At 38.4% G+C, this 60,948-nt stretch overlaps 1 long non-coding RNA gene across 1 annotated transcript; it reads right to left on the reverse strand.

Moving 5' to 3' along the window:
* Positions 1-25,650: 25,650 nt before the first annotated feature.
* On the reverse strand, positions 25,651-52,677 carry LOC128081934 (uncharacterized). Its single transcript, XR_008207465.1, has 3 exons — positions 52,617-52,677; positions 48,053-48,153; positions 25,651-25,827 (listed from the first exon to the last, which is right to left on the reverse strand). It is a non-coding gene; the product is annotated as an uncharacterized LOC128081934 (long non-coding RNA).
* Positions 52,678-60,948: the final 8,271 nt, after the last annotated feature.

The raw sequence follows: 60,948 nt of genomic DNA on the forward strand, positions 1-60,948 counted from the left end.
TCGGAGCAGCGCAGCGCCAATGGAGCAGACTGGCACTTTTTTTCCCTATAGTCAGGAATTATTTACTTTCACCCAACTTGCTGCATTAACTCCACCTGCACCTGAAACTTAAAGCTGTTTGATTGCTCAAAAACAGCACCACAAGAGACCACCATCCCATGCTGAAGTCAGAGGACCAACACAGCCTTATGTAAGCCTACCTGGGCTTCTACGCAGGCTTCCTTCCAAGAAGGCAGCTCTTCACAGCTAGATAATCTCTCCTTACTCTGAAGCCCCTTGCCCTGAGCTGGGTGTGAGGGAGAGAGGGGCGACAGCTGTTAATGAGCTCATTAACAGTTGGGGTGGGGCACTGCAGGCCTTAAAGTACCTCTGCACGGTTCAGAGCTTCATGAGCTGTGAGGTTAGCTCCTACCATCTATTTACTCCTTTCAAGCATTAATGCTGCAATATGTTCTGTCAGTTTTGATGCTCCAGTTGGTCTCAGACTGGGATAATGCAAGAGAGATTTTTTGAGACATTTCCCTGGCTCTTGTTTCTTCTTTAACTGAAGCCACTGTGAGAAGTAAGCTGAAGGATGGATGCTGCTTGGGCAATATTTCAGTCAGTCAGCACTATTCTACAAAAAGCAGGGCTGGATGGAGGGGAAGAAATAGATGGTATTACAGGTTTTCTGCAAGCTATCTGTGTTGTCGTGGCCAAATGATGTCTGCTTCTTGTTAGATCCCAAATAATACAGAGGAAGGTCGGTACCTGGTATTTTTGAAGTGGAGCAGCACTGACCACTTTATCTTCTTAGGGACTTCCAAGCAGATTGCTGTGCAATTTAGTTACCTTAGTAACATCAGACAGCACGTAGACTTGCAAATAGTTGTTATGTCACCTTGCAAGTCTGCTATGCCTACCAGGAATGCAGAGCAAGCAGTCAATTACTTTACACTAACATGTAAGAAAATCATTACCTCTTTTCTTATGAAATTAGCCTAGTTCCGATGGGAATCACCACATTGTTTTGGTAAGAATCTTTCCTCAGTGAAAAAAAAAAATAACAATAATCCCTGAAAGAACTGGTTGTTTATTACTTCTGTTCTGCTTGAAACCACTGTGCATAAATGATGTGACATGACCTCAAAACAATGCAGTCTCGATTTTCTTTTTTTATTATTATTATTCCAGAAACTTAATTTTCTGTTGGGAATTATGTACCGAAGCAGACACTTTTGAAACGTTGGAAACTGGTAAGCTTTAAATATACAGAGCAGGGAAACGTGGTTTTCATAGAACATCATGCACTCTAGATGTTGATGACAAACAAGCCTAGTATTCATTGTTCTGCAAACCAAAGAAATTCTGACTGAAACACTTTAAAAGACAAGTTTTCTATGAAATGGATATCGCTCCATCATAAATGTAACAAGAAAGCAATTAATGAGAAATGTGACCTGAAGTTTAGGTATACATATACCTAAAAGACAAATATATGTCATATAGGGAGGATGGCAATTTATGTTGGACAACGAGCAATACAGATGATTTGTGACATCTCTGCAGTAGAATAGTTCTCTGGCAGCTGGGGTGATAACACCTGAGATCACCACCCTTTAGTGGATGGAATGGAGCATGCTGGCTTTATTCCTCCTTCTGGGGTCATCTCAGAATCACAGAATGGCCAGGGTTGGAAGAGATCTCAAGGATCATGAATCTCCAACCCCCCTGCCACATGCAGGGCCACCAAATTCCCAATTTAATACCAACCAGGCTGCCCAGGGCCCCATCCAATCTGTCCTGGAACACCTCTAGGGACAGGGCATCCACAGCCTCTCTGGGCAGCCTGTTCCAGCACATCACCACTCTCTCTGTAAAGAACATGTCCTTTTAAAAGGTGAGGCAGCAAGGTACCCCGTCCCCATACTTCAGATTTCAGTCTCCTTTGTTCTACTGCCTGCACTTCTGTTTTCAGTTATTCTGATAATTGTATTAGCTTAGAACCAGAACTGATATGCCCATTTTTAGGGCAGGAATGAGGGAGGAAAAGACAGAGCTCCTGCCCTTTATTCCTGTTAGCTCTCTTGGAGAGAAGATGGCACAACCGCCTCCTTTCTTTGCCATATCCCTGCTGCCACTAGGACATCAGCACGTAATATAGCCCTGGCACATATGCATGCATGGAGTTCACAAGATGACTAATGTTTCACAGGTTGTCAGCTCTCAAACTTAATCTAGAGCATAGTTCAGCTCCCGTGTGAGTAGCTCAGATTTCTCAAGCAGCATCCAGGGCAATTTTAAAAAGGTCTTCCAGAAACTGTTGAATGGGATCTACAGTCAAAACAGTGGTTTTGTACTCCTTGTTACACTAGTTTAAATAGGTAGAAAATACCAGGCTGAACGCTAAACCCCTTCCATAGTAAGGATGGGAGCAGGTTTCTGTTCCTTCAAAGGGATGGAAGCAGCTGGATATTCATCTGGTAGCCCGGTTACAATCCCAATGAGGACAATACAATTATCCACCTGAGTGGCAAATTGCAAAAGTCAGACTGCTGCACACAAGTGTGTATATTTATCATATATAACATAAATACTAAATTTGTGCCAAACAGATGTTTATTGTAGAGGAGACAGCTGTTATTGGGATTCAGTTTCTGATTTTTTCAAATGTCACAGAAGGAAATGTTGCATGTTAGCTCACAGTTGCATAAACTGCTCACTGGAATTAATAAACCTTCTGAAAGCCATATATAGAATTATATTAATGAAAGCTATTTATTCTCAACTCAATGTTCTGTGTTTTCAGCTGACAAAAATGCATTTAAAGTGCCACATTACCAAGAAAGCACATAGTTATTTTTCATAATCTTAATTAATTTTTATGCACTATTGTACGAAATGTATGATAAATTTTAGTTAGCAATTAGATTTCAATTAATTCAAAATTAGTTTTAATTCCAAACATGCATTCACTGCACAGTACCTGAAGAATAAGAGTTTAGTAGGGATAGAAGCCCGATTGTACAATACAAATACAAAGTGATAGAGAAACATAAAAGTGAAACTTTAAAATACCATGCAAGATTGAAGGCAAGTAGCATTCCTATTCCTATACTGCAGATGGAAAGAAGTATTTCAGAAGTCCTATTCTGAGAGAAAGAGGTTAATGCGTTTGAAAGCACAGATGAAACTTTTCCAAACCAGAATCTGAGCTTTACAGAAAATATGTTACAAAGTGGGCTGTAAATCTTTTTAGGTTTTCCCAGGTCGGAAGAGATCCTTGGAAGATCAAGAAACTGAAATCCTCAGTTCTTTTTTCAGTGGGTCACGAATAAGTTTTTCTTTCCTGCCAGGTTCTCTCTTAATTTACACAACAAAGGTTGAGTTTTGAAATGTTAAGTATTAACTGCATTACATATTGGAGCTGACATTTTGAACACAACACGCCTTTAAAATATTTAAGCAGAACCCCAAAGGAATATATAATTTTACCTTTAAAAGGTTGTTTTAATAGAAATTGATGACAAAAGACTATACTTAAATGGTAGAGCAGCGCATAACCAACCTACCATAATTAAAAGGAAAATGGCTCGTTACAAGATGAAGTAATATGCAAAAAGCAGTCAATTTTTGATACTGAAAAGTAGATGGTTTTGAGAGTGAATAGTATTGCAAACTCTGAGAGCTCTGTTTGTTCCGTGTGCATTTTCTCCATTGTGTGCAGCTCGAGTTTGACTGCTCCCATTCAATGACACCGATCAACACCCACTAAATTGGAGCTAAAAAGCAATTAACATGATTAACTTACTATGGCCTATGTTGGACTTGCATGCTGTTTGCCAAAGTGGCAGAGGTTTCCACGGCCATGGCTCTGTGTGGATGCCCACTTGTCATCCAGCAACAAAGGAGAGCCACTGGCACCGGCAGAAAGCAATTCCTCTCACTGCAGTTATGCTTTAGAAATCCAAACCTTGAAGAACTTGTGTTATGCTCCATTTTCTCTAAATGCATGTATCAAGCTATGTAAAGTATATAATAACAGTTCTTCAAGAGGCCTTTAAATGCTTTATATGTCCATTACCTTATGCATTAAAATATGTTATTGATCGAGCCTTTTCTGATGAAATATGAACTTACAGCACTTTCACCTTTGGTTACAGGTCCTTCCTTCAGCACAATAAAATGCTATATTTGTGTTTTCTAATATTAACCATAATTTCAACTTTGAAAGAGCATAAATAGAAGCTGTGTAAATACGAGTAGAGAAAGCTGTATTCCTACTTCTGTCCCATTTGTACATAGTGGGTTAACACTTCATTACCTTGAGCACTGAAGGATAAATCATACAGCACAATAAAGATAAAAACATTAATAGCTCAATTTGGGATCATTTCAAACATGATTTCCTCAAAGTGATGCTGCTCCAAAGGCTCACTGAAACGCAAATATTTGCATGTATAATAGGCAATGTGTTTTGACTAGGATATCCATGCCAGCCTTTATTGTTTAATGTAAAACATCTTGCTTCTCCAGCAAAGTTATAGTTCAAGTATGGGATGGTAAAGTAGAAACACTGGCAAAAGCCACGGCGGATACTTTAGTATGTGATACAGATAAACATTTCTATAGGCCGACCTTTCAGCCTTGGGCATGCCAAAACATAGATCTGATTCTGAATGTGCACTTGCTAATGGACTAATTGTGAACCCAATTGCCTCTTTGCACTTTCAGTTACCAGACTGAGCAGATGAGAGCAGGACTTCATGCACACAGTGGTGAGTTGGTTAGGGCCTTGGTGACCAGTGGAAATGGTGCAGCTGTAAAAGAGAAGATGAAAAGATGGTTACAGAATGATTAGCCAATTGCTCCTTCTACTTTGCAGCAATCTGATACGCTGAACAAAAAAACACTTGGTATTTATTCCCCTAAAGTTTTTATCTCTTTCCCCTTGATTTCCACAGCTCCCTGACAAAGGTATTTTATGGGATTATTTTCTGACTGAGGCACTGAACTGAGAGGCAGAGGAGTTCAGTTCAGCTCTCACTTTTGTTCCAGACTGCCTGTGTAATGTCAGGCAACTCATTTAACCTCATGCCATCCCAGGTCCCATCTGGACAGTGGGAAAAACACAACCCGCTGAGAGAGCTGCTGTGAGGACACATCCATTCCTCTGGAGATTCTTAGATACAACAGCAATTCAGCCTGAATAAATACACAGTGAGAACAGGTTTTCATCTCTCCTGTTTGTAATTCATGGGTTGTTACTTCATTACCTGTGGCACTGGAGGGTAAATTATACCAGCACAAACTGGAAATAAACATTAGTATCTTCATTCAGTGCCATTTCATAGACGGCCTTCTTTAAGATGGCACTGGCCCAAAGACCCAAACAAATGAGAAGAAATTAGGAATGAGATCCTTTGCTTTTAACTACTTCAACACAAGTGTGTAATTTCTAGCTCCAGAAAGTAAACTCAGTAAATCCAGAATGGCATTGTCCTATTAAATATTGTGTTTATCCTTAAAACCTGGTAAAATATGATAAATAAATATCACCACTGTTAAGTGGTACTTATCATTTCCAAGACAGCTTTTAACTTCCAGACCACCTGCACGCTGGAAAATCCCCCTAACTTGTCTGTTTGAGAGGTTCATCTTTGATAACCCACTACTGCCTCAACTTGTTCATCAGTTAATTGAAGTCAATAAGGCAAATTCAAGAGTACATTAATTAGAAGCAAGAGTGGCTTACACCCCCCTCTTGTCCTCAGAGCCTGAGAGATGACACTAGTAAGCCAATTAGACTGTGGAGGTGAACAGCTATTCTGCCTATTGGCCACTCCTGACCACAGGGAGATGAACTTAGGCTGGATATTTTCCAAGAGCAAGTGGAAAAGAGACACAGACCTTTACGAAACTCACAACGAAACTCTGCCTGCTGGCATCAGCTGGGCCAAGTTAAACAGGATATACTTCTCTGCATGTGCTGAAAGCCACGTATCTGCAGGGCTCAGATGTGTGTTGGATCTTCATCCTGGACAAGCCAAAAGAGAATAGAGGAAGGATAAGTAGGTTATAAAGTTACGGCTGTCTCTGTAACCTGCCTCTTGTCTCCATCACCCACTTGCACATGCCAGTCAGAAAAGGGCTACATGTGAAAGACAGAGGTAAGCAGATAAAAGAGTGATGTTTTGTTAGCTTATACTTTGCCCAGAAGCCAGTGTAAAAATAAAACTTCTAAAAGAAATGGAAACAGTCTGGGTCAGACTTAAGCCAACACTGGTGTTGGTGCCACAGCTCCTACTGAAGAAGCTCCAACAAGAAGAAGTAAACCTACGTATATATCACAAACACAATTACAAGTACATGAGAGTGCTAAAGTATTTCCAGTTGTAATATCATCATTAACGATATCGGGGAAAGAAGTGAGCAAGGAATGTCCCCACTGAAACCAGAAGATCAGAAATACAATAAGAAGCAAATCAGAGACATTAGAAATGTGAATGAGACTGAACTTCAAATGCTTCAGAATAACATATCTTAGGGATGAAAAAAATAACTGAAAAAGCATTAATGGGAAGAAAGAACATGAAAATGTAGATGTGCTGGAGCAATGAACAATGGCTAATGGGATATTCTTTGGCTATGACAACAGGAGATCATATAATGAGCTGTAGAGTACAGCGTTAGGTCACAGAAAAAAAAAAACAACAACTTTTCACACAGTAAAACGTTTCAAAATCTATGTAATCTGAGCCATTCTGAATACGCAGTTTATGACAGGTATCAATAAAAATTGAGGATAAGTATAATTTTACATTAAAACATTGATAGCAGCTCTAAGGAAATAAAGATTTCCTTATGTAGATTATTCTTTTTTCTAAGATAAACACTATTCACGGTACAAAACGTTCTTTGCACATTGGTGAAATCAGATGGCTGTAGGGTCTCCAGTCAGTTCTCCATCCCAAATCCAGTAGAAAAGTGCAAAAAATCTGTTTAGGAACTACACATAATTAATCTGCTCCTGAAGATAAGGAAATATCATTATCAAAAGTACTTCAACCCATAGATGAGGATTTTCAGGGCAGGATGCACCCAGCTGCTTCCATCTCCTTTACTTTAGCCTCCTTTGAACAACCTCAACCACAAATTCTTTTTCATGTGAAGACTGTGCAAATAACTATGCTTTTCATTTCATCTTACGGGACTGCTGGAGCTGACATACCTTGGTGCTGTGTAATATTTGATTTAAGGAGCAGGAGAGACATGAGACAACTTCCTGGTAGAAATTCAACAAATTCTTCTTTTTGAAGCATTGCTGATTTGTGTCATTCGGAAAGACAGCATTTTGATTCTTCTCCAAAGAGGCTGATGCTAGTCATTATTCAACACAACTACGTAAATATGTTTTTACTGATACAGATCTAGACCTTTTTGTTAGGGGGAAAAAAAAAAAAAAAAAAGCAGAAAACATATTTTTTCTTTAGCTATTAGTGATATCAGGATTGAGTACAATGCTAAGAAACATAAAATAACTTAGTATCCTTGAAGCAGAAGTCAGAGTTAAATCTCATGCACAAGAAGTATGATCTGCCAGGCCTGACAGAAGGACAGTGTAATTGCAAAATGAAAGTTGAAAATATGAAACAGCACAAGACAAATTCTGAGAGGTATTGATGCCAGATCATACAATCATTCACAGACACGCCTCTTCTCCTAGTCTTTCAGTGGCTTTTATTTCAATGTAAATATAAAATAAGGTATTTTATATTTTAAAGCTGCCATATGATTATGAACAAAAGCTAAAAGAATTATTACTAAATTCAAGGAGTTGCTTGTTACTATAAGTGAATTCTAACTAAAACTATACAATACTCACAGTACTCAATATTGATTACTTTGAAGAGCAGCATTTATCTCAAAACGTGATTTAGCCCTTGAAGGCCAAAAAACTGACAACATACTTCAGCAGCCACATAGTCCTTGTCCTCATATCAACCAGGATGCATTTCAGGCTTTAAAATGAAAAACTCTTAATTTATTATGTGCTCTTTTTGATGAAAACTCAAGTGACCTGACTAAACCACGCCTAAATTCAAGTATAAAACGAAATGTTTTTTAGAGCTTGAACAAAAACTGGAGAAAATAAAATAAAGACATTTCAGTTTAGGCTTTGGTGAATGGATGCTTTTGCACTGTGGGATGGGATGTTTGGGGATCTCATAAGCATCCTCAACAGTCATGATTCATTTTGGCATTTTATTTTTCTTTCTCTCCTGTTGAATACTATTCAATCACTCTGGATCTCAAATGTCCATGGTTCGCAGAAAACAATAACTGCCCTAATCTCTTCAAAAAAAATTAAATAAATAAATAAATAAATACACAGCTTAGATTGAGTATGCATTAGCCAATAATCAAAACCAGATTGTCTCACAAGGAACATTAATAAGTAAATTATACAAGAGATAGTAAAAATTAATCATTTTTTACTTCCATCAGAATGCTAGATAATATACGATAGACAGCTCCCTGTGGCGTATGGCTGGGAATGATATTATTTAATGACATTTGCCAACTGTACAGTTAAAACCATGCAGGGTAATTTCAATTTATAATATGTTATGCCTCTTTCATTGTTCTAAAGTTAGAAAAATTGATCTACTGGGGAAAACACAGCTCATGCTTGCAGCTGTAATTCCCAAAGGCATCATTGTGCTTCTTGGACAGCCCCACCACGAGAAGGCAGGAGCCATGCCTGTTGCTACAATTGCTGCACACAGGTCACCACTATTTTTAAACAACCTTTCCAGCCATAGGTAGATTTCATTGTAAAATAAAATTTATTTAGGATGTTATTAGCCATGATATTGTGTCTTTCTGTTATGGTCTCTTGGGATTCTTTCCATATCCTTGTCAATACATCATAAATAAATTGTTTCTTATTCCAGGTTTTGTTTGTTTGTTTTGTTTTTTACAACAATCCTGTTGATTATCTGCTGACACCTGTAACTCACTAACAAGCTCTGTGCTGTTCTCAGATGCAAAGGGACCAAGGCACGTTGATCTGAAAGAGATGCTGCCAGCCCCATCCCCGCAGGCACTCCTCCCTCATCCACCAGCTGCCTAGGGGCACTGAGATGCTCCACAATCTCCCTCCTTGGCCCAGAAAACAGACTGGATTGGAATAACAAAAAATAAATAAAAAAAAAAAATAGAGAGAAGCGTCTCTTAGAAAGATTTTTGGTTTGTTTTTGAAAACACACAAATAACAGATACACAGGAATGGTTGATCCAGCTCAAAATGAACATGCACGTAGTCCCACGTCCTTCAACACTGCCCACAGCCAATATTTACAGAACACAACCATATTCCCCAGAATACCTTCCCAGCCTGCAGCTATTTGCGGTTCAAGGATCCCCTGAAGCTGAGGTGAAATCTTTCTATGTGACAGATTTTTCCTCTAAGGATTTTCTTTGGTGGGTTCTTTTCTTTCTTCCAGTCACTTTTTGAACCCACACAGATTTTTGGCATATCCTCCGTCCTGCAAGGTGGAGACAACACCATACACTAACAAAACACTGAAGGCACAACATGTCATTAGAAATGCTGGTCTGGTAGAGTTCTACTCTTTGGTTTCCAAAGTATCAAGGGTTAGATGGTTGGACTGTATGCATAAAACTGTTTGGAAGAGCAGAATAACTAAAATTTAGTTTTATATGCTAAGAAATTTGAAAAAATTGAATGATAATTCAGTAAGCCAACATTACTCAGTATTCATTACCTTAAAATACATATTTGGGAAAAATTTAGAGACAAATATGTACTCTAATTATAAGCACTTTTCAAGATTCTTAAATAAAATACAAAGAATTTCTGTACTACCTCATTAATCTCCAGGAATATTTTAGCTTGGCTAGGTTATTTATTTAGAATGCTCTGTTTTATTTTTCAATCTTAACCATTTATTACATAGGCCATAAATGAAAAAATACATGCTAAAAATGAGAGGAACAGCTCAGTTTCTACATGAGAACTGCAATCCTCCTCACACAACTACACTGTGATCCTGAGAACCAATTACTGTAAAAACTGCAGTAATTTTGAATATAAACAAGAGAGTTATACATCAAGGATTCTTTTCATTTATAGAACAGCAAATCATGACTCCAGTTATAGATCAGCTGTTATTTCATACATAATTAGAGCACAATTAGACAACAACAAAAAGAGTGCTGGTTCTGATACTGTGCAGATAAGTTGAAGTTTGCACCATACATTGATTGGGAATTTTAACCTCCTCGCTTCTACTAAGCAGAAAAATGCTCGATGATAATCTTTCTAAAATGGTTCATTACATTCTTGAGTGCCAGTTAGTCATTCAGGAAGACACCTGAAGTACGTAAACCTAAAATAGTTCAACTCAGTCCAGAGAAATTCTCCTGCAAAAACCCAATGTTGCATGCAACGCCATAGATTTAGAAGCTTAAGCTGAGCTTGTGAACAACTTAGAGAATGTGTTCTCCAGTCCTATCTGTGTTCTGTAACCTATCATGGCTATGGAAAAGCTCTATCAAAATCCCTCCTCACACATTGAGCAGACTACCAGCTTCATCCTAACACACCTCATTCCTTACCAAGTACCTGAAATTTGGAGAAAAGACATCACTGAGGATTTCCAGCCTCAGGCTCCAAGCAAGTAACAAAGTATACTTTCAGCTCCACCTCTTGTTTATAACACTCCCAACATTTGTAGGTTTATTAGTAAGATAATTGCATTCAGCATCCACAAAATAGCACAAGAATCACTACTGATATCAGGGGGAACAATATAGTGAAAATATGCTGTAGATTATTTATTCATGTTTTATGTGCTCTATCTATACATGCACTTTCAACACTATTTCATCTATTATTTAAAAAATATGCATATCTGTAAAGCTATTATATATGGAATTGGAAAAACTGTTGCTTAACCTTCATCATCGCAACTCAGCTGAAACAAGAGGTTTTATTTGAATGCATTTTAATATTTGCTCAGTCAGATGAAACAGTATATAAATATATCTCAAAAGATTCTGCTTCAGTAAGCTTGCTAAGTGAAATCTGAATGACCTAAATGGCCTGCTAAATGCTGAGGTATTTTTATTATTTGTTTTTAATTAATTTAATACATTTCCCCACCAAAACCCAAACTTAACAATTAAAAAGAAAAAAGAAAGTCTGGGAAAATAAAAAGCGACTGGAAAAAATGGTGGGTATTGGGTCCTCAAAGGCTATTGCAAAGGCAGATACAGTTTGACCAAACAACATTAGTGATCAGGAAGTAAACAAAGTGGTATCAGTTATATCCAGACTCTAGAAAAATGAAATTTACTTCTTTGAAACAAGTTATTTCCTGGGGCTCATCACAAAAATTAAAACAAAATCATTAAAAAATTGACATCAGCAACCTTTTAATACATTGCTATGGGGATTTAATCATTAATTTCAGACTATTTCCAATTAGAAGTTGGATTAGTTTTTAATCATATTTTAATGCAATTTCACATTACAAAAGCAGTTCTTTTATGATCTGAGCAGCTTCGTGGTGCAATCTGCATACACCACCACCTAACACTTCAGTCCTGTGCTATGTTGTGGCTGTTTCTCTTCCTGTTACTGTAAGTAGGAGCACTTTTCTGGTATTCCCCACATGCTTAAACAAATGAAATCGTTCACATGTCCAACCATGGAGTGAAGTATGGCTAATGAGTTATTTGCACATTCTCATAAATGATCTTGAGAAGGCAATAATTGTACTGAACATGCATTAGCTTCAAGAAAGAATCTGAAAATTGACTAAAGAAGTAATGGATTAGATAGCAAATATTTCATTTGAAAACTTCCTCTGAGTTAACACATGCATTAGCCATTGCTGTGATCACACCAAGCCAGCATGCTGAGCTGCTGTTATCATACCTGCCTGGTTCTAATAACAGAAAGTTGCTCTTTGATATCTATTTTTCTTAGTCCATCTATGAGAGTCGTTCCACAGGTAATATCTCCTAAATATTGCCAACATGGTACAACATAATAAAATAGGAGACGTTACTTTTGGAGCAGCCCTCATAATACCAGCACACTATTTTTCCATATCAAAGTTAATATTTTTAAATCTTACATCTATCTGAATAGAAATGTTTGTGCCACAATCATTTCCCCCTCAACATCAAATTAGCCTTTTTGCAAATAATTAAGTTGTGTAGTTAGATCACAGGTGCTGTTAACATGAGGATTTAAAGGAAAAGGAAAGGATATAGGAGTCCTCCCCATCATTCTCTAGTGATAAATAACTTATCTTCTAATATTTAGAGTAGAATATTATACATGCACAGTTTCATACCCATCCCACAGCAATCTGGTTTTGATAGCTAGAATATATATTTAGCTCTTATCTCGTGGAGTGACTTTTAATGACATTTAGAAGTGCTAAGGTACTTTGAGGATTAGGCTGCTTATTAGTCCCAGTGTACCCTATAAGTGGTTGTTCAGATATTAAACATTCCCTCTGTCAGAGAACATAAACAATGAGCCCATTTGATAGGAGGCAAATTTTCTACATAATTCTGTTTTGCTGAGTTTATTCTCATTACCTTCCGACATTTATCTGCATACAAACCTTCTTGGTACGGTAATTACTTAGTTCTTCTTCTCTTTACCAAGTGCTGAGTATTACAAAACGGCCTCAATTTTGTTTTTCAGCCCATTTTTATTTCTTAGCCAAGCAAAATTGGCTTTGGAAGAATACGCTTCTGGTTTTTCTTTGAAAAAAGCCTATGTCAGCAGCAAGCTATACGACACTTTCTCCAAAACAGAATCATCTACATTGGAAAAGACATTCAAGATCATTGAGTCCAGCTATCAACCCAACCTGAGTCCCACCACTAGATCATGCCCCTTAGTCCACACAACTCTTAGTATTCCCCAGGAATGGGGGCACCCCACTCACCAGGGGAGACTGTTCCAATGCTTGGTTCCCTTATCTATGATCCAATCTAAACAGCCCCTGGCACAACTTGGGATTGTTCCTTCGCGTCCTGTGGCTTGTCATCTAAGAAAAGAGGTCAGCACTCTCTTCAATAAAACCTCCTTTCAGAGAGTTATAGACAGTGTTGGGATCCCTTCCCTTCTCCAGACTGAACAACAGCACAGTTTCTTCCGAAAGTCCTGTTTTCTAGTTCCTTCACCAGTCTTGTTGATCTTCTCTGCTCAACCTTGAGCAAGCCAATTCCTTCTTGTAGCAAGAAGCCTGAGGTTGAGTGCAGCAAAGTCCAGTCTCACCAGTGCCAAACACAAAGAGACCTCTACTCCCCTACCACATGGATATTTTTGCCATCTGATCTTTAAGATCTCCTTTAGAAGAAGGTAATGAATTTCCCACCATCACAGAGATCCCACTCTGTGGGATCACGATTGGCTCTACATTCAGCTCTTAGTAGAGAAATTCACTAGCTTTACTGAACACTGAAATGTAAACGTGGAACCTGGAAATAGAGAGGGTTCAAGAAGGCCGATTTTTCGCCTCTAGTGTGTTGATTTAATATTATAATTCAATGTATAAACATAATAATTCCTGCACTCTTTCCTCTAGATGAAATGTGTGCAGCTTCTGATAATAAGATAATGCAGAGAGGATTCATTTCCTACAAGCTGTCTTTGTATTGTTTATTGGGCTAAATGAATGTGAGAGATGTGCAATACATAATCATAAAACATCTTTGCATGGTAAGAGGAGCTCTTTTCTACAAGATAACTGATAATGGTTTTTCGTTTGAATTTTAGAACAAGAATTAGAGCAATCGGTGATATGAAAAACAAGACAAAAAGCAAAATGAACTGATTCTTCATTCTGTGATATAGGTTTCCCCATAAACGTTACAAGACAGGCTGTAGCAGGGTATGCGGGTACATCTGAGGTGTTTCATTAAATGAAATCAGTATTTCTTGATTTGGATATGCTTAAAAAGTTATATCTGGTAATTTCCCTTGAACTGCTACTCATGCAATTCGGTCTTGGTCTCTGCCTACCAACAGTTAATAGTCTTCTACGGTTATTCTTTTACAAATATTAGTCTCTGCCGTAACCATCCTGTGTCCTCAGCATATCCTGGAACATTTTGATTGCCAGTCTAGGCTTCCAGTTTCAGACCTTTAATTTTCCTACTAATTTAATTGTACAGAAGATGGTCACTTTCATCCAGATGATACTAAGTGCCTTTCCTCAACAAATTAAAAGTAATAAAGAAGTCTAACCTTCATCTTCCAAGTGGAGAAAAGAATGGGAGGCACTTTTATGATTGCACAAAACAACAGCAGTATCTCAAGGATTTTGTGGCCGCCAAGTAGAGGAAGGCTGCTTTAACGAGGGGCTGAAGCATCTCCTAAGCACACAGTGAGAGAAATACTTAAGCTACGGTTCAGTGTTCAAAGCTGGACATTAAAATCACAATTTCTTGGACTAGAGATAAGAGAAGCAGTATCTCTTGGAATATTTCAGTCAAAGGGATGCTCTGCCACAGAGAACAACAGATTTAATTGGAACTTCATTCCTGAGATGAGGGTTTGCACAGTGGTCAAGGTTTGCCCTCTAGCTCTCCTATTAGTCACATGCACACAAACAAATGCAGGTATATTGAATATCTCAGAAAAGCCAGATCTGCAGGCAATCCTTTAAAATCTTTTTAAAATTCCTGCTGGAAAATCCCAGTACAGACTAGTGCTGACGGGTTGCAAAATATCCTTTGATTTCCAGGCTCATAAATCAAGACTTCTGCACTCTCCTCCACCTCTCTCTCTACTATTGTGTGACCCAAGTGCTGGGGCAGACATGGAGGATAAAGGAGGATTTGGTACAGAAGATGTGCCTGGACTGTATTATGATTCTTTTTTCCTTTCTGAAAGCACTAAGATGACATTCCCAACTCAGAACCAAGACAAGAATTTCACAGCCTGGGCATGGAGCTGGGAACTGTCATGCTCCACCTCAGCTCGGTCTGTTCCAGCAAGAGGCTGCTAATATGTGGCCAGATCATGTCCCTGTTTTCAGTGGGGGCAATGAGGAAATCAGCACTGAAAATAGCATTGCTTAATACCAAAAAAAGAAAAAATCTGAATTCTCTTGAAATGCATCTGCCTCAGTTGCAAAGAGTCCTCTAGTTTAAAAGGCTCTGTAAAGAGTGCTCTCATGTTTTCTTATATAGACACAGCATTGGGCAGCCCAGGCAAGGAAATAACTCTATTAAAAATAAAATCCGGGCAGAGTCAAATAATATTCATACAACAAAAAAGAAAAAAGAAAAAAGAAAGACAATGTTTTAACACTCCACAGTGCTATAGGTCTTCAGTCTCATGCAGTAAAAGCAGAAGAAATTTGCAGGCCAACAATCTTACTGCAAACCTGTAATGACTAAATTGCGATTGATAATATCAATTTGTGAGCAGAACTGCCACCACAACGTCCCATAGCAACAAGCGGCATTCTGTACAGGATTTCCCACTTGTGCAGTGATTACATTAATAATGATGAAATTGTTTTGAAAGGATTTCTAAGAGTCTGGCATTCCAGCTAAGTCTGGAGGAAATAAAGGTTGATTTCAGGCTTCTAATTCTGTCTGTAAGTTGAGCCACAGTGCAAAAACCACACCTGAATATTTTAATGCCCATAAGCACGCAAAGCCTGAATGGCAATTTTTCACCTTTCATAGATAGCTCATTACCACTTCAGTCACTTGGCAGCAAATTACAGAGGTCAATAGTATGCTTCAGTACCTGCTATACAAAAAAAAACAAAAAACAAAAAAACAACCCTACTCAGTAGGCAAGGAAGAAATGGAAATGAGCAGTATTTCTGCTGGTCTTCTGCATATCCATATAACACGTCTAGCCAAAACCATAATTTCATCTGCAAGTGCTACAACATGAAGAGATTTTGTCTAACATGGATGATAAAAGGTCGTTTAGGAGGACAAGAGATAAAATGGGAGTGTGCCAAGAATTTACAAGTGAGCTTCATTTTTTTTTTTTTTTCTTTTATATATATCCACACACGTTCCCTTATTAGCTTACCAGGGAAATGAGCACACTGTAAAGTTCATGCTAAAAAGAAAGGTCACGCTTCACTGCAGAGAAAAAGCTACTCTTGAAACAATCATCAAGAAAAAATTCAGAATGAGCGCAACTGAAAAATGTGACTTTTGTTACAGGATAACAATGGTTCTCTGCATTTTTTGCTTCATTTCCTGGAGAAGGCATTACAAAAACGACTGCATACCTAAGAAAGAGTTATCTGCTCCATTGCTGTCAGTAATTATTCTGGTTATCTATTAGACTGGAGCATGACTTGCACCGTTTGCCCCGAAAGCCAGCCAAAATCCTCGTTGTCCCACATTGTGGCAAGGCAGAGATGTACCGACAGCAGCATGATTGAGATGCTGTTAAGCACAGGAATGGCTAATCATTTGGTCTCATCTATTTCCTGAAGTTTAAATGCCCTTTACTTTTAAATTATTTACCACAACTTTGAATAGTAAAACAAGGAAAAACAAAGTCAATAAATCTGTTGCACTATGTGCCAAGATGAACCACTGCAGCGCTCAAGAACGACGTGATGCAGCATCAGCCGAACTGCTTTTATCTCCCTGGGAAGGATTTGGGTGTTGTATTTTTTCTATATATCAATATCTATTGTCAGAATGTCTGATCAGTCCACTTATTTAGATGGTGTCTGTGGTAAGCACGTTTACAGTGCTATTTTCCATATATATGTTGTTATATCTGAGAATCACAGCAAAATAAAACTAAACAGCTGTGAAATATTAGCTTGCTTGCCCAACATCTTTTTATACTCAGTTGATAGGTCACCATTACTGACACTGTATGAAATACTATTGCAGTTCACTACACCTCTGTCATGACAGACAGAGAAATCCATCTCAAAAACAAAAACCAACCTGAAACTCTTAGTGTACTACTCAGTATTCAAACTATGCCTGTGACTGGGGGACGGGTGCCTAATTAGGTGCATAGGCTCTCATTAATCTAGTTTTCCTAGTAGATTTTGGGACAGGGTGAGAGAAGTACAACCTGCAATCACACCTCACCCATTTGATCACCATCTCTGTTATTTTTATAACTTGGCATAGCCATAATACTGTAGGCTGTGTCATAGCAACTTAAATGCAGATAACTATTAAGAAGATAACGTACTAAGCCTGTAAAATACCTTGTCTTCCAGCATGGGCACTAATCACTACAATAGACATATGTTAAATTTCCACTCAGGGGAGCAAACCAAGAAGGTGGCATTTCCTTCCAGAGACCTATCAATTCAAGCAGTACCATCAAAAAGGCTTGGCACAGCCCACAGACATTTTCTGCAAGCTCTGAGTCCTCAAAAACATTCCTAGAGGCCACGCAACAGCACACAACCTCACCATCACACTACAGACATTGCAGCAACTTGTGCAGAACCATTTTCACAGTCATTTTAAAGTGAAAAGGCACACAGAGTAATTACCAGGAGCACAGTAACACAGCCTGGGGGCCCAGGGAGGTTAGGACCCAGCGGTACTAGCATGAACACAGGGATGGAGTTGATCTGCACCTCCTCCTGAGGTCAGGGGTGGCTCCCCCAGATCCCTGCACCAGGCTTGTAGTCCTGACCCCTGGGCTTCTGCCACGTATTACAAATGATCATTACCCTGATGACTGTTCGGCTAATAGCGGCTGAGAAATACGCAAATACAGTAGAGTACAGTCAAGGAATGTGGATGAAAACGCCATCTGCAGATACAGTCAGGCCCCTTGCAACAGATTTTAGATAAGCATAAATAAAATCCACTGGTTAAAATGCAACAGCTTGATGTTTACACAGAATGTATCCATCAAGAAAAACACAGTACTTGCTGATAGAGAAAATGTCCAGTAAGAAAAAAATGGACTGCTAACAGGTCAGTTCAATATCTTCAGATCGTAACATTTGTTTATTCAATAATGTTTCCCAAGAACTCAAGGTAACACAATTATCCTTCTATTTTGTCACAGAAGACATTTATATATAAGCTGATAGCACTAAGTGGAAGATTTGGAACTGATTTCTTATTTAAAAGTGATAAAATGGATTTGAAATTAACTTGGTGTAAAGCCGGATCTTGATGCCTCAGTAATAGGGAGCAATGAAAGGAAAAATACAGTAGTCAATAGCACAATCCATTTGGGTTGTTTACCATTGTGCCCTTGCACAAGGGTCATTTGACAAGATGTAGCCACAACATTTTTACTGCATTGGTTATTATTATTATGAAGGCAGACCTTATTTTAGCGTATGTATTGAGCGACTGAATCCTCTTATATTTCGATATAGGATCTTGAAATATGAAAGCAAACAGAATTCAAGACCATTAATATAAGGCCATTGTTATTACTTCTCATTATTTAAAGTAATACATAAAAGGGTTATTTTTGGTTGATTGTTTTTTTGCATGGTTACATGCAGACTATATTAGCGCTGAAAACCTCTACTTAATATCTCAAGATTATCTGAAGTTACCTAGAATTACTGGAAAATGTCAACAAATTCAAAGACTCATTTCTAATATCTTCATAAAGAGACAGCTGACCTGCCCCTCTAGAAGCCCTTGGATCTTGTACACAATGGTTTCCATTTGCTACATTGCTTTACTGCCTACACTATTTAGTAGGGATACTTTTAATTCGTTTCTAAACCTTTCTAAGACCTTTCTAATTGTTTCAGCTCCATGTATGCCAAAGTGTTTAACAAAAGTGTGCTTTTGTGAACGGATCCTTCAGAGCTCTCTTATAGACGAGAGTTTGCTCTCCTTAACTAAAAATAAATAGATATCAGGATTTCTCTTAGAAACTTAAGTGTTCAAAATTAACCTTTTGTTCTAGTAGAAAGAGGTCATAGAAATGCCTGGACTGTAGCTAGCTTCCTGTGAACAGAAAGCAAAGAAGAGAATGCTTGTTCATTATTGAGTGAGCAGCTCTCCTCCCCAGAGGAGCACAAAGTCAGTGTTGCAGAGCCGTCATCGTGCCCCTCTTGTAGCCAGATACATTAAAAAGTCTACAGTGAGTTTCAGTCCCTTGTCACTGCAGTGACTCCATGTGATCTATGTATGCCGGGAATAGCAACAGAAATACAATCTATGCTGCTTAGTGGCAATAGCCACATGAAACACGAATATATCTTCTTTCTTTCTTTTTATTTTTATTTTTTTCTTCTAAATGTTACACCATTAAGTATCTGCTCTTTCATGAAAGCCTTTATTTTTATTACAACTATACTTTCTCATGGAAACACTGCTTTGCGAAACATAACATATTTAGTTAACTTCAGGTCATTTCTTCAGTTCATTTCACTTAGTAGTAAAAATCTAATGGCCAAATCTACCTACTGATTGATGCGTGTGAGATTTCTCTTTAAGTCAATAACAGCCCTTAGCAAGAATCAGTGACTTTGCTGTTATTTATACACAAGGAGTTTTACTGAACTCAAGTAGTGTTCACAGTTCAGCCTTTCACAATTATTTTTTTGTTGTTTTTAATTCCTGTTTTCTCAGCTGAGTTGGGATCTTGGAAACCATTGCAAACTAAATCAATCCAGAAAATCTTACACGTCAACAATAATCATAACCCAGTTTTCAATGCCTTATTTATGGATCTCAACATTTTAGAAGCAAGATTTCTTATATCTACTGAAATTGGTTTTCAGTGGCATGGCAGCAACCAGTATGCAAGCAATAACAGAACTGCATTAAAGGAAGCACTGAATTTATGATCTACCTAGTAGAAATCTATCCATTTTGTTCAAGTTCTAAGCACAGTTTCTAATATTTCACACTACGCTGCACAATTTCTCACCAAGTTTATAAATTGCTTCATAAGACAATATGATACTGAAAGAAATAAGCAGAGCTAAATCATCAAATACATTATTTATTCATTGCAAAATGAATGGTTTGATTGGCAAATTATGATTAAAAGTGATCCCCTTGCATCTCAGATGAATTCTGATTCTTTTTTAGTATTTTGTTATTGCTTTACTACAAAATCTTATGCATACCACTGCAAAAAGAATAGCAGGATTGGAAGAACCATACCTGTATATTAGCATCCTATAAAATCCTTTGTTTGGGGGATACTCCTTCCTTTCTCCCAGCATCGATGGCAATGATTCATCCACAAGTCAAGGTTTGATTTTTTAAGACTACTGTTCAATTTTACCTATTCCTGATAAAAAAATAAATAAAAAATATTCATCACAACGTGTAATCTTGATCTACGATTATGAACGTCAAATAGCATGCAATGTTTTCTATGACAAATATAACAGCATAAGATGTATAAGTGGGGTCACATGGATTTCCAACAGGTTGAGAACTCCCATCATCTGTCTTAAATATGTAGATTGAATGCAAAGTTCTATAAAGCTCATCCAGAGGGATGCTTAAGGAAGGCCTACCCTTCGCGAGGGAGACTGAAAGGAGGAAGACTTGGGTGTTTAGGGCTTTATTGTGGGTGGGAACAGTCCATACCCAACTCCTACCCTGGCAACCTCTCCAATTCAGTGCTTCAGCAGTTCAACCAACCAGCAGGGAGTGGCCAAGAGTGAAGTTCAGAGACACTCACTGAGCTCCTGAAGCCTAATGAGGGGACAGCACTTGTAAGAACACTCAGAACTAGGTTTAGAAGCGTCTGGAAGAAGTTTGAGAGACAAGATCCCAAGCATGCTGTCGTTTCTCACATTGCTGGGGCTTAGGTGAAAAGCAGACACACTGAGGAAGACGTGGCACTCACTGCTGCTCTTTGGGAGAGTTGGATAAATGCCTACTTCTCTGTGCTGGGAGTGACTGCTATAAATTCTGTGCAAAGTTCCCCCCAACATTCATTTTCCCATCTTGAAAACATTTAACCATGTAGTAAAATTTTGATTAAAAGACATCAAAGAAGCCTTCACAGCATTGTAAATGCTTCCAAATCCCTGCCCAGAACAATTCTTTGCTCTGAACAGCTTCTAAGGATCTAAATCTTGTCATGTAAGGTTTAGTCTCACAAACTACCCAGTCTTAAATCTTATCTGGGCTAGTAGTATATGTAATACTTCTTAAAAAGAGGTGCTAAAAACTTGGTGAAAGAAGTGCCCTTGGGGAAGCTTCTGACCTACTCCTGTCAGCGAATGCTTAGTTATCCCATCAGTTACCTTAAATCCTAAAAACATAAGGATTTCTCTTATACATTCTGATTTTCTATAATAAACCTTGGTCTTCTCATTATCCACATGGATATCATATAATTTTTTTTTTTTTATCCTTCTAAGCTCTTGGTCCTAAAGTTATCTGGTGATAAAAAGCTCCAAAGGTTAATTGCAAATTGTGCAAAGTAACCATTTCAGTTTACTAATTCCAAGTGAGTTATCTTTGCATTAAGCTACCTGTTTCCATCTGAAAGCGTTAAGTATGAGCATCTGATAAACCTTCCTCACACTATTGGGTATTTCCTAGGATTCTGCCACTCCTCAGTTTTGTTGTTATCCAAAACATCTTCTTCTCCCTCTTTCTTCCTGGAAAGTAAAGAAAGTAAAATCAAACTTATTTAACACCATATCTATAAAGAATACTATGTACATTATTGCATGTTATAGCTCCCACAACCTATCTAAAAGTCAGCATATTTTGGAAGGCAGTCACAAGTAACATAAGCCTTTCAATAGGAAGCAATCTTTCTCCTTACTAACAAGGAAGTCACTCATTAAATCTGGGAAGCAGCTAAAGTGGCTCTGGTGTTTCAGCAGATGCACATGCTGCACTTTTTGGGCTCTGGACAATCCAGGGCAGCATTGCTGCTGATGGAGCACACCCAGGAGGCTGCTGTCAGGGGCGGAAAGTGATCCTACACTGCTTGGAAGTTACATTGGTTGAGGGCCATGGAAAAGGAGAGGGGGGAAGTGATTCATACCTTTGTATTTGAGGTATTTGAGGCTGTCAAGGGTTGCAAACAAACCAAAAAAGTGTCCCCGGACACTTGAAAAACCTGTAGGTTCCCAAAAAACATTGCTTTCTGCTCCTCTCATCAGTCACCAAAACAGAAGGATTACAAGTGCTGCTGGCAGGACACAGGTCCAGGAGGACACAGGAGCAGCTGCTGCTCTGTTCAATCCCAAACACCATTGAGATCAGCATTTCTCTGTCCAAGGAGGCTCCTGCTTGCAGCCACAGGTTCCTGCTCTGAGAGACCTTATTCCATTCCTTGGTCTTAAATATGCAGAGGCGTCTGGAGCAATGGTCTCCATTGCAGGGACTGCTGTTAGGTGAACAGAAAAATTACCAAATGGTAAAGAGATGTACAGTTTCATTAGCCATAAGTTTCCCTATTTGTTCTGTAAAACAAGAAATCTTCTTTAGACTAATTCCTTGATTGAAACCAAGCAGGTTTCAGTGTGATTGTATATATTATCAATGAAATACATCCAGCACATGAGCTGATCCGTATCGGCTAGAATAGATTTCAATATCACTGCTAGGGAGAACCCCAGTGGCTCCTGCAGTAAATGGTAGAATGCATTTTGTGAAACAGAGAATCATACACACATCATCTGTTCTGTCCACCACTGTGTTTCTTTGGAATAATAAAATAACACAGATTTTATAGTTGGATTGCCAGACTTCAAGATTCAGACTTCTAAAGAAACTGTAAGCATCTCTTTCTTGGATACATCTGGGATCAGCAGCTGTAACTCAGGGATGAAGATACACAAGACCTATCCACACCGACTTATCTTCTCAAGCCTAGGACCCATTCTGAATTTAATGATCTCCTTAATTAGCTTGTTAAAATTACACAATGCCTCAACATCTGGCAGGTATATCCCCAAAAGGAGAAGCAGCAGTACTGGAGGGTTTGTGCTTCCTGAGAGATTATTTCGGTATCAGTAAGGGATTGTCTGGAAGAAGAGAGGCTGTACCCCACCTTCATACAGCACCGTTTTTTTCCAGGACAGAAGTCAGAGATTATATTCAAAGCCCTCAGGGAAGGCAGTGTGTTTTTTCCCTGATTCTTTCACTCCAACTATTCGTGCTGTGTATCATTTCAGCTCCGCTGACCCCAAGTCCTACAGCACGTATTACTCCTTATGAAAGAGTTTTATTATATGAAATAGGAAAGCAAGTTACAAGCCAAGAACTTCCTCAGTTCTTGATTTTGCAGCAAGGAGTATCATGCAGCCTTGTGTCAGATGCTCTCAGTGGGGATCTTGGACTCACTGCTGCAGAACCTTTTGCTAAAGATGGGGATTAATTTAATGTATTGACACGATTCTTTTGTCAGCTTGTAAAAGTTCTGCCTATTTATACTTATTCCTTCTCTTTAGTGCAGAGATGCATTCACCTCACATTCTTCCAATGTTTTCTAGAATATAACTTCCCTCCATGTTTAAAAGAACAATATTCTCAGATCATCTGGAAAAACGTACTCATCTTCCCCCATTTTCTTTTCAGTGTATGTGAGACGCACACTGCTCTCTTGCTAAATGATAGCCTGTTTAAGCTATCTGGTCAAGGCTAATAGGCCAGAAATCTACAAATACTGTGAATAATAAGCATACTTCTGTAATGTTACGAAGGGGGTTTTCTCATTTTCTCTAAGCAAGCATAACTGGAAAATATTTTCTTCTCTTTGGTTAAATAAGCTCCCATAACATGACTACAACCCAAACGTTTGTTGACTGTGAGTCAGCTTTTCCATGTTGGTAAAAAAAAATAAAATTAAAAAAAATAGTCATTTTAATCTCAGGTCTATGTTTAAGGTTAACTAGTGATTGCTGCAGAAGTGAAGCTGTGGAGCAAGAAACTGTGGCAACATCCTTTACAAATCTCCCTCTTATTCGTCATATAAAGTCATGGAACCCAAAGAGCACATGACTTCATTTATCAGCTCATTTCCAAACTCAATCAAATTACATGCAAAAACTTAACAAAAAACAAAAACTAAAACTAAAAGAGAAAAAAAAACAACCCTACCTGAATGGTGTATTTAAAGTCTTAGAAATGTCAGATTAGCAGGAAAAAAAAAACAAAAAACTTTTAAAGAAGCCAACATTGGCTACTTGAAAGTTAAAACCGCAGTGTCTTGGAAAAGGCAGTGCCTATAACAAATGTTGAATACAGCACTGTATTTCTACTTCTTGTTAAGATTATAGCTCAGGCAGCTTTCACTGCTCCTTCACCGTGCTTACAGTAAATCTTGGGGAATAGCCCATATATCGCACAGCATAGATCGTACCAGAGCTGGTAATTACCCCTTCACATACGGCAGCTCAAAGTTTGGAGAAGTATTAATTTAATATAGCACTGTTCTACTGAAGGCCATATATCCTCAGCAAATTGTGTGATAAAAGAGACAGAATTTTGTTTAGCCAATATTTTCCTTTAACAAATCAAAGCAGAAAGCGCACATTGTTGATTAGTTGGTGAAATTGCTTTGTTAAAAATCTCTTTTACCAAGTACAGAAGTACTGACAGCTACATTAATTTCTCTCGAAGCAGAAGTAAATAAGATAAAGCTTTAGGATGGCTTAAGTACTATTGCAAAGAAACTCCTGTTCCTTACATATGTTTGCATGGTGACCCTGCCACATTCAAGACACTGAGCCAGAATAACCAGGGATGGCACCTGATAGCATCAGGGAGCACCTGGGCATCAACTGCACAAGCACCCATTGGAAAAGCAAGTTTATCCCTAGAATTAGGCACCTTTCATACAAACATCACTGGCATAAACACAAGCTTATCCTGACCATTTGTTATCCCAGTTGCAGTGGACGTATCATAAAAACTGTAATGCCTTGATCAGCCCTGTCTGACTGCCTGGAACATGCAAGCTTTCTGATGTCAGGCTTCATTCTGCCCTTCTCCCACTCCCCTTCCTGCAGATCAGGCACAAATCAAGCAGCCACACACCCCACACACTTTGTTCTGCCCTCCAGAGGTGTGCTGTGGGTGGGATAATTGGGACACCTCCACGCTGCTCCTGCAGTCTGAGCCAGAAAAAGAAAGGGATGTTCCCTGCCTTTGGAGTTATGCAATCTCTAAACAGCAGAGGTCTGGGGCTTTTATGCCCTAGCAAGGAAGAAAAACACATTTTGTTCAAACAGCATCTGATTGTATAATTACCATAGGGCTCTGCCAGCCCCACATTCAGGACTGCCGTGGTGCTTTGTTTATGTAGAGGAAAAACCTTCACTGTGAAATCATTCAAAACTCGTCATATAAATTAGATACTGTGTGTCTGACAAGGAAAAGGAACAGATTAAATATCTTAAAAAGGGGGAGGATGAGACTTTACAAAGTCTCATTGGAAAAAGTACTTGGAAGGCAATTAATCCGTTAAAATGCATTTTTAACATTGGCTTTCCAAGGCATATATAAAAAAACCCAAAGCTTTTCCAATAAAGTAAAAAACTGTTTGTCTTCAAAAATAGCCACATTAGTGAGCTGTTTACACTTGATTCAGCAGAATTTGAAAAGAATAAGCAGTGTGATCTGAATTTTCCTTTAGTTCCCCACTAGCTGTACTGAGCCGAATAATGTCCTTATCACAAAACTTACCTCTTTCAAGGGCAGAAGGGAAAGAATGAGATTTCTCTTCTTGGCTCCTGCATTGGGATGGCTCAAAGAATGGGGAAAACAGACCACAATGATCCTGTTTCTTCATTCATATCAGAGCACACTTGTCTCTCCAAGGTGGAGACAAGGAAAAGTCCCAAACCAGCTGGCAAATCTGTGGCACTATCAGAAAGGAAGAAGAAATGCCAAAGCTTTCGCAAAGCCCAGCAGTTGATTCCTCTGTGTACTTTTCCCTTCTCTAACCATTTCCAGCTGAGCTGCCTGGGGTTTACCAGCACCCCTGAAGCTCTTCTGCCTGTGTGGGGAATGTCAACAGTCACTGCTCTGCGGGATGCAGGATCCTAAACCCTTGAACAACCTGAACCTGACTAGCTGGCTTCTCGGTTTCCAAAGCATCCAAATGTAACTGTCTCACAGCCCTCCATCCTTGGCAAGCTGCTGTTCTCACCAGTGCCAGTAACCCCAGGTTTCCATCATTGTGCCGAATGCCCATGATAGGAAAAGCAGCAACCTACAGACAGATTTGCCTTTTGTATAGAATTCAACGTGACAAGCAACAAAAGTCTCGCACTTGCAGCCCAAAGCCTGCAAAAGCCAATTGTTTCCTTTGCTGCAGCCAGCACGCCACATTTCCCTCTTAATTAAGTTCTTACACCCAGCCTGATTTCACATCAGAAAAGTGATGTTTGGGAACAGAGCAAATGGCTCAGCTGGCACCTCATGGTGCGGCACGCCGCGGGCTGAGCTCTGCTGGCAGCAGCCCCAGGCTTCCTGCATCCCCCGGACTCATTCAGCTGCAGAAGGGCTGATTTAGGTAAAGGGAAAAATAAATGGTATTGATTTTTTCCCAGATGTATTATTTCTGCAAGTTCAGCAAAGGTTTGTTGAAGTTGGGGATTGCAGAGCATGTGTCTAGGGAGCATACGCAGAGTCCCATCTGATGCTTCCAAGACAAATGACAAGAAAGAGAGCACAAACCTTAGTTTTGTGTTGTTTCACTATATTCAAATTTCACAGTATTCAACATTTTCTGAGCAGCATGCCCTTCTTCACTGGCCACAGGAGTTTCAGTATCCAGGCCACAGTGGTAATGCAGACATATGTGCTAGATATCATTAAAACGTAATGAATTACCTTCTGCTAATTAAGAGTGTTTCCTTTTGCAGCACTTCACTAAACCCTTCTCCATTTGCAGAAATACCAACCATGTATTTTTCAGAAACCAAACTGACTTCGAGGTACTTCAGCCTGAAGCCCTTCAAAATCAGTGGGCGCTTCAGAAAATAGAAGGAAGAGGGGTTTATGATGGAAGATGAGTTCACAGATTTTTCAAGGTCTTTCCCTGTTTCTAATTCTGGGCATTGTCAAGAATTTTGAGCAGCCATATAAGATAAGCTAAAGAATAAAATACATTCATGGCTGCGCACTGAGTCCCATTTCTATGGGATCTTTGTTTAGTGGTCTAGGTATATTTTAGGTGCCATGGCCAGTTTCTGAAGTTTAAATTAAAATGTTGGATCACTGATTACTGCACAAATCACAAACTTCAGCTTAAATGCCTTTCATGCACAGCATCTGAACAAATTTTTCTATACATCTTTTTTGTAGAGAATGAGCTGACCTGTAAGGGTCCCAGTACAGCCATCGTAGTGGCTGCAGCTTAGTAGCGTAGTGGCAGGGTGTAGCTCACAGCTTCACCTGCCCAACAGACATGTTTTGTGTGTTTTGCTGGTGACTATTTGTGTTCAGAGGTTGTCCCCGATTCTACACAAAGCTTCACCATTTCTTCCAAGCTGAGGTTCTTAGTATGTGGAAAAAATGCATCCGTTCTGTTTGGGAAACAAAGTGGGAAACAGAATCAGCTCTCTACAATCCTAGGCCATATATGTTTGCCAAGCCACATACAAAGCTATACATATTTTACGTGCTGCTAATCTACAATTAGTAATTAACATTCATTCATTCACTGCATTTTTCTTTTTCTACTCTATTCTCATTTATCTGTATCGTGCTGTCTACACCTGCTCTGACACGTCGCTTCTGTTTACCTAAAACTTCAAATCTGTTGAACTAATACACTCACCCCCATATTACAGCTCTCTTATCAGTTCTTAATTGCTGCCTTTTCATAATCCTATTTTTCCTGCACTACTATTTTCCATGTAATTACCTCCACACTTGTACTCAATTCTTCCACTTGCTATCACTTACTGAAAGCATGGGAGCAGCAACGTTCCCACAGGCGGAATGGGAGATCTCACCTTTCAGTTGCATTACTCCAGCACCTTTGGGGAACTTTGGGCCCATAGGGAAAGAACAAGTTGTGCGTTGTGCATCATGGCACAATTAGATTTACTGCACCATTTGCCAATACCGTTATCTGCATTTAACCTTCGCACCAGTCTTTCTCCAGGCAGGATGCTTCTAACGGGAGCTTCATTGTCATTCTCCATCAGTATTACAATAAACAGCCCTCCCTAATCAGCATTCCCCCGGTGCCAAGCCCAAAGGCAATCTGCTCGAGAAGATGTGATGAAACCAGAAGAGATCAATACCAAAAAGTTTTCACAAACTCAATCTGGCAAGGTTAGCGTGGATAATACCGACAGATAAAGATCTAACTTTATCACACATGACAACGGGATGAAAATAAGAGTGTTCAGGGATGTGGTACTTAAAGCTGTACTTAGAAAATGTATAGGAAACTTGTCTTTTCCCAATAACAATAATATCAATATGAATGTACTATGACTATTGCTGATTTTAAGGATAAATTATAAAATTATGAAATATTTACTGTACTTTTAAAACGAATCCAAGTAAGTCCAGTAATTAATTCCATTTATTTCATGAGCTGTGAAATTAATAGCAAATACAGATTAATTATATAAAACAGATTTCTTTTTTCTTGTTATAACAGCTTTTCTCAGATACACTTTGAAGTCTGTGGAATTTCTATTATATCCTTACATCTTTTCTTACTTGAGGGATTATTATAAAATAATTAATTTTTAGCATGGGAAGACTCAGGACTTTATTGTGCTAGTCGGTATGGTAACATTTTCCTGCCACGTTCACATCAGGGGAATAAAAATCACATTATCACAAACAGGAAAGAGAAAGGAGAAACAACCCTGAGAATGCAGTTTCCTTAACATCTCTCCCTCTTTTTCTAGACTATACAATTCTATTTCTGATTGATTTTCACTGATATTAGCAAGTTATGATTATATTTGTTTTCAATGTTATGTTTCAATGATAAAAGAGAGCACAAAGTAAATTAGAGAAAGCTAATGATCACCAGCACATTTCCTTATAGCTCTAAGAAACTGCTCATGTGGCACAAACCAATGTCTGCAGTCTGCTCCTGCAAGGAGACCATGTTAAGAGCAAAATCTAACCACACTGCAGAAATGGGATTGTTTTTTCCATGGCAAAAGAAGGGTGCAAACTGCTTACATTTCCTTATTTATTATTTGATATTGTCATCTACATGATAGCTTTCACATAGTTTGCCTTTACCTTGTGAAGAAAGATATTCCTATGAGAATATCCTGGCAGAAAGTTTTTGTAATTATAATATTCTTCTGAAAATGTCACAGCAACATCAAGGAAACAACACAGCAACCACAGCTACACGGCATGTGTCTTTGAATACTGAGCTGCCAAAAACTTCCCCTGCCAGCAACTGAGCTGTGTACAACCTCCGTAGTGAGATGCTGAGGCCAAAACACGCATGCAGAGGTGTCAACCAGCTTTGGGGGACAAAGACGGGCTTCATCCTCAACTGGCCTTTGGGGAAATCTGCTTCAAGTTACAGAAAATGAAATAGGAAAGAGGAAGTCTTTCTTCTTCAGAGCTCTTGAAGACTGAGAGCTGTAAAGGGTGATAGCTGGAGAGAATTAAGGATCCTCTGTGTTCGTGCAAGTACTCATGCACTTGGACTGCAGATCACTTGCTTCCTTTGCAATAAGGCTCTGGGTGGCACCTCAGAACTTGGGCTAATAAAGGGGAGATTATGGCCTCAGCCTCCTTCTCCCAAATCTCAGCATAGCTTCATGCTATGCACATATATTCATACACAGGATGAGCAAGTCCTGGTTTCTCCTCTCAGGAGTTGTTTGGGGAAATTCTAGAAAATGGGCTTTAGCAACTGTGCTGTAGATATAACTTTAAAATGCTACAATCTCTGAAATCCTATATAGGGAAAGTGTTTTATGAACAGTGAGTACCTGCAGCTGCCAACCTGAAGCAGGGCAAAACTTATGAAAAAGACGAGGGCTTGGGTATTTATCCCCTGTATCTGACCATGGGTTGGGTATTTTTCCCCTCTATCCGACCAAGGGTTGGGTATTTTTCCCCTGTATCTGACCAGCGTATGAATTTGATTTCATGCAAATATTTTGGCGCAGATTAGTTGATAGCAAAACAGAACTGGAATGCTAATGACTTGTGGCGGCATTCTACGGAGGATGAAAACTCATTCAATCCAAGGCAAAGTGTCAGCTTTAATAAAGTAATGTCATGCTATACCTCCCCCATAGCTGGCCTATACTGACATGAAAAATTGTAATGGTGGGAATGCAGAACTTTGCAGATATAAATAACTTGAGACTATGTTATAAAATTTCCAAATGGGGTGGAGGAAAACTGTAAACATGCATTAAGTGGCTTCAGTGAAGGATATCATTGCCACCTATTGACAGCAGAACCTTCTGAAATAATACAGCTTGGTTGCTGCTATTGAATTGAAATTCCTCCCTGGTAGCATTACAACAGGCTGTTCTGCTGTGTTTGTACAGCAGGGGATGTAGGTATTTTGAATACCTACATAAGCATAAACATCTGGATTTAACAAATATGACACTATCTGAAGAAGTTAAAAGCAAAAAGGAAATAAAGGTAAAACTCAAACAAAAGCAAAATCAAATATATTAGAAAACAAACGTACATCCAAATCAGAGCAAAAGTATGCAGTGTTTGGCTACGCAAGATCTAAGGTCTGGGTAATTACTCAGCCAAAAATGCTAATTTTATAATTAGGCTGATTTCAGCCACAGGAACACTGTGTGACTGTCTTCCCTTCTTTTTGGTGTTCTATCCGCATTTGACAAATGAAAGTCCTCCCACCTCTTCTTGTCAGGGACTCAGTTACATTGTTAGATACTTCAGTGTGACTCACTCTTGATAGCCCACTGATTCCTGCTCTAATTTGGGTCACACAGTGCAGATGGAGACCAGCATCCTACTGAGACCTCCAATTCAGCCACTGTTAGATCAAAACCCAGGCCCAGAAAGGTCTGTCTTTCTTTGGTTCCTCAAAAGCACACTCTGAACCACATGTGTCTTAAGATACACAAAGTCTGGTGCACACCTTGGTGAAAACAAAAGCTCTGTGGGTCAGAACAGAACAATTTTTGCCATAGCGAGAGGTATTTACTATTTGAATATTATTTATGGATTGCGATTTAGAGCAAATTACAGTGAGTGCAGTTTTAGTAATCACTATAATGCGAATAAATTTCAGTTTACCAATTTACAGACTCACCTGCTCTTCCTTACATGAGAATCACAGATAACATTCCTGTCTTCCTCACTATGGATTCTTTTTAACAGTCTTTTTGGCTCACATATACTTTCCATCTCTGTGAAATGTTTTTGGACCAAGTTTTTGCATCAAGTTTTTGCATCAAGTTTTTGCATCAAGTTTTTGCATCAAGTTTTTGGACTTCATTCTGTTTTTGAATAAGAAATATAATCAGCTCAAGATGAAAACTTATTTCTTCAATCTCCCAGTCATACTTTGCTTTGTACATCAAGGAACACTACTACGCAATTTAAAGATGCAACATGTTTTGAGTTTGGACTTTTCTCCATCAGACCTCTGAATTTAGTGGCATATCAAAGTGGTATTTCCTCCCTATACCACCCACTCTAAAGCCTCACATGAAGACGAGTCACAAACTTTTGTTTGTTTTTTCATCTTTCCTACACAGCAGGGAGAGACTGTTCCAGTCATTCAGGTGTGATGTGGGGACACCTGCTGCACATAGCAGTTCTGCCTCTCTCTTACAAACCACTGATCCATGAGCACTGCAGATCATTTACCCCTGAGATAGGAAAGAAATGTCACTTTTATTATTAAATGCCACGCTTTTTACTTTTTCTCCCTTAATTGATTCATCTTAAATAGGTTCTCACTATTGATTTTATCATTCCAGCCATGCCATCCCTCCTGCTAGGCCTCAGTAACATGAAGTGGGTCTAATTTATACTCATAAATGAATCATTCCAACTACCTTTCCTCATTACTCTCTCAACATAAGCTACTTAATTTTTTTTTTCCCCCTTCTCTGATCTTTGTTGTTCAGATTGCTTCTCACTTTTCTGGCTTGAGTTCAGACCAGAGGGAGAAGACAACTGAAACAGTATCTGTTTTTGTCTGATCTTCATGCACTGCATGACAGACTCAATCTACATAGAGAAATACTTCTATTCTCCTCAAAAAATAATAATAATTTAAAAAAAAAAAAAAAAAGCTATTTAAAGTGCTCAAGTGCTCAGCTCACTATTTTTCTGTTTCAAAGAGTGGGAAAAGGCAGTATGCTGCCTATACTACCAGCACCAACAGCACAAACAAGCTTTTATTTCAGGCAGCTTTTTAGGAAGGGATCCTTAGACATAACTTCCATTCTCCATATCTGATTATAAAGCAAACAAAGCATTTGCCATAGCATCTCAGCACAGAAGAGCATTTCAGCATATGCTTAAGTACTTGTTGTTTGTCAGCTTCGTTATCTCAAGTGATGCGTCTACAAGTGGATACCCATAAATAGGAGAGATGAGAAGCAGTGCATTCTGTTAAGGACAAAATAAAGTGAGTGAAAGCATGCTGGTGGCTGCAGGAGTTCATTCACCTTTCAGGAGCAGATGGGCTGGTTTGGGAGTGATGGGCCGCTTTGGGATATGAGCTGTATTGACAGGGTAGGGTTTGCACATCCCAAGTTCTAAGGTTGTCCAAGAAAATATGCAGAAGAATTTGCCACATTTGAAAATTATCTGTTTCAAAGGCATATTATATTTTTCGATGATTTAATAGATGATACGGCCTTGATTAGAAAACCAGCTTAAAAGCACTGTTGTTTCTTTCCTATCCTTGTGCGAATTTCTCACATAACAGAACATTTCTCTCTACCAATATCCAGCCACGTTTGGTATGAGTAAATGCAGCTTCTTCCTAGTGAAATAATTTCCTCAATGTATCTATGTTCCCAATATATTGACATATATTTACTAAAAACATTTGGGCCCATATTAGTCACAAATCCTTAAAAACATCCACATTTGTTGCAGTTGATTCAATCTACCAGCTGTTACCTTCAGAGCTCAGATTTCATTTAGGATTGGAACAGAATATTCCAGTAGACATAGCTTAACTTTTCTACCTTCAACCTTCCAGAGCCACAGCAACTCTACCAACAGCTCAATTCTATGTTTCCATTTACCAGTTAGATTCTTGACACCTCCCATATTTTGTTTTTCTTTTAAAAAAAAAAAAAAAAAAAAATGCAGAAGAAAAAATAATATGGGTATATAAACAACAACAAAAAAATCTCTTTTTAATTTTTGTGGGAAGCACTACTTTCCATTAAAAAATGTTTCAAAAAAATTAAAGACCAATATGGATTGTTGCTTTCTAGAGAATAATTCCTAATTCCCCTTGTGATAAAGCCCTAAGTTTGAAGCCTAGGTTTATCAGGACTGCTGAACTCTTTAGGGAGAGAAGATGTACCATGCTGCCTTCCAGATCTGGCACCAAAGTCTTAAATAGAAGTCGGGCTCTGACACTCCACAGGTACCAAGTAAACCTCTCAGAAACATGGGCTGCAGCCTCTGTGCAAGCACATCACAGGTTAATTGTACTCCAAGCATTCACCTGAAAACTGCTGGTCAACAAAATCAAAGTGAACAGTGAAGTAATTGTACTGTTCATGTAGCAGCAGAGACTGTAGTTAATTGACTTTGCTAATGGCTATAAAATGCTACAGAACTTTTACAAATAGAATTTTGCAACTGATACTAGGTAATAGCAGGTTCTGAAGGTGACATTGACAATCATTTGTCTGCACTTTAGGTAAGAAATACTGCCACATATGCTGACATTATTTGATATTAGAGGTTCTAGCTTCTAAATGCCATATTTTAAATGTCGTTATATTTGTAGAATGTTAAAATAAAATTTTAATGCTATTTTAGTCATATACCTTTCATTGAACCTTAAAATAATGTCATGTTTTTATGAAGACTTTTAATAGCATGAAAAAGTAATTATCTCTAGCCTCTGAGGCTCAGTGTCCTTTAATAATGAACTGAGTCATTCGAGAAGTGCCATATCCTAATTTTATAAGTGACTGTGGACTAATGGAGAACATACATGAGGAAATATTTAAACACTCCAATATCCTGTGACAAGTAAGATTTAAATTAAGTTTATCTATGAATTATTTGGGTTGCATATACTGTTCTCACAGCCAAATTTGACTAAAATACCCATTTATTGTCCAGAATGGAGAATAACAGACAATACTTTTTCGGTGGGATTCACATTACTGAATAAACAAGAGATAAGCAACCACATAACCTCAATTTCACACTCAACTTTAATTTCATGGTGTCAAAACTTGTTAGGCTAGGACATTAATGACAGCTTTGTCTTCACTTAAATATTTAAGCTAACCACCCAGTAGTCAACACAGGAATGTCTAACCCAGTGGGTGACTCAATCTTGGTTGGATCTACTATCAAGAAGTAATTTCTAATCATTTTATATATTCAGCAATTTTAATCAACATCTAGACAATTAATTTGGATTAAGTACCTAATCCTACAAAGCAAGAGAAAAGTAAAATCAAAACGCCGATCAGAGAAACTGCAGGCTTTAATACTGGCTTTTCAAAAGAAGAGAGGAAGCTAGACAAAAGCCCCTCATAGCACATTTAACTGTTTTTCTTAGTTAAGAGATGCAATCTGGCTCTCCACATGGCTACTGCCCTTCCATTGCCTGTGCTTTGTCGTCTGCATGTTTTCCCAGGACTATACTTATTTATGAGGATTCAGCTCCCAACATACTCTTTTCCTTCCCTCTTAATCTTCTGAACTTAGTAGCTAAACTAAAACCCACTCAGCCTCAATTTCAGCTACTTCTGGAACTTAGAGCTGTGCTTCGTGGGTTCCCAGCACAATGTTGTTTCCGTACAAAGAGACCAGATTTTCCAAGTCTATATTAATAGGAGATGCATGCAAGTGATCATGAAGATTTTATCATCATCTCCAACAAGAGCATTATCTGCAAGTCAGCTGTTCTGCATCTGGAGGAACCAGAAGAGTCCTCCACCAGGTATCTCATCCAGCGCTGCATGTACTGTGCATGAGTCTGTCTGGATCATCTTGATTTGACAAACACTTCCAGTCACTGATTTACATTTCCTCTTTTACAATTTCTTACTGGTGTGTTTGCTTGAAAAATACTGCTTACAAAACCATCATTCCGATGCTTTGATGTTACATGGCTGGTGTACTGCTATGCTTATGCTTACAGGTCCGACAGCTGGTATTCAAAATGGTCCTTAAAACACAAAGCAACACAGAATTTAGATATGCAGCCCGAACAGAGTAATCTGTAAAGGAAGAGCTATCTGGGACAGCAACTAGATAAAAGAATGAATGGATGTGGCTTTAAAAAAAAAAAAAAAATCTAGGGAGCTAAGTGTTATTACTATATTGCTCTGTTAGTGCAGAGCCAGGATTTAGGTTGTTTGGCAATGAGCCATAATGGATGGTTTTTGTTCCTTTCTCTTTGATTGCCTCTAAACTTAAGGCCCAATATAGCAATCTGAAATATGCTACTAGCATGGCAAAACAAACATTTGTTCCAGCAGTCTTGCACTCTAAATATCCTTAACTGCTTTGTATAGCAAGTGTCCCATAACATATACCTTTGTTGTTAATTCCTACTACTCTGAGAAAAAATATTTTTCACATTAAGCTTGCTTGCCCGTATAGAATGAATGTGAACCCCCCATTAACCCTTGAGATTATCCTTGAATGCTCTTTTCCAATGCTGTAAGCACCAGTCAGTACCTGACAGGTATTTTTATGCCAAAGTAAATATTTCATGCTGAAATTATGCAAAAAATACGGGCTTAAACATAAAAGGATCTTTTTGTTTTTTTGAAATATTAAATGTAGTTGCCATATCAGTGGACACTGATTGTAAGGTAGCAATTCTAGGCAAGAAATTAGCTCAGCTCGATTAAATTGTAGTTTACAACTTAAAAAATGACCAGATTCCTTCTTTGTCTCTTGCTTCTCTTGCTCTGCAGAAAGGTATTTACAACAGAAATCAGTTCCAGTCTTCCAAGACTACATAATGGGTTTGAAAAAGAAAACTATGCCAATTATTTATTTATCATAATTGAAGGCCCTAGGACCAAAGAAAACATTTTGCAGTTACCTTCTATAGAATAGTAAATTACTTCCTTGAAGCAGCTACAAAGACCTGAATTAATTACAACTGAGATTCACGTTACTGGATTAGTATGAACTTCCATTCTGCTCCTGGAGTTAATTGACTTTCTAACTAAGACTATGACCTTACTTCAGTTTGCTTCTTATGATGGAGAAAAAGAAAAAAATCCTAAAATGCCAACCAGTGCTGGTATATCTCCTGCTTTTGTGCTGGGCTAAACTCAATGAAATCAAAACAAAACAAAATGTGTGGAATGTTTGTATTTGTTTTCCATTTTTTAGCAATCCTTATTGATGTACATACTTTTGAAAACTTCTTTATTATTTACACATACAGTTATTTCATCTTTAGTTGTCAATTATCAGAGCTTCAGTCTGATTATTTCTCAAAATACTTCAAGTGTCACAGTAAGTAATTCTTTGCTCTTCTTAATGCTTTTGCATTTATCTATTCACTATCATAGAATGGCCCAGGTTGAAAAGGACCTCAAAGATCATCTAGTTTTAGCCCCCTGCCACAGGCAGGATTGCCAACCATTGGACAAGGCTGTCCAGAGCCACTGGAGACCGAGCCAGACTGCCCAGAGTCATTAGGAGACTGCTATCTTGTCCTAGCCTTGTTGGTCACCAAACACCTCTGGTTTACAGTCTCTCTTTACCGTTTGGCTTAAAGAGAGAGTTTAAGAATACAACATAATAGCAGCTTTTAGAACTAGGTTTGATTTTGCCACACACCAGTGAATAGCTTTTAGATGGGTTCCTTCCTGTTGATATATCAGTTTATTCTGACAGAGAAAAATATAACTGCTAATTAATGAATACTGACAATTACCAGCTTCCATTATCAGGTTGGACGCAAAAGAAACAGCAGAAACAACCACATATTTTTTGTCAGTTAGGCACCTCTTCAGAAACCTCCACTGTAATTCTTTATACCTTGCCTTTTTCCCGAGGCCTGAGATACTTGGAGCCATTCAAATGCCTTTTGTGATATCTTCCCATTCCTCTTTTGCAATGCTCTGAGTAGAAAAGGTTGAAGGAGCTCAGTGCTCCCAAGCCCCCCACCCTGAGCAGAAGTTGGTAGCAGAATTTGCAGAATAACAAAAGCCATTCATTTGAAATACACTCATGTAGGTGGCCTTGGGGTTTCACTGTGCTCAGCTTGATTGTCATGTCATGTGATTAGATTAGCTGATGTTACACACTATGATATTACAAGAGTTTTGTTGTTTTAAATGAACTACAACTTAACAGCTGTGCTCATTGTTTCCTTCTATTCTCTGCAGTCCTACTCTGTGCTGCTTCTGCCAAGGATATGCTCCTCAACTCCCCTCTACAGGTAGCAAACTTCTCAACAAAAACCCAAACAAACCACATCTGTTTCTTACCTGTGGCTTGTACTGTTCATCTGCCTCCTTGCATGCCACTCTTCACCTACTTCACTCAGCTTGCTGTGTTGCAGCTCTTCTCAGGGCCACCATGCAGGTGTGGGCAATAACCCTTGCTCACCTCTCTCAGGTTGGGCTGCAGTAAGCCTATGCATATCCCACCCACACTATTAGGTATACTGGGCTGTAAATTAAGTGAGTTGCTCTACAGCCTTAAATATTTAACTGAATTGTTTTCAATATTGCATTAGGTTACTATTTATATGATGAGTCAAAGGATTTTTTTTCTTTTTCCTCAACTGAGTGTCTCTTCTTGGAATATCCCAGTTATGAAAATCATTCCAACAGCTTCGTGCCATGCAAATGCTTAGAAATTTATGTATTATTCTCTTAAATCTTTTCCAAAAGCAAGCCCAGGAAAGGTCCAAGGCTGATACAGCCTCTGCAAGTTGACTCAGCCCAAAGTAAAACTGTCAGAAATTTGGGCTGTCAAGGACATACCACTCGAGACAGAAAGTGAGCATTCAGATGCTTTAAACTGCCTGACCCTGAAAATTCGAATGAGTTAGAAAAATTTAACGTTAACAGCAACGATGTGTCCTGCCACATAATCTCTGTGCAGGAGCAGCATCTTCTTAAATTGCAGATGAGTTTTGCAAACTCTTTCATTCCCTCCTCTTAAAACAACATCATGTCGTTTGGAACTAAAATCACTGCTCATTTTCTTCCTCTCCAAACCTCCCCTAGGTTTTCTTCAATCCTCTCTCCAACACCCAGCACTTAAGTGTTACTTTTGCTGAGATATCTTGTGAGAAATGTGCTTGGATCTGCTGCAGGACGGGGGATGGACCACAACATTTGGAGCCTTTCTGGTTGCGACTGTGCACTTCAGCCTCAAAGCAAAACCTCATTTGGTCTCTATCAAAATGCCAGGGTGGGGATGTGAAGGACTGGCATTAAACAGCAGTCCCTCTCTTGTGCATTTGTGGCCTCATAACAGGCTTTTTCTCCACGGCTTACATATGACAAGAGGGATCATCTGCTTTCACAATTTAATTCTGTGTAGCAATGCTGCATACCAGCACATAAAGTTGCATCTCTTCTGCCTCCCCTGTTGCTTTGAAGCATGCACACAACAGCTGTCTTTAAAATTCCTTGAAATATTGTGTAATCTTAGCAATAGCAGAGAGCACTTGGGAGTTCAGTGCATTAGAAAGTCTAATAACAGTGACAATAACAACAATAATGGAAAGGCAATGAAAACTCAAGGATGCTGTGACTTTCAGCACACTGTGGTATTTGAAGAAGTCTGCTGCAACAAAGAGAAACCTCCCCCACCAGGCAGCAACAGATTCAGAGGTGGCTTAGGGGATGGGTTGTGCAAGTGAAGACCTTTTATTCACAGATCACGGTCTTGAGACTGGCTTGTGCTTACAAGTTGAAGGCAGATGGGACATGCAGTCATCTCTAAACTTTAACAATGAAGTCATATATGACAAATGATAAAATTTGGGACCAAATACATTATTGGCCTCAGCTTCTCAAACCTTTGAAATGAATATGGTTTTAATAGACAGCAAAATCTGCAAATAGCCTGCACGGCCACAGAAACCTCTTTCTGTAGTCAGGATTCACTGCAGGGCTATCTCATGGGATAGATAGAGGCTGACAATTTTATAAATGAAGATAGAAGCAGAACAAACTGATGTCTTAATCACTCCTTCTTGTGGAAACAAAGTCTTTGCACTAGTTCCTTCATTATCCAGCTTTTTTTTCAACACGAGCTGCTCCTATCTGTCCACAGAATTTACCTTTCTGGCAGCCTTTCCTGTTTGCAGGGCTTGTTTTTTTTTTTTTTCTAGAGCCCGTGCTTCCAGGGTGGAACAAAAAGCAGCACTTCTTGTGCTTTCATGAAATTGTCACCCAACCTAGTGTATGAATGTCATTCCTTCTGGCAAGCCTCTTCCCAAACAAACAGCCCTCAGCACGTCTGTGACCTGCAACCACAAAGTCCAGTGACAGCAAGATCTCCAAGCAGCAGCCACTTCTCTAATTGCTTTCTGCTCCACCAGAGATCACCATGTCTGCTGCAGGCTGGTGGGCTCCGAACAATGTATGGGCAGGGATTTAAAATGTTACCTTCCACATCATGCTCTGTGGAAAGCTCGATGCTTGAAGTCCTGAAGTTCTATAATCATCGTAAATTCATAAAGCTTTGAGGATGCGGGAATACGCACGCCAGCCTGGGAGCGCACACAAAGCCTTGCTGGAAGGATGAAGGATTCACTTGAAAGAAGATCCTGAAGCACAGATCAAATTTTAATGTCTTTGACTCTCTTTTCTAAATGTCATCTCCTAATGACAACCCGAAATATGCTGTTTCTCCTATCAGACTCTCTCTTGAATATGTTCACTTGCTCAACTCGTGAGACCTGATAAGCCATCAAACGAGGTTTCGTACTAGACCTTAAACTGCAAGGACTGAACTTTCTGTGGCACGTCTTCACGTTCAGGGGTTATTTGGATGTGCAGTGTCTATTTTTGTTTTCAGCTGCTTACAAACATTTCCCTGACTTCGGAGTCGTGAGAAACCGAAACTGTTATTGATCCAAATTATTCTTTTAAAAAGCTTAGAAAAAGACTTTTAAATTCATCTGAAAATAAGGCCAAGTGTTCAGCAAGGTCTTCCTGCACCCATCAATCCCTTAAATGGAGAGCTGGATGATCTTTAATGCCCCTTTCAACCTAAGCCGTCCTATGATTCTAAGCACCACTTCTCCACACAGCAGACTGATGCTCAGGTGAAGCAGGGAAGTGGAGCTGGCGGAGGTGGCTGTGGGGCACACCACATTCCTCTGCCTGCAGAGCAGCCCCACTGCCTATGATTTATGTGCAAACAGGGTGCTGGGCACTGCCAGCAGCTGGCATGCAATTCCCTCTGTACAGATTTGTGTGCACCCACATCAAACCAGCCATAAATTACTGAAAATTATGAGGTTTATTATCTAACGGACAGGAAGAGCCAACTAACAAAAGGCGCCTGAACCCAATGCAAGGTGACTTTGGGGACCCATCTAAAATAATAAGGAAATAGCTGTGTAAGGATGTCACTATTTGCAAAGGGTAATGGTGGTAAAACTCTTTCTCTGCCAGCCTACATCACATGTCTGAGCCTGAAGCAAGCACAAGCTGCAGGGTTTGCTATGGCTGTTGCTGCTGGGCAAGGATATGTATGCAGTGAGCACATAGCCTTGGCTGGAAATCACAGAACTTCTGTGACAAGAAAACAAGGCTCTTGCCAGCTCATGGCCCAGGGCTACCCCTGGCATGTGATATAGCATTACTGGTGCAGGCAGATGTAAATAACAAAAAACTAAAGCAAACTTTGTTTACTGGTGGAAACTGCCAAGTGTAATATAGGTTTGCAAGGAAAATGTGTTCCTCATCACAGAGAGTGACAAGACTTGATGTTTTCTCTTTTAATTTTGGACCCAGAACTTAACGGGCTTTGTGTACAGCAGCATCTATTTGTGACATTTTAAGGGAAACCTTAATACAAACCCCAGTAAGCTCCCAGAGAACACCGTAATGTTTTTCCTGGGAAACACCCACCATCATTATTCATAAACACAGTTCTGACAATCTCCTTTTCAAATCTTACAGACTGTGTGGGTATTTTTGTTTTTGCATTGATGCACATCACATTGTCATCCAAAATCTGGGAAGAAAACTCTCTAACTCCAATGTGGCGTTAGGAAGCAGCATTCCTCTATTTCTCATGATACATACCAGGTGATTTGGCAAACAAGCATGCTCTCTCAGAGTTTAGGCTCTACATTTAAAAAGTTCAGACACACATACACAGTACATTAGCATAAATATTCATTCTTTTCCAAAAACTCATTAATATGTGCTAATGTACTTCTGTGCACGCGCAGTTGCGTTTAGGGTGGTCATTGGCCCGTTTGCATTATCCCCATTTTTCTACCATCAGCTTCATCACTGAGACTTTTGACTGACCTTTAGCTGCTTTTCCCCAGTTTGGCAAACTTACATTGCTTGATAGGCCATAACGAACAACTTCCAAAACACCACGTGTGAAAATTCGAGGAAAACATCCTTGCATCTGATGAAATACAAAGATGAGCAGTCTATTATGACTCCAGTGCTTCCTGTGATGCAGAATTAAGGGAAAACAAGGCTGCTCACACAAGCAAAGTTGAAATGGAAAGTTTCAGAATTAGCACTCACTTTTGCTAAACTAATATATTGGTCCTTAAACTAATACACTGATTGCTACTGCTAAACAAACCAGCCTGTATCAACATCTGAACTCATACAATTGTACCAAATGGGCACAGTTTACCAAACATTGACCTTACTGCAGGACAGATTCATAGCTATCATACGAAGAGCAGGCAATGCCATGGTAACGAGAACCACTAGCAAAGGGCAACAAAGGATGTCGAAAATCATCATTGTGCTCATCATTAGATCGTTTCATCTATAGTATCACATCTGTCATCTTTTCAGGCCTACTTTGTAATGAATTATAAGTTTGGAAGCTCTAGTTTTACAGTGGCTGTGAGATACTTGTGACCTTGGGAGCCATGCTGAGTGGCAGTGCCATTGCAAACAATTTCACCCAGATTAATTAAATGTTTACATGTTAAATTAGTATTCAGTAGCAAGAAGGGTAGCACAATTTGCTCTGCATTTTCTAAACCAATAAATTTTATGTGAACACTGAAACTATTATTTTCAGTCGTAGCATTTTTCCTTCTTTCTTTCAAAGGAGAGCTGCATTCTCCTTTGGGGTTTCCATTTTACAATTTTGTGTACCAATTTAGCAATAAAGTTAACTGACGTAATGTGTTTCACACACAAATGCTTTCTAACAAAGTATGGTATCATTTTCCCTGCTATATTACTGTATTATTAATGTCTATTTTCTCATACTTGAATCCTTCTGAACTATATATTTTCCTTTTTCTTTAGATCATAGCTCAAATATGGTATCCAGGAGAGTTCACACCCTTTAAAATGACACTTACAATGGACATTTGTAACATTTATAAAATTCTGGATGTGATTCTTAATATTTTGTTCGCACTATGTTAGTAAGTGTTAACTCAGTTCAATTAAAAGCCCAATCTGAAAGAGCTAATAAAACATTGACAGGCAAAATATGAATAATTGCCCAGAGCAGCAAAGCTGAATGAAGAACCGAGTGCCAAATAATAGCTTTAATCTTTTTTTTTTTTTTTTTTTTTAATGGTATTGAATTATTGAATTGTATTCTAGTGGTGTAGACTAGATAATGGATTCACTACATTCAGCCCTAAAGGATTTACTGGAAGATCAGATAAATATAGTTAGGGATGTGAGGAAAAAATGTAAAAATGTCATCAAGAGCTTTCAAAGAAAATCTCGGTTTTAAAACCAGACTAACACGAGACAAACTGAAAGAAAGAGATGGATATTGGTTGCTTAATTAGATAAAGCTCGTACCTTAATTTTAATGAACTTTCAGGAAATCCAAGTGGCATTAAAGACCATAGCAATTTGCATCAACAAGTACCTAATGGGTCTAATAGATAATACTGCCTTTAGCAAGATTGTCTTCAGTCAGAGCTACTTAGCATTCCCCTTCTTTCTATAGAAACACATTCCAAACATTTCTGGCCAGATTGTTTTAAATACTTTTTCAAAATCAGAACACTTACACTGCAGAATGGGCAGGATTAGTCAATGCTGATAAGCCTAATTGAGGGCAGTTAGAGATTTGAATGCGAATGTACAGAAGGCTACATTTTAATGATCCTTTTGTAATGGTCAATGGAGAGTTTCCATTACTCCTTGGCAAAAGGAAACAAATCAAAGGCTCTCTGCTTATTAATGAGCTGTGTATAAGCCACTGTCTCATGGAGCAGAAGCAGAGGAAAATGCAGACCTCTGGCATCTTTTGAAACAACATAAAAAAGTATTTCGAAGCTGTTAAACATTTCCAAGCACGATCAGGAAAGATATATGAGTTGGTGGATTTATTGCAAAGGCACACCTTTCTTAGACTTCAGCTTTTGCTGTTGGAGAGGAAGAAAAATGTGTTTTGTTTCTACTGGTTAAACTGAAGCCAGAACAATTCTTCTGTCTCCTGAACTAGCAAACACTTCTTGCAAGATCCTTTAACTCTTTGCTTGGCTAAATGTCTACCAGCAAACAGACAGCAGCAAGGGGAAACATTATCATGTGTCCTCTTTCCAGCTGCAGTGAACAAAGAAGGACATCACCAATTTGGCAAAGCTTTTTCAGTGTTCTTACAGCACCACAGTCACACATAACCAGCTGGTGAAGCAGGGGTGGGATTTCACAGGAGTTGCCACTCTATCTTCTCAGCAAGGGAAGAGTCCCAGGCCCTGAATTTCTGCACAGTCTCTGGCATCTTGGGGTCTGGCACCTTGACTGCAAAGAGTCAGTGGGAGAAGGCACAACTGGAAGAGCGATGAAGCTGAGATAGAGTGGCAGAAGAAGAGATTACAGAAGAAAAATAGGTGGCACAGAAGAGAATTTACTAGACCTTTGACATAAGTCTTTGGGAAGCTTTGATTTACTTCAAACCATCCCCTGCAGGCCAAAATGCTGCTGGTGTTTGTCTTTTTACTGTCCCCCATCACTACTCCTCAAGGACATCGTGGGAGGGTGCTGTGTTGCTGTCTTTCCCAACAGATAGCTAGAGTATTTTTTTCACTTAGAAATATTCACTAGCTCAACTTTCTTCTTCTGAATTGACTTTGTTGCAGTGTCTTTAAATGGTGACCACAGATAGCTATGCATCATTTCAGCAACTAATTGCTTATTAAATTCCTAGTTTGCAGTGGAAATATATGGAAGATTTGTGAGATTAGCTGACTGCTTACTGTTAGAAAATTGAGAGCAGTGATTTCAAATTAGCATCCACTGAGCCAACTCTTGCATACCCAGCTATGCACCAAGTAACAGGTTTTAAAGGTCCATGAAGCATTTAACCATTATGTTGAATCAGTACACAGAATGTGCACACAAGCTTCCATCTGCTCAAAGATGATCATAAATATGCTTTATCTGGAAGTGAAAGTATAAAGAATGACAGTGCCTTTCATTCATCATGATGCAGGAGAAAATCCATGCATTTATTAGCACAAAAGAGCATTATTCTGTCATTAGGTATAAAAAATATGAACAAGGAAGTAAAGATTTTATCCACAAATGGTTAACACTGAATAATTAATGTAACTGTTGAGCTTTGAGCAAGCAGTAATCTCCTGGGCTGAAGGACTAGGTCTGGATGTAGGAAATAAATCTGCACAGAACTTCCCAAAGAAATATTCATAACACAAGTCATAGTCTTGCCCTGGATGGTCAGGCACTGCTGGCACACCTGCATACAGCAGCACTGCTCATGAGAACATGCAGGGGTTCCACATCTCACAGTGCATCATTACCTTGCCAGTGCTTTGAGACTTCCTCTCTATGGCCTTTCTGATAAACTATGATAAATAAGTAAAGTTTTGCCTGTGAATGAATCAGTGATGTATTTCAGTGCCTACATCAGTTCTCATTAGACACACTTCTTGTTGGTACTTGTTTATTAGATTTCCACCAGAATAAAAGACTTTCTCATTCTTTTTATTATCCTCTGTATCATTTACTGTCTAGTTGCCCTCAGTGGTTACTTCCTATATGTTCTCATGCATGGTCCAAACATTACCTCACAGAGCTAGATATTTAGAGGCAGTTCAGGATTTAAATTGTATAGGTAATGTAGCACTTTTAATTTCATATTTTTCTGAATTTAGATTAAGCTAAATAATGGGATGTCATCTGTTTCAAGTTCAAATTAGAGTAACTTATTCCACCAACGAGTGAACTTTGTCTTCATAATCTACCTCAGCAAGCAAGCATGATGTAACATAGTAAGTAGTAACTGAGAGCACTTTCACTAATGAATGTGCCATCAGGAATGCAGCTCCATCTATGACAGCTGGACCACTGAATTTTGATTTTGATTTTTATTAATTGGTAGGACCCTCACAGTAACCTCTGTTAATCAGTGGCTGAGCAGCTCATGGCATGCTGTCAAGAGAACGTGCACAAATGATGTCTGAGCTCCCATCCAAAGTCATAAATGCAAAAGTGTGCTGTAGCTCAGTAATTGTTGAATTCATTTTCAGCTCACACTGCGATTTTGTGGCATTCCAGAACGCATTTCTGTTCCATGTAGTGATGTTTCCTCCTTCTAGATAGTGCACTTCATAAATGAAATTGTATTGCAAACAATTTGGACTATCTGGAAAATCTGGAAAATTGCAATTTGAGCAATACATGCAAAACAAAGCATGTTCCTTCTAATCCAATATTCGTTTTGCAGAAGCGCAGTCCCCCTTTTCCTTTATCACTCTTTAACAGTCTGGCAAGAATGATAATCTGAGAGCTTCTACCTTGAGCCACTTTAATTGAAGATGCTCTGAAGGGATGAACTGTGCTGACACATGCTCTGTATCGAGGTCCTCTCTGGTCACTGGCAATTAAAATCCCATCGGAAATGTTCCGTAACACCCTGCATTCAAGCATGCTAAACCACGTCACAGATATTAAATTGAGTCATTAGTGAGGACGTTTCTGAGATCTGTAAATATGATATTCAGGTTCTTGTTTGGGAAACTGAGGCACAGAGAAGTGAAATCCCTTTGGAGCACAAAAGGCAATGAACTGTTCCTCACATATCCCATCATTTTACTTATTCTTCCTGGTCTGTGTGTGTTTTTTTTTTTCTCTTCTTTAAAAGGACTGCATTGGAGAGGTTTGAATGTCATCAAGAAGAAAGTTTACATTTAAGCGCTGTTAAACATCTGACAAATCCACAAAGCCAAGGAAATTCAGACTTAAGGCTCAAAATCCAGACTGACGCTTCAGCCTTACTGATACTGCCACAAAACTCCCTGCTTTTGTGCATTAAAGTCAGACCTCTTACTTCACTAAATGCTGTTTCTTTGTAGTTAAATTATAGTAACAAGTGCTCCAGTTTCACTAAAACCCACTACCTACAAGATTTGGATTACTTAAATGTAACCTAAATCCTTTCTGTTGGTGGTGTGTGTGTTTGAAGATAAGTAACAGGGTGAGTAGGCTAATAATGGATTGGAATCTCCTATGGATAGTTCAGCACGTCTAATTTTTTTTGAGACTGCTTTTCTAGTTAAATTTAGATGAAAGAGGAAGACACGTTTATGTCTTGTCTGATGGCTATTTTTTTCTTCTAAGGTATTATGAGGATTCTGTTATATAGACTCGTACATACAGAGAAGTGAAAAGTGGTAAGCAATTTCTAACACAATTTTAACTTTGATTATACTATGGATGAATTGGCTCACAATAATTGAAGACATAACATTGTAAGAATCAGCATAAATTTCATCCTCTGATTCATCTTGTTGCAAGTAAGGGACCCAAAAATGAAATTATTATTCGTTTACTAAGATTTTAGTCATGTTTTGACCACATAGGTCCTATACATATCAATCTTCAAGCAGAAGATCAGCCTCAGCCTCTTCCAGCAGTGGAATGTTATCCACTTACTCTTTCCCCTCTGTTCACACTCAGCCAACTCTATCAAGAAGGCACCTAAATTATCATAGAATCCATTATGATAGAATCACAAGGTTGGGAATGACCTATAAGATCATCTAGTCCAACCGTCTCCTCATCACCATTGCAACCAGAAGCACGAAACCACATCACGCAGCACGTCATCCAGATGCCTCACATTAGACACAACATCAGTAGACTTTTCATACATTCACAGTTTTCTCACAAATTAGACATTTTCAGCCATCCTTATGGGTGGAGATTCATAAGCAGGTCCTGATTTGCTCCTTCTGGATTGATTACAATACTTAACTTTTCCTCTTTCAAATCCTCTATTTGATTTCCAGAGTTGGGGGGGGGACAGAGAGAGGGAAGAAAAAAGAAGAAACATTCTTTGCTATGTCTTGCTGAAACACTTAAATAGGATGAAGGTTTGAGATGGAAGAGATGCATATGAATTGACAACAGTTCACCCACTGTACCACTTTCTGGCTACTGTATTGTTTTGAACTATGTCTTTGGCACAGCTCTCACCAGGGTTTGTGAATATTCATCATCAACATTTTGTAGGGAAAAGTACCAGTGGGATATGAAGCTTGACAACACAGATGAAAGTACTTGAATAACTTCGTGAAGCCTAATAAAAGCCTTACAATACAGCAGATGAATTAGGGTAAATGCTTTTTGTGGGTCCTAGCCCGCCCTCACAAAATATGAATTAGAAAGGCTTCATAGGGAGGATTTGTCACAGTCAATATGGATCTTAACAAAGAGAAAATTTTGCTTTATGTAAGACTGTAATTCTGGAAACCAGCCCCCAGATCTTGGTTACAGCAGTAAACACAAACTTACTCCTCTGCATTTGCTGATCCTATGGTAGATATCCAATTTGTTTGTGAGTCCAATAATTTATAGTAGAGGTGGCTCCAGCTGTCAGCCAGCAATTTACCTAAAATGAGAATAACATAACCTGAGTGCCTGCACATATGCATAAAGAAATCCCAGACTTATATATACTGCCCTTCAGCTGCTATTCATTCTTTCCTCACTGATATTTCTTTTTAAGTCTAGCACCTTTCTTTCTATGCTCGAGGCATTTGCCCACAAAGTAATTTTAATATTCAAGCTACAAAGGTGTTTGCTGTCTTTGATTCAGTTGACATTTACTTGCAAGAAACTGAACTGAAGAGGCTGGTAATTTCTATAAGAGGTGTTGGCATTAATTTTCTTGCTGCTATGCCTTGTTGCTCCAGTAGATGTTTGTAGATGCCAACATTGCTTAATTTTTTCCTCTTTTCCTTATGTTTGACAGGTTACTTATTGCTTATTGACTGTGGGAGTTTTATTGTGCAATTTTGCTTCCTCAGCTTTGGTATTCAGCAAAAAAAAAAAGATTTTATTTGTCTCATGATAGAATGTTTATCTGACACTAAGTCCTCTTGTTACAAGTAAAACTTTCAAAGAAATTATTATAACCTTCTCTACTTAACTGTTAGCAAACTGCATACTCTTTCATTTCTGATTATGTGGAATGGAGAAAATGTGATAATTTGCTGAGTGCACACAACCGTAAATAAAGTTCAGTCCCACTCCCATTTCTTATTCTTGTAGTCAGATGAGAGAAATTAAATATATTTCATTAAAAAAATCTGTACTCATGAGTTCTAGGATTAATGAGAGGTATTTTAAATTTATGTTACATGTGTAATGTGTTGAGCATGTTGTCGCAAATATCTTTTCTAAGGTCCATAGTCTGCCAGCTGGATAGGAAATCAAATTATAATAATCTGATACCAATCATAAAATAGCCTGGTTTGAAAAAGACCTCAAAGATCATAGAGTTTAAATTCCTCTGCAATAGGCAGGGTCACCAACCAGCAGACCTGGCTGCCCAGAGCCACATCCAGCCTGGCCTTGAATGCCTCCAGGGATGGCGCATCCACAGCCTCCTTGGGCAACCTGTTCCAGTGCCTCACCACCCTCTGTGTGGAAAAACTTCCCCCCAATATCTAACCTAAATTTCTTGTCTCAGTTTAAAACTATTCCCCCTTAACCATGACTTTTACATGACTGTAAAGAAAAACTTTCATAAGTACATTAAGATCTAGCTGAAGGTTTGGATCAGTAATGTTCTTTGCATAATAACACTCATTACTAATACCCTGTTGCACAACTCCTATGAATAACCCACAATTCCATTCAGATTTCTGGAATCTGAAGAAGTTCCAGATTATGAACAGAGCTGCCCAATCTGACTTTTGAGAAACTTACTGTGTAGGAGACGGACCACAGTCTCTCCAAACAGAGTGACGTGATATGGAACAACCAGGAAAGGTATGATGGCTTCCCAGCATCTCTCTTCCTTAAGCTCCCATGTTGCATCTATTGCTTCCTGGCAGCAACTAGCACAGAATATATTACTGTGGAATCATGTACAGAAGAAAAAAAAAATTGAGAAATATCATTTCAACCAAAATACCGCTGTTTTCCTGCCACGAATGTGCAGGTTTATATCCACAGCCCTGTTAATCTCAATAGCTGAACGGTTGTACTGATCTGAAGTCTTCTCGTACAAAAATCACAGTGTATTTTGGAAATTATTCTTTTCACCTAACCACCTTTGCAAGAGTACATTTGGTGTTTTGCTGCAAGAAGAGCTCAAGAAGCTCAAACCTGGCTAACGTCCTGTTTCACCTCACTTTGAGAAGAGTGGAGCTTGCCCAGCTTTGGAAATGCCAAAGAAATTTATGCAAGGACTGTGAAACACAGCTAAATCTAGGATGTCATAATACCATGCCTTCAAAATCCTAAAACTGAGTGCATGTGGATAGAGAATATTGTCAGTATCTGTGAATAGAGACAATTTTGCTTTTAATGCCTGGCAGTAGCAAACAATAATAGAAAAAAGGATAACATTAAATCATCTGAAAACACTCCCAGATGCATGCTTTTGGCAGGTGATTGCATTTTCTAGCTACATGATAAAGAAAATCGACAAAACAAATATAGAAAGTGTGAAACAAATCTGTTTCTCAGCTATTCATAAGAAAGTCAGCAGAATCGTGTTCAGAGGAACCTTTCCACATCATGTCAACATGTCAAAGGCTATATTTTTTTCTCGAATTAAAAAAAAACTATTGGAATGTGATGAAATTGTGGGAGTTCTATGATCTATTCACTTCTTTCCAAGATTCATATTAGGAGGATGCCTTATTTTGAGAAACGGAAGGAAACTGAAGAATTAGCTGCTGACATAGTAGGCTTGGCTCCATAGTGACTTTGACAAGGCAGAAAAATAGTTCTGTAATTGCAGAATGTGAACTGGGTATAGAGTTCTCTATTGCCTTCATGAGCTAAATAATTTTTTTTTTGCCCAATTAACTTAATCCAAGCCACTAACATGCAAGCATCCCATCACCTGGCTACACGTCAGCAGCCCACTGCAAATAATATCCTCCATTTACTTTGCCATTAGGGCACTGAGTGCTTAGTACTAAAGAGCAAGTCCAAGCTGTGCAGGTACTTCCACGCTGATGGCTTTCCTTTGCAGTCAGTGATTTAACCAAACATTCCTGACTGCTACAGATTTCCACTGCCATTCCATTTCCATCTCCAGTGTTTGTTTTTGGAGTCTATAACATTTGTTTGAGAGCAGCTGGAAATTGAAATCCTTCTAGATTGTCACATAGGTTTTTTATTTCATACTAATATACATTGTCCTTGAAGTTTTATGTAACCAGTTTGAAATGCATAAGAAAGGAATTTATGTGGCAATGGGCAGTGTTTTTGTGATGGGCTTGGGGTTTACTTCTCTGCTGATAAAAACGGAATCAACTAGAAACTAAATTAGTTGGTAGGCATTAACAACAGAAGAAACTGTTCAGGCTCATTGAAGTAGACCTAATTTTAGTCACAGGTAAAGGATTTTTTTAAGAAGTTGTTAATTTGCATTGTTTTTCAGTTATTCTTTCCTAAAACATTAATTCTTCTTAATCACGAGCCAGGAAACTTTGACAGCCTATTTGCCTTAGACTATTGCTCTTGGAGAAGAAAGCCCATGCTATCTTCTCATTTACTCTCAGATAATGTGTCTAATCCCTGGAGAACTTCTAATTCAACCTCAAGAACAGCATAATTTCACGTGTCTCTGGAGAAAATGGTGTTACAGAACACCAGCCGTGGAAAGGTAGATATTTGGGCACTTCACACCTGTGTAATTAGCACTCTGCTGAGTTCCTTACAAATTATGAAAATCAGTGATCTTATATGGCACAAGATACTGTATTGGTGGTTTCCTACATAGGCACAGAAACTATTTTTCCCAAAAATTCAATTTCTCAAATTCAAGATTGTAAGTAGATTAATTATTTGGCTGCATCATTTCTTCAAGCCTCCAATCCAACACATTAATGAAACTGAGACCATCTTAAAACGGACAGCAGTACAGCTGCAAACTGGGGATGTCAGTTCAGATTTTTTTCAAGCTTTTAAGCATCTCCACTAATAGCTAAAATATGTCTGAAACAGCCTGACCTTTAAATTCTATTTGAAAAAGGCTTCTTTTCTTTTGGGAAACTGCCTCCACTGCATCATTTCCAAGCCTCTGGGCAACTTCAATATCAAATACAGATTAGTTACTACTATTTCTAAGATAATTTCATGAGTGAATGATGAGGGAAAATTAGCCTTAACGTCTAAAGAGAATGGTAATATATATATATATATAAATTCTTCCTGCAATATCTATTTTATAATCCAAATATAAGTTTTTTGATACAGACATTCACCTTTGCATGATTTCTGCTATGGAAACTGAAGCAGTTCAATAGGGAGGTCTGGAGAGATCCAAGACATAAGTAATTGGGTTATGAACTCCCAGAAAGATTATTACTTTCTTTTCTATGATTTGTATTTCAGCTATAGTGTCATGAAAATATATTTGTCTACTCTGGACAAGAATTTTGATTAAAATAGACAGAATGTTCATGGATGTTCTTCGTCTATATATTTCTCTTAAGACCAACAGAAATTAAATATCAAATTTTAGTACATATGAATTTTTTACAGTACGTTACATTTGATTCAAACTAATACAATTATATAACAATTCAGAGAATTATTCTGATAATGCATTGACAAATGTATCATCATTACTACTTAAACATGCAGCAGTGAAAACTTGAGCTGCCATCAGAGTTAATGAGATTTCAATAACTGGACCCGATGATGGTGAAAGCAACTGGGACTCTTAACTGAGGGACAATCAGCCTAGAGGCTTGCTGTGTAAACTATTATCTTATATACTTGAGCATGGACAAGCTATCAAGATCAAGTACCTTTTCTTTTTGGTTTCATCTTTAAAATTTGTAGTTTGAAGCATCATACTAACATAAGCTTATAACCTCAACTTACCATCTGATGATCTGAAATACTAACAACAAAGATCACTGGAACCAGGAAGAAAACTGGAATAACACCTAAATTGGAGAGAGCCATTAAAAAGCTTGTCTCAATAAAAGAAAATGGTCATAAATAGAATAATGAATAAACAAGTGAATAAATAGAAGCATTAAAAAGCAAAGCACTTTGCCTGAAAATGTCTTTTAAAACAAATCGAAACCAGGACAAAAGAATCAGCATCACTTTATAGATAGAGATCTGAAAAGATTGTAAGGAACATCAAGTGATGTTCCCACACAACGAGGATGCTCTGTTCTTAGGCAGTGTGTCAACACTTAAAATTTAACATTTGTTAAATTGTTCAAATACACAAGTCCATTAGATCTTGTCTGAGTTAACTCCAAATACGTATTTGCCATTACCTGAACAACTGTATTGGGTTTTATCACTGAAGGTAACATAATCATCCTTTTCATTCATTTTAGACCAGTTTTGAATAGTCTTGCTTATTGGTATTTAGGTGTTCTTGTGCATTTAGTTTGCCACTGCTCTCTCTTCCATCAAAAACAAAAACAAAAAAACCAAAAACACAAATAAATTATAAAAAAATATGATCAGAAATTCTCTTCATCACATACTCTTCCAATACATGTTCTTCCCTGTGGCAATTTTCAGCCTCTACATAGCAATGTTTCGAGCAATGTTTGGAACTCTGTTCCAAGTGTTTATCTACTAATTTTTAATAAATGTAGTACCCGTTTAATAAAGCAATAACCAGTGACAATCTTTGGTTGATCTAAAAGACAGACCTCTGTAAACCTCGTTAGCTTTTCTCCTAGGAAATCTAGGAGCTGGCATCCACATTAGGAGCAGCTGTTCTCACAAGTCTTACAGATGGCTGCAGAAAAGGAAATCAAAATCCCGCTGCACTCAGACCTTTAATGAAAACTGTAGAAAATCCTGAGCCAGTTGAAATAATCTCCAGGACCAACTTGACTTTTGTGTGGATCCTGCATGCTATGGCTGAGGGCATCACCAGAAGGACCACAGCGGTGGGAGGTCTTCTGACCATTCTTCCTCTTACCTCTATACCTGCATGTAACAGCAGCATCTATATAAATGTTTCTTATCTCTTCATCGATACATAAATTTATATTTACAACACTTGCAAAATAGATTATAGTATAAACACACATATACATGTAAATATAGTACATATATAGAGAGAGAATGGTTGTAACTACTCTGAGAACACACACTGAGATTAAACGTCTAAATAAAGGACACCTAACAAGAAAAGTTGGTTTAGAAAAGTAAAATTCACCAGTGAAACAGTTTAACAGTATAGTAGCAGGTTGGGTAGAGGGGCACAAGCTTGAAATACTGCTAGAAGTTAAACGATGCTAAAGGAAGTGTGGCAGGTGGAAGTTTTGCAGTGCAGTTTTCAGTGCTGCAGAACAAGAGATGCTGGCCTACTGATATCATCAAGGTCCCAAAGTGTAACTACCAGTAACTACAAATGGTAACTACCAAGAGAGCTTGATTTACAGGGCCCCTGTGATGTATTTAAATGTCAAAAATACATAATTTATGAGTTCATCTGTTTAGAGATCTATTCCTTTCTATATTATGTATACTAAAACGACTATATTCCATGTAATTCTGCTCAATTTCCAGCAGATTACTCATTTGAAAAGAGCTGAGAAATGAAGTGTCTGCTGTTCATTTTGCACACAGATGTCTACAATGTGCTTTTGCACATCTTAACATGAAAATTTGGATTTGTCATCAATGATTGATCATCTCACTGCTGCTCTCCAAATGTGCCTCTATTACTTATGCCTCTGGCTATTTTTTTTATTTTATTTTATTTTTATTTATTTATTTATTTTTTATGATGGCCTTGAAACTTGTGAACCTTTATCAGTCAGTTGAGATAATCCACTTTATGACTTTCTCCTCCAAGCAGGCAAAAGAATGAGAGCTCTTCCTTGGTCTTCCCAGCTGTCTGCCTGCAATGGTGATGAGAAGAAAAAAACAATCCCACCCTGTCATATGGGGCTCTTCATGCCCTCAGGGACCCTGTAAGAGGAAAAAAACATTTCTCCCTTTATCCATGACACTTGGCACTGATGGACTCAGCCATGAATCACATCACGGTAGCAAGTGGTGAGTTTCCCAGCCTATGCATAAAACACCAATGTTACATTATTTCTTGGTAGGAATATAGTGCTGTGTTTTTATTACTGATTGTTTGTAATGGTCAAGAAGAAACAGTCCGTTTGCCCATCTTACACAGTTTTTGAGCTACTTATTACCCTGTCCAAATTCTTGAATCTTCATTATGCTCCAGGTGGGAAAATGCATATTCAAGCAATAGTGTTTGGACTTTTTAAAAAGTAATTTTGGTGATTTTGGTGCCAAATCTAAGAAAAAGATCCTATATTTAATTTTGGAAGTATCTGACTGAACTGGCACAATGTATTAATTTTTTTAGGCACCTATAGCATATGGTTACCTAAAATGACCATCGCAAGTCCAAGTCCCCAGCAGAGAACACGATCATTGGTTTATGCTCTGAAAATAGATTAAAATATACAAACACAACAGAATTTTAAAGGGTTGTTCAATGCAATATTGGACTCAGAGGCAAAGTGACTGCCAAAGCAGTCAGCTCAGGGTCTTTTTATTTTCAGAGAATCTATATGCATGTAATACTAGTAGTTGATTCTATCTCTAACATCCAGTCCCTTGGAAATACAGAATACTCTCATTACCAGCGTAGTGCACTTGAGTATTTCTAAATGTTTTGCAAGCCAAACAATGCATTACCTAGATTCCCATTACGAGAAGCCAACAGCAAGGAATTTTCTTGCAATCTGATCAGGGGTGTTACAATTAGCCAAAGCAAACCCAGATGGCGGTGCATCAATGCAGCTCTTGGCACTGCCCTGACAGGTCCCAAGTTTTCTTGCAGTGTCTGGGCACAAGATCTCAGTACAGCTGAAGGATTAATCATTGCCTATGGTCAAGCAAGGCTACAGCCATCACCCTGCTACTTCTTAATTTATAAATATGGGCAAGAAATAAAATACAGCCTTTTTTTTTGTCATTACCAGGTTCCTTCTCCCAGATGTTAAATAATACAGTTAACAACTTCAAATATCCATTAGAAACTATCTAGACATCTCCCAAATGTCAGGATGCTGATGACACAAGTGATATTTCGTAGGTATTCAGCACTTCAAATGTTTGAAAATATTTTCTTCCTTACCTTGGGACCTATGCCACCCATTAAAATTTAGATCTCCAAAACCAAATAGACACAAGCTTAACGTGGATATGAGCTAAATTACTTGAGATGATAAAAGAAATCCTGTTGAAAAGCAGATAATTAAACTTAAATCCCACAAGGATAGATTACTACCCCAAACATTAGAAAGTCCTTCCTCTTAAAAAATCATAAAATAATAAACTAGACTCACAAAACTACCCCACTTCTGCGGGATGAAAATACACAGCTGTATTTAACTGAGTCCTTACAAGATTATTAAGCTGCCTAACAATTATTAGTTTGTGGGTGATGTTTGTGTTTTAGTAGCTTGCATAATCTTAATAAATGTATTCAAGAATACTGAACCTATGAGCCAAAGCACTGTCCTCAATTATAAAGAGCATGTTACTGCCATCTGGGTGCAGGAGATATACTGCAAGATACACCAGCAGATTTTTATAGGAAACTTTGCACATGAAGATATTGTAATTCCCATGTGCACACACTGCAGACATCTCATCCACTTGTTCTTCACAGGGTTAAATTGGCAATAAGCTTGGCAATAAACACAGTATCTCTCATCTTCAGGAATTAGAATAGAAACAAGGAGATTAAGCAATGTAGAGTGCTTGTATCAAGGTTTGCATTATTCAATCAGTCTGGCAATTGGAAAGGTGCAGTGTAGGGTTTAACGCTAATAGGTCTGAGTGGAAGAGGAAAACAATCTCATTACGTTAAGGTCCCGTCATATTCTGCCCACTTACCTTATTCTTCTCTTGGAAATGAGAGGAGAATTCACTGTATTTTGAAAAGCAAACGCTCTTCACAGTGTAAAGCTATCCCTTCCCCACAAAAATGAGCCATGTTTCTCTGTACAATGCAATTTCACATTTCATTTGTCTTACAGTAAAAATTTCAACTATGTGTACATATTTGCATGCATTTAAATGTGCTAAAATTATACAAAAATCACTTTAATGGATATTCATTAAAAACAACACCACCATCAACAACAAAGAAAACCACAACAATATTAAGGATACAAAAGGGAAGCTTTTCTAATACAAAGGTTGTAATGTTGTAATGACTCAGGCAGAATAAGCCAACTAGTCAAGTGGTCAATAGATGCCAACAAAAAAAGAGTTAAATAGCCTTCCCATTAAACTTTCAGATAATAATCTCCCAGCTTCCAGCAGAGCTTGTGGTTCAGATTTCCTGAACAAGCTGCACCTAACACCAATGGGCAGATTTCACTGGTTATAAGACAAAAACAATTTTATTTTTGTTTACAAGGCTTTTAATCCATGTGGGTTATTTCATAGACTCATAAGCATTGGAAAAGATCTCCTAGATAACCAAGTCCAATCGTCCAACTACCACCAACATTGCCCACCAAACCGTGTTCCTAAGTACAACACCTGCACATTTAATAAACACCTCCAGGGGCAATGACTCCACCACCTCCCTAGGCAGCCTACCCCGATGTCTGATCACTTTTTCTGAGAAGAAGATACTTCTCTGTTCAATTCTTTTTTTGACTTTCTTTTTTTTTTTTTTTTTTTTTTTAAAGGTCTGCAAAACAATAATCAGGATAGAATTTAGGCTAAGCACCATCTCAAAGTACGAAGCAATAACTCAGGTGAAGCAGGAAAGCATTCAGCTGGGGAGCATGCTGAAACCATCTGACATATCGCTGCTGTCTCCCAATCTCCCTGATTCTGCAGGAAAAGCTGCTGTTGGTGAGGGTCATCAAGGTACACAACAGCAGAGATCACCTGCACACAATTTACTGCCCTTTTATCACAGCGAGGACATTCTATGCCTACGGAGTTTAATACCAGTAGAACTTGACACTGTTCCTTTGGGACATCCACCACTGCCCTTACAGACACCTGGCACTGTCAGGGCTCATGAAGATCCGTGTCAAGGTCCTGTGATAATTTTTTTATTATGATAGGTATTGTGCAAGTATTTTTAGTTTGAAATCTGTCACAGAGTCATTCACCTGCAGGAAGAAAATGGTCTAAATATAGTACAACCTAGATAGTTTTAAAATCACTCATTTTTTGAGTTATCCAAGCCCCTAAAATAACTTATCTCAAATATAAAATGGGATGTATATTCCATATTCTGAAGATAATAAAGACATGTCTGAATCAAATATGTAAACCTTTCCCCAAAGTTCATTTTTTAATTAAAATTAAGAATGAGATTCTACATAATACAATACAATATTTTTTAAGTTGCCTAGTATTGGAAAAGGACATTTCTAATAAGAGAACTTCTGTCAAATTTTAAAGAGTAGAAAAAACAGCAAGTTTGCTCTTCTGACTGCATAAGACACCAATTTATCTCCCAGATTATTCTAAAGCACAACAATAATTATATTTGGGAATTAGATTTTATTTGTGACCAAAAGTAATGGTTCCATGCAAGCAAAATCCTTGCCATTAATGAAGGCACTGCTCTGGAGGGAAAAAAGCTTCCCACATAAATTTGGAAACTATAAATTGTCTCCATGGTTTTTCCAGGAAACTCGGAGTCTGATCAGGCAAGCAGAGTTGGGCAGAGTGCACAGTGACAATGCTTTGTTACCAGCATGGATAAAGAACTTCTCAGGTTAATTATCATTTAGAAAACAGTACCATGAAATAGAATTGAGAGACTTATGAGGACCCCCCATGTCTCTAGCACCACTCATAACAATACTATCCATACAAAATTTTAGTCTGTTTGAACTTGGGCAGTTCCCAGTGCCCACTGGTGGAAGCTCATTCACACAGGACATCATTAGGCACGGGGCTTACTGGTGCTGAGTGAGGAACATGCCAAAGAAACCATCCCTGATACAGACAGGAATATTTTGTTCAGATAAAGAGGTAATGAACACCACAAGGCAATCTTGCTCTATCAAAAACCCTCTCTTAGATCATTAAAAGCCATAAAGAGCAGCATGGCTTCATCCGACCTCAAAAAAGCAAGACTTTTTCTTTCAAGGTTGTCAGCACATTCCTATCCTGCTGTTTATGCCTGCCAGTTCTCTATAAACATGGTCTGAACTCCACAGACTGGCTGTCTGCTCCCTTCTCTTTGCATAATTCTGACATTCTGCTTACTACTAAATATCTCAGGAGGCAGCACCTTCCCTGCCCATAAGAGATTCATTTACAGGGCTCCCATGCCACTTTCAGGAGAGGTTTCCAAGTGACATCTTCCCCAAATGCCAAAAGCCCAATCTGCGTTGGATCATTTTAAGCCATAAAATTGCCCTGAAGTTTTGTTTGGCAGCACAGAAGATACACTTAACATCTGGAGGTGAATGTTAGATCTGAGCCCTAATTTTCTAGAAAGACAACATTTACCTCATAATTATAGCTTAACTATCCTTATTGATATATACATTTAATTTTTTTAAAAGGGTTCAAATAAATTATAAAACTAATACTTCTATTTCTTCTAGTGCTTTGTGCTGGTATTTTAAGCATAAGATAGTGAATCCATTGGGATGTTCTGCCCATCCATTGGTATGGTCTTGTGCTGCTGCCTGCCCAGAACTCTTAGTTGGCTTTGTTTTCCTTCTGAAGCTACTTAGTCAAAGCTTTCACAGACTCTCACTTTTCTTTTCCTCCTTAACACAGAATTTCTTTCCAGTGCTTTCTGTTAATTCCCACTCTCAAATGGCCCCAGCTGTCATTCATCCCTTTCTTTCCCAGCCCACTTCTTCCCAGCAGCGTTGGCAATACCTTAGCTCCCAGAAGGGACTTCTACCTGTGACCAGCAAGCCCTGCTTTATTCTGTCTTCCCTCCAAGCCCTGAACATTAAGCTCTAATGAAAATCTGGAATGAGACCAATCTGAACACAGCACTGCAGTGAAGAATTCAAATATAACCTTTCATTCAGAGAACCTATTTCATCCTATACTCCCTTCTTTTTTAATAGTGCCACAACACTATAGCAGGTGCCATGCTTGGTGATTGTTGCCAGAGGAAGTGAGACTGGTCCCCTTCCTATTTCATATTGCACTGTCAAAAAGAATTTATCAGAATTTGTCTTACAATGACAATATTTTTTTATTTTTTTTTTTCCCAGGTGTTGCCACAGTGCCAGCATTAGATTTAACTTTAGTTTTCTAGCAACAAAGCCAATGAAATCTATGAAAATGAGGATGTACTTTGCATTATCCCTGATTTGCCAGTCAGCACTTTGCAAAGCCCAGGTACTTCTGTATCAGCACAGCACGCCTATGTTAACACAAAATAATTTTCTGATGAATTGAATATTATTTGAAGGCATAAGTTTTGAAATAATGTGCAACACAGTGCTGCAGTTTGTACAATAATTTTAAAATAATTACCAGTAATTGACCAAGGATGGTTGTTTCACTTTCTGTCTTTTGGTTTAGACTTGAGTTGCATCACTGGTCCTATGTAAAATATGCATACAGCAGAACAAAAGAACTGTAATTTATATAGAAACTTATTTAAGAGTGTCACAATTGAAATACCAAGTGCAACTAAATCAGATTTTGCACACTACTGAGAGTGTGGATCTTTCTGTGCCTTCAGAATGGCAAAAATAATATTTTTGGTGTATTCTTGCCTTGTTCAAGAGCACAAAATATTACGTGGCACCTAACTTCTGATATTTTTGGACAATGCTCTTACTGAGTATTTTGACAACGTTAAATGGCTTTTTAGGTGCTTGGAGGGGTTTAATTCACTGCATCTGTCCACTGTGATTTCCCCCTTGCAACGTAATGTCCTTCTGCACAATGGCTCCTGCCTGAAGTTATTTTACAGATAACTGTGCAGCAGATATTTTTCATACTGAGCCCTGCAGATAGACCTTGTGTCTAACAAATAGAGCTACTGCCCTGGCAGAAGTGCATGGGAACAAATAGGTAACCAATTTTATTCATATTTGCTTTCATACGTAACAATCTTACTTACTTCAATAAGCAAATGTCACATCATTGAATTAAGACTGATAGTAAGACAGATCTTGCCCTTATGTGCTATTCAACTGGCTGTACAGCAGGAAAAACACTGCCAAAAAACTATATACTAAAT

The sequence above is a fragment of the Tympanuchus pallidicinctus genome, unplaced genomic scaffold, assembly GCF_026119805.1.
Source record: "Tympanuchus pallidicinctus isolate F22 unplaced genomic scaffold, pur_lepc_1.0 scaffold22, whole genome shotgun sequence".
Taxonomy (NCBI): domain Eukaryota; kingdom Metazoa; phylum Chordata; class Aves; order Galliformes; family Phasianidae; genus Tympanuchus; species Tympanuchus pallidicinctus.